We start from the raw sequence: 72,089 nt of genomic DNA on the forward strand, positions 1-72,089 counted from the left end.
AGTTTCAGAAATTACCTCATTTTCGTGTGCCATAAGGCACAGATTGGCTTGTTCGGTTGAGTTTTCCTCATCGGAGCTTGAGTCATCACTCGCACTCTAAGTGGCCATCATGGCCTTCTTCTTGTATTTCTTGGGACCTTTCTTCAATTGTGGGCATTCAGATTTGAAGTATCCCGGCTTCTTGCATTCGTAGCAGATAAGGGGTTGGTCCTTCTCTTTTTCTTTGCTCTGTTCCTCTTTTGTGAATGGCCTCTTCCTCATCCCCTGTTTCCTTTTTCTCAAAAATTTTTTGAATCTTCGGGTAATGAGTGCCATCTCTTCATCCTGTTCTTCATCCTCAGTGTCATCAGTTTCTTCATCTGGTGGAGCTGTGGATTTGAGGGCAATGGTTCTTTTCTTTTTGACTTCTTCCTCTTGATGTTGCTTCATGCTCAGCTCATGAGTCATCAATGATCCAAGAAGCTCTTCCAAGGGTAGAATGTTCAAGTCCTTAGCTTCTTGGATGACAGTCACTTTAGCTTCCCAAGTTCTTGGTAGGGACTTGAGAATCTTTCTTACAAGCTCACTGTTAGTATTGGACTTACCAAGACTCTTTAAACCATTAATGATATCAGTAAAGCGAGTAAACATTACAGTTATGGACTCATCATGCTCCATTTTAAACATTCATATTTATGCACAAGCATGTTGATTTTAGACTCCTTTACTTGATTGGTTCCCTCATGGGTTACTTCTAACCTATCCCATATTTCTTTAGCAGATGAGCAAGTAGAAATGCGATTAAATTCATTAGCATCAAGAGTACAATAAAGAACATTCATTGCTTTAGCATTTAATTGGGCCATCTTCTTATCAACCTCATCCCATTCTTTCTCGGGTTTGGTTGATTCCTCACCATCTATAATTTTAGTGGGTGTGTGAGGACCATTCACTATGATACTCCACATATCATAGTCGAGTGCTTGAATGAATATTTTCATCCGAGCTTTCCAATAGGTGTAATTAGACCCATTGAAAAGTGGAGGTCGGTTGGTGGATTGCCCCTCGGCTAGAGAAGTGCCGACATGGGTTGCCATAGATCTTTGGCTCTTTGATTGTTTAGATCAAAGAAGGGCTAGAGCATCGAGCTCTGATACCACTTGTTGTCCAGCTATGCAACCCAAGAGGGGGGGTGAATTGGGTTTCTAAAAATTTTAAGCTTAACTAATGACTTATGAGAAATGTTTGATAAAGCTAAATAGATAGAGTGAGTAGAATTAATTCAAGGCTAAAAGCAAGAGCAATAATGCAAGAAAATAATGGAGAGACAAAGAAGAGCAATTAGACACACACCAAACAAAAGGATTTATAGTGGTTCGGTGCCAACCTTGCACCTACATCCACTCCCCAAGCTCCTACTTGGAAATTCCAATCCACTAATCTTGTATTCAACCCGAATACAAACGTCGGAAACTCTGACTCTAGCTATCCCAAGCTAGTTCACTTATTTTTCGGGTACAAGCCAACCCTATACACTTCGATTTAAGGTTCGGATCAACCTTTCCTTATTTTGGAACCCTTCCAAAACAAAACCAAACACTCAAACTGAGTATAACAATTTATAGCACACTTAAGCACAAAGAAAAGCTCCTTTAATGAGCGAATATAACTTTAAATACACTTTACTTAAAAGAAGAAGCCTCTTTTTGAATTTCCTCAAGGTGGATGGAGACTTGATTGAGCGCTTGAGGAGTTGGTGAGCTTGGATTGAAGGCTTCTTGAAAGCTTTGAATGAGCTCTTGATTAGGGCTGAAAAGTTGGCTTGAGAAATCCTTTTTCAAATTCTTTTTTTTTTTTTTTTTGAATACTCTTCAATGCTCTCTTGAATGCTCTTTAAATCCCCTTTTTTTTTCTCTTTTTGTTCTCTCCTTTGTTTTTCACCTTTTTGTTCCTTTTATAGCTTTAAGAAATAGAGGGAAACATTCTAAGCTGAAAAAGAACCGTTAGATCGCATTAAATGAGCATTAAAAGCACTTAAAATGGGTTAAAAACTAGCCGTTGCGGAGAAATCCCATCACATGGGTCGACTCATGCCTGGGGGTCGACTCATGGGTCGACCTCTGTGGAAAAACGTCACAGAAGTGAACAGGATTCATTGTTCTGCAAAACTGGCAAAAAGACCCGTAGAGGTCGACTCATGAGTCGACTCATGCCTTGGGGGTCGACTCATGGGTCGACTCACAGGATTTGCCAAGTCTGTGCCAGCCAAGAAATTCAGCATGCCAGTCATCTCATGTGCCATGAGTCGACTCATGAGTCGACTCATGATTTTCAATCATGCATATCTTTCAACATACAAGTCTAAAATTAATAAAATTTTCATCATTGGATCACAAATCTTTTGTTCTATCTTTTGATATCATCAAATCAGGGTTTGGGTAAAATTACCATTTTGCCCTTGAGGAGCAAAAAAGGCTTTTTTCAAGTGAGAAATATCAGTACCCCTTTAACTGCTTTGTAATCATCAAAATCAATCTAGGAAACAACATTAGAGGTGATTTTAGAGGTGTTCTTCATCTGGAATGAAAGGCTGACGAAGAAGACAGCAATCAGGCTGATTTCGTCAAGGGCCTTAGATCTCGAGAAGTTGAGGATCCCAAGTGCTGAAAATTTTCAGCAAGATACCATCAAGGTATATTCTACACTTCTTAATTTTATATTGCTTGTTTGGCTTGGATCCAGTCATGGGCAGCAATATGAAGGTCGATTTCGAGAAGTTTGATGGCAAGAAAAATTTTTTTATGTGAAAAATCCAAGTGGAGGATCTTCTGGTGCAAGCAGATCTGGATCAGGCTTTGGATGAGAAGCCTGAGGGAATGACAGATAGACAGTGGGCATCGTTGGAGAAGAAAGCATGCTCGGTGATCAGAGGATGTTTGGCGGAGGGGGCATTGTATTCGGTGCTGGAAGAAAAGACCCCGAAGGGCCTTTGGTCGAAGTTGCACACCATGTATATGGGGAAGAATATGTGCAATAAGCTGATGTTGAAGAAGAGGTTGTACAGTCTTCGGATGCAAGAGGGATCTGATGTGATTGGCCACATTCAGAGGTTCGACCAGTTGTGCACGGAGTTGATGAATATCGGGGTGAAGCTGGATGAGGAGGACAAGTCCCTGTTGCTTTTGTGTTCGCTGCCAGGATCATATGACTCTTTGGTGACTACACTGCTCTACGGCAAAGAGAATCTGGAATATGAGGACATAGTCTCGGTGCTGAGGTCTAATGAGCAAAGGAAAAAGTTGACCAGAGATCAGGCTCCCCAGGAGGGTTTGGCAGTAGGGGAGAGGACAGGTAGAGGCAGAGGCAGAAGCAAGTCCAGGGGCGATCCAAGTCCAGGAAGGGAAAGAAAGAGGTGAAATACTTCAAGTGCAACGAGTTCGGGCACTTCAAGCGAGAATGTCCACTATGGAAGAGCAAGAAGGGAGAAAGAAGTGGCTCAGAATCAGTGAGTGCAGTTGGTGGGCAGCAGGTGGAGGATGATCTACTTGTGGTATCAGATGGTCACAGGCATTACACAGCGGAGTGGACACTAGACTCTGCGTGCTCACATCACTACACACCACACAGGTCTTGGTTTACGACATACACCAAGACAGATGAGGGATCAGTGACTCTAGGCGACAATCATCCTTGCAAGGTGGCTGGGATAGGGACAGTCAGGGTGAGGATGTTTGATTGGATTGTGAGGACAGTGATAAATGTAAAGCACATCCCGGAGCTGGAAAAGAATCTGATGTCACTAGGCTACTTGGAGCGCAGTGGATACAGCTTTAGCAGTAGGGCTAGAAGCAGAGTACTGAACATCTCCAATGGAGCTATGGTAGTGATGAGAGGCAGGAGGTTGGACAATAACCTCTATCGCATGGAGAAATCTGTGGTGACCGGAGAGTCTGATGAAGCAGCTGTAGCACAGGACCAGCAGGGGACTTACAGGATGTGGCACTACCACCTAGGCCACAGGGTGACAGGGGGCTGAGGGAGTTGAGCAGGAGAGGACTCATCTCTGATCTGGAGGATGGTGCTACAGGAGAGATCTGTGAGCCTTGCCAGATGGAAAAGTAGAGGAGAGTTCAGTTCAACATCAGTACAGCCCGCAGTGCAGCCCCTCTGGAATTAGTACACATGGATTTGTGGGGACCAACCCCAGTTTTAGCTAGGAATGGGGCCAGATACTTCATGACCCTGATTGATGATTTTTCAAGGAAACTCTAGATTTATTTCATGAGAGAGAAGTCAGAGGTCTTCACCAAGTTCAAGATCTGGAGAGCTGAGGTGGAGAAGGAGCAGGGGAGGAGCGTGAAGTGTCTGAGGTCAGACAATGACGGAGAGTACACCAGTAGAGAGTTTCAGGACTACTGTGAAGAGTGTGGGATCAGGAGACACTTCTCAGTTAAGGAGACTCCACAGCAGAATGGGATGGCCGAGAGGATGAACAGAATACTTCTGGAAAAGGCACGATGCATGAGGCTGCAGGCAGAGCTTTCAAAGGTGTTCTGGGTTGACACAGTTGACGCAGAGGGTTACTTGGTCAATCGGTCACCTCACACCAGGTTGGATGGCAGGCTTCCAGAGGAGGTGTGGTCTGGGAGGATAGTTGGGCTGGGCCATCTATGGGTATTTGGGTGCATGGCCTTTGTGCACATTGGAGCTGGTGAGCAGAGCAAGCTAGACGCCAGATCACGCAAGGCGATGTTTCTAGACTATCCGCGAGGAGTCAAGGGATACAGGCTGTGGGATTCCTTGGAAAAGAAGGTCATCATTAGTCGGGATGTGACTTTTGATGAGGAGTCAGTCCTACAGAGACGAGCAGGCGTGGAGGAGCAGCAGGAGCAGGAGGAGGTCCAGCAGGGCGCTGCTGGACAGCTTACCTCTTTGATTTTGCCTCTTGCAGGTACTACGGGAGGACATGACATTCAGGTGGAGAACCTACCTAAGGTGTCTCCACAGGTGGAGAGGACTCGGATGGATGATCGAGGCAGAGAGATCCAGCAGGAGCGAGCTGGATCGAGGATTGATATCGATGTTGCCCTACACAAGCCCAAGAGGACCATCAGGCAATCGGACCGATATAACTTTGAGGAGACGCTGTCATATGCCCTGATGACAGTGAATGGAGACCCATATACGTATCAGGAGGCTATTGAGAGCCAGGACAGAGAGCGGTGGGTCCAGGCGATGTCCGAGGAGATGTAGTCTCTCCACAAGAACCAGATGTGGCGATTGGTGTAATTGCCATAGGGGAAGAGGCCCATTGGCTGCAAATGGGTCTACAGTCGCAAGGAAGGGCCTTCAGAGCAGGGAGGTATCAGATTCAAGGCGAGGTTAGTGGCCAAGGGATACAACCAGAAGGAAGGCATCGACTTCAGTGAGGTCTTCTCTCCCGTCGTCAGACATACTTCCATCAGAGTGTTGCTGAGCATTGTAGCAGCTCAGAATTTAGAGCTGGAGCAGATGGATATCAAGACGGCATTCCTCCATGGGCATTTAGAGGAGAGGATTTACATGGAGCACCCACCCGATTTCAGGGATCCAGGATCAGAGGAAAAGGTTTGTTTGTTGCAAAAATCGCTGTACGGGCAGAAGCAATCATCGAGGCAATGGTACAAGCGGTTCGACTCCTATGTGCGCAGCATTGGACTTTCCAAGTACGTGTTTGATCCCTGTGTTTATGTTCAGTCTCTTGAGGATGGTTCTAGGGTGTTCCTACTCTTGTATGTGGATGACATGCTTATAGCATGCAAGAGTAGGAAGGTTGTGTAGGATCTAAAGGCATCCTTATCTCAAAAGTTTGAGATGAAGGATTTGGATCCTGCAAGGAAGATCCTAGGCATGGAGATTTTCAGAGACTGAGCCCAGAGGGTGTTGCATCTATCTCAGGGGGGCTACATACAGAAGGTCTTAGAGAGGTTCGGGATGAAGGGAGCAAAGCCGTTGGAGCTGCCACTTGCCGGTCACTTCAGACTCTCGAAGACCATGGCGCCACAAACTGAGGTGGAGGCTCAGGAGATGGAGAAGGTTCCTTATGCTTCAGGAGTTGGGAGCTTGATGTATGCGATGGTCTGTTGTAGGCCAGACATCGCTCATGCAGTAAGTCAGGTTAGCAGGTTCATGGCGCAGCCTGGCAGGGAGCACTAGAGAGCTCTGAAGTGCATATTCAGATACCTGACGGGTTCAGTTGGAGTTGGCATCTACTACGGACAGCGAAGAGGTGCAGTGGGATACTCTGACATGTCCAGGGAGGCTCAGGGGCTGATTGGCGGTTATGTAGATGCAGACTTTGGTGGAGATGTGGATACCCGGAGGTCTACGACAGGCTTCATCTTTAGCCTGTATGGAGGTCCTATTTCTTGGAGATCGAGTCTGTAGCCTATCACGGCCCTATCCACTACAGAGGCGGAGTATATTGGGCTAACAGAAGCAGCTAAGGAGGCAATTTGGCTGAAGGATTTATTGACGGAGATGGGCCTTACTCAGGAGGCCATTAGAGTGCACTGTGACAGTCAGAGTGCACTTCTACTAGCATAGAACTCAGTCTATCATGCAAGGACAAAGCACATCGACATTCGGTATCATCGGATCAGGGAGCTTGTGGAGGATGGTGAGGTGAAGCTGGTAAAGGTACACACCAAGGAGAACCCAGCTGATGCACTTACGAAGGTACTTCCACGGAACAGCTTTCAGAGATGTGTTGAGCTGATGCGGCTGATGGACAGAGTGGAGCTGGTTGAGGCCTTGGGACACCAAGGTGGAGATTGTTGTGATCCAGGTGGTGTGCCCAAGGCCCAAGGGACCAAGGCTAAGGCCAAGGTCCATTATTCATGAGGGCTTTATGGAGGCCCTAGGGCTAGTTAGGCCCTAGGTTGAAAGACTGTGGGCCTTTCGGGTTCTTGAGGTCTAGGTTATGTGGGCCTCAAGGGACCAACTCTTTATGGGTCAGGTCTGGGCCCAGGATAGGTGAGATTAGGTCGAGTCATGGGTGTACATGGGCTTGGGTTAACCTAATCTCCTATAGAGTTGGTCAAGGGAGTTTTGGGTTTGGGTCACTTGACCCTGTGTTTATATATACATGTACTGTATATAGGTTTGATTAAGCCAAAAAAATACAAGACTCTTTCTCCCAAGTCTCTCTCTCTCTCCTCCCTCTCTCTCCAGCCATTCTCCATGCCCCAGGAGCAACAAATCCTAGGGTTTCTTGCCGTCAGGTCCTAAAAAGGAAAGAAAAGCAAGGAGGCGCTAGCCCCTTCCCCCTTGCAGCCGCCAACCAGATTGCTCCCCTCCTCTCTTGCAGCCGCCCAAGCATCAGGTTCAGGATCTGAAATCCTTTGAGAAGAGGTTGATACAAGTTTCTCTCAGATCTGGAGTTGATCTGAGGTCGTTTGAGGTGCGGGTGAGATCTCCATCAACAGATCTACAAGAAAGGCTGCAGCAGGACATATCTGTAAGGTCTGTCTCCATCTACCTTCTTCCCTATCTAGAATGCCCCGATTCGAGATCTACGAATTGGAAGACCTCGGTCCAGGCTGATCTAGTTGGGTACCAGATCTTGAATTTTTTAGAGGTGATTTCAGAGGCATTCTTCATCTGGAACGAAGGGCTGACGAAGAAGATAGCAACCAGGCTGATTTCATCAAGGGCCTTCAATCAAGTCCAGAAGTCTCCAGATTTGTTCGTTGCTAGTTCCACTGCACCCAAGGTCCGTGGGAGGAGCCAGGATCATACTCCAACACTAGGGATCATGGCAACTATTGCATACTCATAAAAAAAAAATTTCACAAGCATGCAAAACATCTCATTATGCTATCATACAGCAACAATGAATATAATTAATTCAATAGGTTAAGTTTAAATTTAGTCATTTAAATTTCAACTTTAACATCTTAATAAATTTAATGATATTCGAAAGGTCTTACATCAAATTAAATCAATTTTTAATCCAAAATAAAATTATTGAGACTGTGCTTCTAATCACTCTCCCATACATATTTCCATATCATCGTAGTTCTCAAGATCTGTAAAAGCAGTAAAATAGGAGGTAATGAGCTAGACAGCCTAGTAAGCAATGAATATCTTTAACTAAGTAAATCATGCAATATTTTATATATGTCAATCAAAGTAACATCATAAGTAGGTCGATTCAAAATTCATATCTTAATGTAAAATAGTATCAAGTATTCATACATAGGATTTCAATTCATATACCTTAAGTTCATAAATCACAATTACATCAAATTCTTAGGTTCTTCTTGTCAACCTTAAGCTATGACCACATTTTTTATGGTGACAAGGTCATAATATTGCATATCTTCTTACGGTGGGCCATGTATCATCTTATGGCAGACTACATGTCAACTTACGATCGACTATATGTCATCTTGTAGCCTACTGCATATCATCTTGTGGCGTGCTGCATATCATTTTGCAGCATGCTATATATCATCTTACAGCATAATTTATAGGAACTGTGAATCTACTAGTGGTTTTTTACAGATGTGCTAGCAACATGTCACATATTTGCTTTGCGACATAGTTCTTTACAAAGCTAGGTGGATAATTCATATCATCATCTAATTCCATATTTTATTCGGTATTCATATCATCATCTAGTTTTATATCTTATTTGACAATAATATAGATAAATAATAAAATATCAATCAAATCAGATGATTCATCTTGATCACGTGTCATCATAATCATTTAGAAAGTAAAAGAATTTTTCAATATTCTTATATCTTGCATCACATTCACATCATAAAATAATACAATTCAAAAACTTATCAATTTATTAATTTATAATTTATCAGATAAATTTAGTAAAGGTGAAATATTGCTTACCTTATATGTATTCCAATAAACCCACATAATTCTAAAAATATTCTTTTCAAAATTTTCAATTCATAGATCATATCGCAGTATCCCATTGTCAGACATCCACAATCCTATATAGAATCAAGTCTAATAATTAGAAAGAATACGAATAATTAAAAAAGATAGAATGATGGTAGTCACATCCAATGGTCTCAGTTAGTCTCATTATTCAATTTCATCCGATCAAAATTCAATTAGAACATAGGTGGTTTAACATATGTCAAGGATGATCAAATTAGTATTGTCTAACAAGAGTCAAAATGAAGATTGGTATATCGTCCCATAATTAGAGTTCGATCAAATATTTTTATTCAATCAAGATCATCAAAGATACAAAGATTCAACAGAGATCAATAAAGATCGAATCTTATACATCTCAATAAAAACTCAGATGGTATGGATATGCTACTTGACGAATAAGGTGGTTCAAAGTTTAGCATCTAGATTAAATCAAATTCGAAGTGATAGGGCCAAAAATCCTTCATTGAGTTCATAAATCAAGTGGAGAGCAAAAATTAGAGGAGAGAGAAATAATCGAGAGAGAAAAAATCATAAAGAGAGAAACTAAAGAAAGAAAAATTAGAGAGCGAAAGTTTTTGTTCCTTTCTTTCTTTTTCTTTTTTTCTTTCTTTTTCTTTCTTCTTCGTTGGTGGAACAGGGGACATACTTCCCCGACCTTTCACCGGAATCAATGGCTCAAAGCCATGACAGCCATTGCCAAGGTTGCAAATCATGACAATGCAATCAAGCATCCCTCGCTCAACGACCGACGACAGCTATCATCATCGAAAAATCCCAAAAACCAATATTAAAATAGTGAAAATAGAGATTCCTAAATCTGCTTCTTTCCCAAACTAAAAGGGATTCCTAAATCTGCTTCTTTCCCGAGCTAAAAAGATTTAGCTTTATCAGAAGATGATGGCCGAGAATGCAGCCCATGATGGTGCAACCCACGATCCCTGGTCCGATGATCAATGGCTTTGAATGACACCATAAATCAAGACAACATAGACGGCAAAGACAAGGCATATTAAGATCCAATTTTTTTCATAAATTTTTTAGCTATAACCGTTTGAAATCATAGCCAAGGCATACTAAGATCCAATTTTTTTCATAAATTTTTCATAAAAGGGATTGGGAGAAAAGCGATTTGAAAGATCTTACCTTGTTTCTGACAGACCCCTCTTGTCTCTCACTCATGCACCCTCTCCAAGGACTTGATGATGATTTTTCAATGAACAGACCCACTCACAAATAAAAGGCACAATAGGGGGAGAATGATGGCGAGAGATGGAGGGATATCACCGATGGGTGTTCAAAGAAGAGGGACACCTCCCCGCATAATAGAGCTTAGAGTTTCTTTGGTTCCACCCCGATTCCCATCGGAGAAGAAGACTTCTGATGAAATCTTCTTCCTCCCTTTTTTTTTTTTTTTTTAAATACTTTAAAATCCATACAGACTTTATTTGGCTACTATTTGAAATGAGCTGGGTCAAATTGAATTGAGGTATCACATTGGAACTGTGGTTTTACCGTGTCCCAGTCCCCCATTCTCTTCATTGATGCTGGCTGCCATTTGGTCTACCACACACATCATAAAGCGTCCAAGTTTCTTTATTCCACATGATGGTACTGGTGAAAGAAAGAAGGCACAAACATATTTCTAAAATAATTCACAAATATGCTTGTCATGTTGCTGCATATAATAACCAACATGATACATAAGGCAACCTATTCTCATGAATTTGACCTTCCGCCGGCATCCCTCCCGTTCGATACCAAAGGTTTTTGAGACTCCGGCAGGTGATCCACATACAAGGCATGTATCATTTCGACGTAATGATTGATCTTTTCTGCTTCCCAATCATCAGTTTTTATGGGTGGGAGGTATTTCACTGTGAGAGGTGCTGGTCTGACTCGCAAACTGTTTTTTCTCCAAGCTAGATGGGTACCCCTCAGCACCATTGGAACTATCGGCAACCGTGTCTGAAGTGCTATGTGAATAAAACCCTGCAACAGAAAATGAAGAGATGAGAAGCACATGCAGAAAAATAAAATGGATAAACACACAAATATACAAGCATGTTATGATAGTTGCCTTCTTAAATGGAAGCAGCCTTCCTGTTTTCGATCGAGTACCCTCTGGAAAAATGATCAGCGATAAGTTTTTCTTGACAATTGCTTGTGATGTCTGAGCTCAAGAATGAAAATTCAATAAGAATCATATAAAAAGACATGGTGAAAAAGATATGGCTGTTAGACGCAAAGATAACCTCTTTAATTGACTCAATGGCGGCAGATGGGTTGGACCGGTCTATTCGCAGATGGTTTGCCAATACATAAATCTGCCCAAAGAGTGGGTACCAAATGATCTGCACAATTAAAACATGCAGTTGTTCACAATATTCAGATTGAAACTCATGGTGCTTGGAGTTCTTTTTTTTCATGTTTCCTTCAAAAATTACTAACAGATTTGAGGATATCCTGACACATGAGATCATACTGAAATTAAAAGCAAATGGATTTAGGAAATTATAGGAGTTGAATGAGTATATATCACTAACCTCCTTTTTAGCTATGCCTACGGTACCCTTTGGAATCAACCACATGATGAGGAAAATGTCTACAGGCGATGCATGATTACAGATGTAGATAGCCCTTGTGTTAGAGAATTCAGAACCTTCTATTGTTATTGGGTTCCCTAAGATCCACATCTGTAGACATGAGATGAATCAAAATCATAAGAGACAGTGCATGGCAATTATTAGCAAATTAAACAAGCAGCACCACAACCATAACCATAAACAATACCATCTAGCCTTTCCCTAATAATGAAAATAGATGCAGCAGGTAGACACAATCATGCTCTCACACAGTGAGAAGACACCAACTAAAGACTATATACCTCCATAATGTGGAAATCTGACTTAAAACAAGGTTTGTAATCATAAGAGATGATGCACAATAACCATAAATGTCAATCAAGGTTTGTGATCTCAAAATGCACCTGTTGGCATATCTATATGCATGCATGCTTGCATCTATATATGCATGCATGTAGGTATGCATGCAAAGTCCTCTGTGTATACTTACATATTGGGGTAGCCATTTAACAGTGCTTTTGCTTTACCATGCCTCTCTATATACTTAAATATTGTTGCAACCATTTCATTATGCTTTTGCTCAAAAATCAGTTCATTATGCTGACAATCCGACTCCAGCAAACTTTAATACTGATTAGCTTAAGTTGACTCACAAACGTGGCTTTCAGCAGTCTTAGAAGCATTGAGACTTTCTTGAGGCCTCTAGCACATCTTATCTCAAATAGCATTAGATGGTGAATGGTTGATGAAACTGAACCAAAATAACTTCGGATGGTTATGGAATTGAGTTACAACAGGACATCTATTTATGGAGACTGAAGCTACAGCCCTTCCTACTTCACAAACATTTCATCATCTCCTGCTTCACAAGCATTTCATCATCCATCTATTGGGCTAGATATTAGTCCTTTTTTGTTCTTTAGACTTCAAGAACAGAGGGAAATCATTTTCCAGACTTTTCTGTCAAGTGGCCAGGGGGTATCAATTAATTTTGGATTATTTTATTTTAAACTGTAACCAGACCACGGTCAATGTTTATTGCACTTTTTGCCTTTCTCTGGTCTGCAATTCATCGACATCAACTTCTTGGACAACATTTTAAACACATGATTTTTGGTAACTTGTTTCCAAGAAGCATCAGAGGTTGATCTTGCCTACCAACTTCTGGTTCAGATATTGGATACTCAAGCCATTTCCTCAATTGATTGCAAGACTCATAATCAGGGTTTTCCATACCGGCCCGAACCGACTGGTACGGAGCGTACTGAACTGAACCGAGGGGAAACCGATGCGGTTCACCCTCTATTTTTGGTAAATGAACCAAACCGCACCGAACCGAGCCAGTTCGGTGCGGTTCGCTGTCGAACCGCTCGAAACCGAGCGATTCCACTTGGTTCAGGTTGATACAGCTTGGAATCGAGCCATACTAACAACATCATGTGGAGGGGAGGGTTGGGGGTGGGGGGGGAGGAGTAGGGGGTGGGGGGCCCCGGGGGGGGGTGGCTTTGTCTCCCTTCAGCCTGAGACCCTTAGAAACCCGAGAGCAGACTCTTAGGTTCTCAAAGTTCAATGACGGGTGCGACGGGCTCCAAAAAAAAAAAACATAAGGAAAAATTCAGAAAAAATTTCACAACTCTTTCGATAAAGTGACAAATTTTGATCGAAAGTAAGGTAATCCTTCCTTCTGCCTCTAAATATTTTATTTTTTCATTTTTTTTTGGCCAATAACTGCTAAAAAGTAAAAAAATAAAAAAAATCATGCCAAAATTTATGATTTTGATATGATTTCATTATATGTTGTAGATCATTAGATGATCTACATGATGACACTAAAATTATTAATTTTTATTAATTATTTTTTAATATATATATATTAAAAAATTTATTAAAAAATTAAATTCAAAAAATATAATATCAAAAAATTATTAAACTGTCGTATTTTATTAAACTTGCAGAAATAAATAAGAAGAAGGATTCATAGCGTGAATAGAGATGCAAATGGTGTGACAGTTCAAAGGAGGGATGACTAGGTTGAAGTAGCATTTGGCTAATGGTTATCGAAATGTGGCTGTCGAAAATATCCACAGGAGGTCCGACAGCTTGTGAAGAAATATTTCGTTGATCAGAAAGCAACGAAGAAGAGGACAAAGGAGAAGAGGACAGAGATTGACCGTCGAGCTGGAAAACCACCTTCTTATCATTTCAGAAAGTCAGAGGCCTCTACTCCATATGACAAGGAGGCAAAGATTGAAGCTGCCATTCAAGCAAGTCTGGATGATCAGTATAGACTGGAGGAGATGGCTAGATATAAAGAGCGATTTGGACTATCATTCTATGAATCGGCTCCATATGAGTTTAGGAGGACCACCTCTGTCAGGGAGCCAATCAATAAAGGGACGAGGGATATTTCATTGATGCTAGGGGCTTTTGATAGTAGAAGGAGATCCGACATAGATATTTCAGTTGGGGCCACCATTCATAATGTAGATCCACATGCTTTTCCTAGTAAGCATTCAAAACAGCAAAGGATTGATACTATGCTGAAAAAGATAAGAAGAAGGATATGTGACGAGCTATTAGATCATGATTTCATTTTAGCCACATTCCAGCAAATGCAGTAGGCAATCTTACTATCAGTCTGCCATTTCAGCAATACAGACTGTCGATCTTGATGTAGATTCTCCAGCATCCTGAGATATCCATGGTCAGCTTCTTGACAGCAATAAAGAAGAGTTGGAGAGATGGATCTCTTCTTACAAGAGTAAATAGCCCATATACGGATTGACGGTGATGTGTCATCGGTTGGACCGATCATACTAGATGAAGTATCATAAATTTTTTAATATATTATGATAAAATATTTTTTCATAAATTAATTGATGTTTCAAATAAGATGCACGACACCGCATACATCCTTAGACTGATGGAGGTGATTGATTCAATTGGAGAGCAAAATATCGTGCAGATCGTCATAGATAATGGGCTGCAATATAAAGCCGCTAGCGAGTTGCTGATGGAGCAGCGATCGCATATTTACTAGACACCATGTACTGCACATTGCATTGACCTCATGTTAGTGGATATTGAAAAGCTTCGTAGAGTACAGTAGATAGTGGATACAGCCCAGTTTATTACTAAATTTATCTATAATCATACATGGGTACTGTAGGAAAAGGTGCAGGATTTCATGCATGAATTTCAAAATATTTTTGAAATATAACGCAACAGAACATGTAAATTAAACAATTTAATCTACAAATGCATGTAATCAAATTACTAAATCCTACAATTAGGATCTATAACATGTCATATTGCATTTATAAATCAGAAAATAAAAGCTTTGGTATTGATCAAATCAATACCCTAGATCTAAAACAGTTTTAGATCTAAAACCTAGATCACATCTAGATAAGAAAAGAGATCAGATCTCTTACCTTCATGCGGGTCGAGAACTCCGTAGTTAATTTTCTTTGTTGCCTTTGGAGCCGCACACGCGTCCGGCCTCTACAGGAGATCCATACTAGGCTGCAATAAAATCGGAGGTTCGTCGAACGAAGATCCACTCGAAGTGCTAGCTTCTTGCAGATCCCTCCGGATGGTTAATCTAAAAAATATTCTTCAGATCTCTTGGACATTCTAAGAGATGAAGAATATGAGGAATAAGGGAGAAGTCAAACTCTTTGACCTCCCTAAAATCAGAAATAATCTGTAAAAGAAAAAAGATCCTAAGAGAAGACAGTTCTTCTCTTTCAGTACATCAACGATTGATGTCCCGAGAACATCTCTATGCTAGGATATGAGAAGACCTCTAGATATTTCCCAATTTTTCAGATCTTATGATATCTGATTTTTCTCATAGAAAAATCTCATGATTTATGGAGAAGAAAGGTTCTAAAAGAAATCTTAAGAGAAGACCTTCTTTTCTTCTTCTCTCATCAGAACATGATCAGATCATGTCCAAAATTAGATCACCATGCTCCAACTAATTAGAGCATAAATTCACCATGCCTTCCCTCTCTCTTTCAGATTTTTATCATATAAAAACATAAAATAAAGAGAATAATCTGAAAAGAAAATAATAAGAGAAAACAATCTTCTCTTGCCTTTTCTTTTTACAAGACATCAACTTTTGATCTCTTGATAGAAGACTCTTCTCCAAGAAATTTGATGCCTCAAACCACCCATTCCATCCTCTCTCTCTCAGATTTTATCACATAAAAAACACAAAAAACAAAAAGAGAATAATATGAAAGAAAAACAATGAGAGAAAACAGTCTTTCCTCTTATCTTTTTTCTCTACAAGACATCAACTTTTGATCTCTTGATTGAAGACTCTCCTCCAAAGATTTTGGCGCCACAAACCACTCATGCCATCCTCTTTCTCCTCTGGTTTTTTTATCTATTTTTCACCAATTTTTGACTACCTATTTCATCTCATATGAGGCGGCAACTTTATATACGACAGATTAGGTCAAAAGACCTAATCGACAAGGAGTCCATGGGGCGTCCAACTCTTGGACGCCCCTTGCCTTATCTATTTCGTGGAGAGCATGAAAATAACCTCAAAAGGGGCGACAAAAAGAAGGGATAAGGATGGAGGAAGTTGGCGCATGAGAAGAGGGAAGAGTCCTTGTGAAGAGGGACTCTTTCAAACAAAGGAGATAAACCTAAAACACTTTCCATAATTAGCCAAATCTCTTTCCATATTGAATCAAATCAAATCTGATTCAAATCTCTAGAATAAGTAGTGTGAGATAACATTCCTTGGACGTGGATATCATAGAAAAATATCTAAAAATTAATTAGTGGGAGTGGGCTTGAAGTTTCTTAGGTGGCGCAAGAGAAGAGATGGAGTCCTAGTCTAACTAGGATTCTTATGTAGATTAGATCAAACACTCTGAACCCAATCAACCTAATTAATGGTAATCCTAGTCCAACTAGGAGTTCATTTAAATCAGATTAAACCATATTTAATTCTGATTTAAATCCTAACTTAATTAGGAATTAGGTGTACACAACTGCTAGCAACGAACAAATCTGGAGACTTCTGGGCTCGATCAAAAATCCTTGATGAAATCAGCCTAGTTGCTGTCTTCTTCGTCAGCCTTTCGTTCCAGATGAAGAACGCCTCTAAGATCACCTCTAAAAAATTCAAGATCTGATACCCAACCAGATCAGACCTGGACTGAGGTCTTCCAATTCGTAAATCTCGAATCGGGACGTTCTAGATAGGGAAGAAGGTAGATAGAACCAGACCTTACAGATCTGTCCTGTTGCAGCCTTTCCTGTAGATCTGTTGATGGAGATCTCATCCGCGCCTCAAACGACCTCAGATCAACTCCAGATCTGAGAGAAACTTGTACCAACCTCTTCTCAAGAGATTCCAGGTACTGGACCTAATGTTTGGGCGGCTGCAAGAGAGGGGGAGACAAAGTGTTGGCGGCACAAAGGGGGAGGGGCTAGTGCATCCCTTGCTTTTCTTTCCTTCTATGGACCTGACGGCAAGAAACCCTAGGATTTCTTGCTCCTGGGGCGTGGAGAATAGCTGGAGAGAGAGGGAGAAGAGAGAGAGAGACTTGGGAGAAAGAGTTTCGTATTCCTCGGCTTAATCAAACCTATACAGTGCATGTATATATAAACACAGGGTCAAGTGACCCAAACCCAAAACTCCCTTGACCAACTTTATGGGAGATTAGGTTAACCCAAGCCCATGTACACCCATGATTCGACCTAATCTCACCTATCCTGAGCCCAGACCTGGCCCATAAAGAGTTGGTCCCTTGAAGCCCACATAACCTAGACCTCAAGAATCCGAAAGGCCCACAGCCTTTCAACCTAGGGCCCAACTAGCCCTAGAGCCTCCATGAAGCCCTCATGAATGATGGACCTTGGCCTTAGCCTTGGTCCCCTGGGCCTTGGGCACACCATCTGGATCACAACAATCTCCACCTTGGTGTCCCAAGGCCTCAACCAGCTCCACTCTGTCCATCAGCCGAATCAGCTCAACACATCTCTGAAAGCTGTCCCGTGGAAGTACCTTCGTAAGTGCATCAGCTGGGTTCTCCTTGGTGTGTACCTTTACCAGCTCCACCTTGCCATCCTCCACAAGTTCCCTAATCCGATGATACCGAATGTTGATGTGCTTTGTCCTTGCATGATTGTTGCCCAGCTATGCAACCCAAGAGGGGGGGGTGAATTGGGTTTCTAAAAATTTTAAGCCCAACAGATTACTTATGAAGATCAAAACAAAGACTTTAATTCAATATTAATTACCTAAAGCAGGAATGCAAGAATATAATAAAGAAATAAAGTGAAGCGATAAAGCACACCACAAACACAAGGATTTATAGTGGTTCGGTGCTAACCTTGCACCTACATCCACTCCCCAAGATCCTACTTGGGAATTTCAATCCACTATCCTTTGTATTCAACCCGAATACAAAACGTCGGAAACTCCGACACTAGCTATCCCAAGCTAGATCACTTGTTTCCCGGGTACAAGTAAACCCAAAACACTCCGATTTCAGATTCGGATCAACCTTTCCTTGTTTTGGAAATCCTCCAAAAACAAGAACAAAAACTCACAAAGAGTTAGAAAATTTAGAGCACAGATTAATACAATAACAGCTCCTTAAATGAGCGAATATAACAATAAAAGTTTTACTCAAATGAAGAACCCCTTTTTCGGATTTTCTCAAAGTGGATGAACGCTTGAATGCTTGAGAAGAGGTTGATTGTTGATTGAAGATCTCTTGAAAGCTTTGAAACGATCTCTAGATCAAGGTTGAAACAATAGGCGTGAAGAATTCTCTCCTTGAAAGATCTTGCTTTTCTCTTTCACAATCTCTCTGGTATATTGTGGATCCTCTCTCTTTTTTTTTTTGGATTTTTCGTTGATCTCAGACTTTTTCTTGCAAATTTCGGATCCTTTCTTCTGTTCTTCTCGTTTTTTGATTTCACGTTTGATCCGCTATTTAATCTGCAATTTCTTTCATCATTTTAAGCATTTTGTAGCATTAGAAGCAAGAGAAAACAATTTAGGTAGATAAAGAGCCGTTAGAGGATTTTTAGGAAGCATAAATGGCAATTAAAACGGGCAAAAAAATAGCCGTTGCTGACATTTCCCGTCGCAGGGGTCGACTCATGAGTCGACTCATGCTTCAGGGGTCGACTCATGAGTCGACCTCTGTTGCAAAAATCAGAGAATGTGTTTTTGGAAATTCTTGGCTCAAATTAGCAGGGGTCGACTCATGCCTTGTGGGTCGACTCATAGGTCGACTCACAGGTCGTGCCAAGCCAGAAAACTAGCGTGCCAAGGAGAATTTTTGCATGCCAATCAGCTCACAGTGCCATGAGTTGACTCATGAGTCGACTCATGTACTTCAAACCTTCATAACTTCAAAAATATAAGTCCAAACACAATGAAATTTTCACCAATAGATTTCAAATCATTTGTTCTACCAAATGGTACTATCAAATCAGGATTTTAGTAAAATTACGATTTTGCCCTTGAAGAGCATAAGGACTTTTTCATTTTAAAATTATTTGTATCCCTTCAATCTGCTTTGTAATCATCAAAATCAATCTAGGAGCAACAATCTCCCCCTTTTTGATGATGACAAAATATTTGAACAAAAATATTTATGTTAATGCATTAATTTCAAAAGAATCCATTATAGGTGTATATGCTTGAAAAGAGTATGATTCTTTTGGCATGTAATATAAATGCAAAAATAGTTTGTCCATTTTCTTAAAGATTTGAAAAGGGTATTAGATCATTTTGAGTTTAAGATATATCAGAGCAAGAGAAGAGAAATAAATTTTGCAATGTATCAGAGCAAGAAAAATAATTTTTACAATGATATTAGAAAAGATTTTATAATGTATCAGAGCAAGAAAATTTTATAATATATCAGAGAAAATTTCACACTGTATTAGAGCAAATGTCATAATTTATCAGAGAAACTTTCACACTGTATCGGATTAAATTTTATCATGTATCAGAGCAAGTTAAAAGAAATTGTAGGGTGTATCAGAGTAAAACAAATTTCTTAAGATGTATCAAGGTGAATAAAATTTCAAAAGATGTATCAGAGCAAGTTTGAATTTTGAAATATATCAGAGCATATAAAAAAATTACTTATTTGCATTGTACTTATGATTTTGCTTTTGATGGATGGCTTTTTGTTTAAGTTCTGTCTGATACCAAATTTCGATACCAAATTTCTCAAAGTTTTGTTTAATCTTTCAATCCTTGTTTTTGTTTAATTTCTCCAATATTTATTTAATTTCTCCAATATTTGTTTTAATCTTCCAATCTTTGTTTTTGTTTAATTTCTCCAATATTTATTTAATTTCTCCAATATTTGTTTTAATCTTCCAATCTTTGTTTTTGTTTAATTTCTCCAATATTTATTTAATTTCTCCAATATTTGTTTTAATCTTCCATTCTTTGTTTTTGTTTAATTTCTCCAATATTTATTTAATTTCTTCAATATTTATTTTAATCTTCCAATCTTTGTTTTTGTTTAATTTCTCCCCCTTTTTCTCATAATTTAGGGTTTTGTTTTTTGTCTAATTTTAATTTTTGTTTTTGTTTAATTTCTCCCCCTTTTTGACATCATCAAACATAGTTAACTCTTCCTTTTCTTTTTCTGAAATATTCTTTATTTTCTTCCTCTTTAGAGTTTTTCACAGATGTTTGCTCCCCCTTAATATAGCAATTATCAACAGCAAACAACAACAAGGAGAAGACAATATTTCAACAAGAAGAAAATATATAACCAAAATATGATCATTACAAAGAGGTAGAAATATAGGTAAAAAATGATTCCATTAATATCATAATTGTTTCAATACATAGTTCTTAAAAATAAAATTCAACCAGCTAATTGTCAATACATGGCCTCGAGGTATAGATCCTAGAACAAAATACTAACACCTAGGATCTAGTAATGATCAAGATAGGTCAATGATCGGAGTCATCAGATATAGGGTGAGGAGATGATGGATCAGAAGTGCATCCTCTACCCCGTCTGCCTCTGGCACGAGCAGGAGAACGAGATGAACTGGGTGGCTGAGAACGCTGAGATGCTAGGGCTGATACCATGAGTCTGATAGAATCAAGTACGTTCAGTGCTCTGGAAACAGATTGAAGTAGAGCAGTGAACTGGGTGGTAGCATGCTCACTCGATCCTCGGATCTCTTTCCTCAGTAATTCATATCCACCTTCTAGTGCTCCTCTGAGCCTGCCAGCCTCTGCAGTGAGGTCTGTGACCTCAATAGTAGACTCCTGTGGCTGGGGATGGGCCAATGCAAGGACTTGCCCCTGCAAGTCAAGAACTCTGCCAGTCAGTCTCCAGACTGTGTCCTCAAGCTGCTGTATCCTGACGGACTGATCTGAAATCATCTGAAACACAGTGGAGATGTGGGGAGTAATGGTCTGATCAGAAGAGGTAGCTCCAGGTGCAAAAGAAGTACTACTCCACTGGCTAGACAGCAAAGAAGCCACACGCTGTGAAATATGCTCGATCTGATCGTCAGCCAGTCTGAACTCTGAATGAGGTGCTCTGCTCTCTGGCTGATACACTGGTGTGGGCATCCTAGTAAACTCAGAAGGGCCAGCCTCAGTATCAGGAATGAACTGGGAATCTGGTGAAGCTGCCCTGAAGTCATGTACAGGAGAAGATGGACCTTCTTCTTCTACTCTGCCTTCAGTTCTGTCTTCAGCTCTTTCCTCAACTCTCTCCTCAGCTCTTTCTTCAGAGCCCTTGATCCAACCACCAACAGTCTTTGTAATTCCCATTCGGTGCAGGCTGTGTTGGTTGAAGGTGTCCACATGTGAGAGTTTGGTAGGTGCCTCCCCCTCACAGCTAACTCCAAACCTCCTGAATACTCTGGTAAGGGCCATACCATAAGGCAAGTGTGCCTTGGATCTGTTCAAAGTTTCTCTCATGGCCTCTATCATAAGTGCAGGGAGGTTTAGGGGGGTCTGAGTGATGACATGAAACATGACACATACATCTCTGCCAGACAGTAAGTCATGTCTACCACTCCTAGGAAAGAAGAGTTTTGTTACAATCTGATGCAGGACCCTCATCTCAATGGACAATAGCTTTGCTTCCAATTTGTTTAAATTTCCTGAAAAAGTTTCTCCTAAGATAATTCTGATCCCTTCTTCTTTAATTGGGAGTTCCATATATGAGTATCCTTCACTAGGCAACTGAAGTATTTCTCCCAATATCCTAGAATCCAAGCATATGTCAATCCCCTTGACTGTTGAAGTCACTGACCCATTTCCATAATTTAGGTTCTGGTAGAACTCTCTAACAAGATCAACATAGGTGACTTCCTTAAGGGAGCAGTAGAGTTCCCATCCTTGATTTTTGATCTTGGTAGCAAAAGTAAAGCCTTCTTTCTCAAAGAACCGAAAATCTATATTTTTTCTGATTTCTACTTTTCTATCAGAAAGAGGATTTACACTGGGGCTTATGGAGGATTGAGAGAGACCTTGAGCAGGTACTGAAACTGGATCGGGAACACTGGAAGACTGAGCATGCCTTTTCTTTCGGACAAATTCCTCAGGCTCACGGATTGATTTCCTTCTTTGGGGAAGTTTCATCTTTGGAGCCATATCCAATAAAGTAGCAGACAAGAAGACTTGAATTGAGTGGAGGAGAGATCACAAGAGAGTAAAGAAGGATTTTGGTGGAGAAAAGAAGTGGATTTAGGAAGTTCGGTAAAGTGCTAGGGCACGTTTCAACCGCGCTAAGCAATGTGAGAAAGCACGAGAAATCTCTTTTCCAAGGAGGCGATTTTTGGTGGAGAGGAGGGAGAATTGCCTCAAGATAAATCCTTGGATTTGGAGCAAGAAAGAGTTGGAAAGACGGCTTTTGGAAGAAGAACGATGGGAAGATGAGTCGTCTCACAAACAGTAACCCTTATAAAAACAATGAACCCGTTGACAGTTTGTGGGATTTACAAGTTTGCCATTGAGTCGACTCATGGGGGTCGACTCATGAAGTTCAGAAATTCAGGAAAAATGTGAATAAATTCCAGAAAAATTTGAAATTTTGAGTGAAGGAATTTTGCTCAATGATAAGTTTTTAGAATGATAAACCTGAGCTTTTGGGACCAGGATAGATGTTGAAAATTGAGCTCTAATCAATTCTTTGGAAATTGAGAAATTTTAGGCAAATGGATCTAGAATTCCTAGATTTCTCCTAATTTCACAGAATCTATCCTCACTAAGGGCCTTTGTAAAGATATCGGCTAATTGATTTTCAGTGCAATCATATTCAAGAATTACATTTTTGTTTTGAACATGTTCTCTTATAAAATGATGTCTTATTTCAATATGTTTAGATCTTGAGTGTTGAATTGGATTTTTAGATAGATTTATGGCACTTGTATTATCACATTTTATTGGTGTTTCATTAAGTTTGATTCCAAAATCTTCGAGTTGTTGCTTAATCCACAAGATTTGAGCACAACAACTTCCGGCTGCAATGTATTCGGCCTCAACCGTAAACAGTGCCACCGAATTTTGTTTCTTGCTAAACCATGAGATTAGGTTTACTCCAAGAAATTGACAAGTTCCACTTGTGCTTTTTCTATCTAATTTACATCCAGCAAAATCAGTATCAGAATATCCTAACAAATTAATTTGTGAGTCCTTAGAGTACCATAACCCTATAGTTTGTGTACCATTTAAGTATCTAAGGATTCTTTTAACAGCATTCAAATGAGATTCCTTAGGATTAGATTGATATCTTGCACATAAGCAAACACTAAACATGATATCGGCCTACTTGCAGTTAAATATAATAATGAGCCAATCATACCTCTATAGTATTTTAAGTCTACGCTTTTACCTTCATCATCCTTGTCAAGCTTACATGAGGGACTCATTGGTGTGCCAATTGGTTTGCAGTTCTCCATTCCAAATCTTTTGAGTAGTTCCTTGGTGTACTTGCTTTGGGTGATGGAGATTCCCTCTTTTGATTGTTTGATTTGGAGTCCGAGGAAGAAAGTGAGTTCTCCCATCATGCTCATCTCGAACTCTCCCTGCATAAGCTTAGCAAAGTCTTGACAAAGGGATTCATTAGTAGACCCAAAAATTATGTCATCAACATAAATTTGTATAATTAGCATATCATTTTGGTTTCTTTTAATAAATAGAGTTGTATCTACATTGCCTCTTGAGAAACCATTATTTAGTAGAAATTTGCTTAGCCTTTCATACCATGCTCTAGGTGCTTGTTTTAATCCATATAAAGCTTTATTTAATCTAAAGACATGATTGGGAAAAGCATGATTTTCAAATCCAGGAGGTTGTTCTACATATACTTCTTCAGAAATATATCCATTTAAAAATGCACTTTTAACATCCATTTAAAAAAACTTGAAATTCATAAAGCAAGCATATGCAAGTAGAAGTCTAATAGCTTCTAATCTAGCAACAGGTGCAAAGGTTTCATCAAAATCAATTCCTTCTTCTTGATTATATCCCTTAGCAACCAGTCTTGCTTTATTTCTAATTACATTTCCATGCTCATCTAATTTGTTTCTAAAGACCCATTTTGTTCCAATTATTGAGTAATCTTTAGGTCTTGATACTAAGGTCCAAACATTATTTCTTTCAAATTGATTAAGTTCCTCTTGCATAGCATTAATCCAGTTATGATCATTTTCAGCCTCTTCAAAAGTTTTAGGTTCAAGTTGAGATACAAAAGCACAATGATTAAGTACATCTCTAAGTGAAGAACGTGTTTTTACCCCATGCATAGGATTACCGATAATTAACTCCTTAGGGTGGTTGTGAACATACCTCCATTCCTTGGGTAGGTCATTTGTACCTTGAGGTTGTTCTTGAATTTCTTCACCTCTTTCATTTTGTTCGTCTTCTTGATCCTTGTCTTTTGGAGTTGCTGAGTCTTTCAGAGTGATCTCCTTCATACTTTCTATTAGTGGCTCTGCATCATCAACACCCTCATTCTTCCTTGAAGGAAGATCGTTAGATTCATCAAAAATAACATGTATGGACTCCTCAACTACTAAAGTTCTTTTGTTGAAAACTCTAAATGCTTTACTAGTGGAGTAACCTAGAAAGATTGCTTCATCTGATTTTGCATCAAATTTACCAAGTTTTTCTTTGTCATTATTTAATACAAAACATCGGCAACCAAAAACATGAAAATATGCAATATTTGGTTTTCTTTCTTTCCAAAGTTCATAGGGGGTTTTCTTTAAAAATTGTCTAATTAAAGCACGATTTAAAATGTAACATGCTGTGTTAATTGCTTCCGCCCAAAAATATTTTGGAAGGTTGCTTTCACAAAGCATGGTACGGGCCATTTCTTCTAAGGTTCTGTTTTTCCTTTCAACTACCCCATTCTGTTGGGGTATCCTTGGAGCAGAGAAGTTATGGCCAATTCCATTTTCATCACAAAAATTTTCAAAATCTTGATTTTCAAATTCAGTTCCATGATCACTTCTAATATTTTGAATTGAAAAACCTTTTTCATTAGAGACTTTTCGATGAAATTTAGTGAAAATATGAAAAGTTTCATTTTTGTGAGCCAAAAAGAAAACCCAAGTAAAACGAGAGTAATCATCTATTATTACAAATCCATATCGTTTTCCTCCTAAACTAGTGGTTCTAGTTGGTCCAAACAAATCCATATGTAAGAGCTCTAAAGGTCTAGAAGTTGAAACAGTATTTTTGGATTTAAATGATACTCTAGTTTGTTTACCTAATTGGCATGCATCACAAATTCTATCCTTTTCAAAATTCAGTTTTGGCAAACCGAGAACTAAATCCTTTTTAATTAATTTTGAGGGAGAATGCATGCTAATGTGTGCAAGTCTACGATGCCACAGCCAACTAGTCTCATTTATTTTAGCATTTAAAGAAACTAGGCATTGCATGTCTAATTTTGTTAAATCATTCAAGTCTACCATATAAACATTGCCATGCCTATGTCCTATAAATTTAATGCCATCGTTAATAGGACTCGTCACAATGCAAACAGATGATTCAAAACTTACTTTATACCCTTTATCACAGAATTGACTAATGCTAAGTAAGTTATGCTTTAAACCTTTAACTAATAAAACATTCTCAATGTATTTGGAGGGAGTGATACCAATGTTACCTATCCCGATGATCTTTCCTTTGCCATTATCTCCAAAGGTGACCATCCCTCCATCCTTAGCATCAAGCGTGATGAATTGTGATTCATCACCAGTCATGTGTCTCGAGCATCCGCTGTCAAGATACCATTTCCTGTTTCCTTCTTGGGATGCTAGACACACCTGCAAGCAAAGGTCACGTTTCTGTCTTAGGTACCCAAGCTTTCTTGGGTCCTTTCAGGTTAGTCAGAATGGTTCCTTTTGGAACCCATATTTTCTTTGTGTTTGCATATTTGTTAATAAGACATGTGTATGATTTATGTCCTATTCTTCCACATTTAAAACAAATAATATTTGTAGACTTGTTACTTGAATAATTTACATAAATATCCTTCAGAAATTTTTGTTTCTTCAGGGGTTTATAACCAAGTCCAGCCTTATCATATATAGCTTTCTGATTTTCAAGGATCATATTTAGTTTGTTTGAACTTAAGATGAACTTATCTACTATAGATTTTAGTTTGTTCATTTCATCCTTTAAGTTTTGATTTTCTTGAATCAAGGTGAATTTTTCAATTGAAAGATTTTCAGCTTGTTTCACTAAGGACTGATTTTCCAATTTCAGCTCTTTGTTTTTCTTCCCTAGTTTCTTTAATTCATCAATTGAATCATAGAATGCTTCATGCAATTCTTCAAAAGTAAATTCACTAGTGGATTCAGAAGTTACCTCATTTTCGTGTGCCATCAGGCACAGGTTGGCTTGTTCTGTTGAGGTTTCCTCGTCGGAGCTTGAGTCATCACTCGCACTCCAGGTCGCCATCATTGCCTTCTTTTTGAACTTCTTTGGACCTTTCTTCAATTGTGGACATTCGGATCTGAAATGTCCTGGCTTCTTGCACTCGTAGCATATAGGGGGTTGATCTTTCTCCTTTTCTTTGCTTTGATCTCCTTTTGTGAATTTCTTTCTCATCCCCTGTTTCCTTTTTCTTAGAAACTTCTTAAATTTCCGGGTGATGAGAGCCATCTCTTCATCCTGTTCTTCATCTTCAGATTCATCTGTTTCATAATCAGGCGAAGTTGTGGATTTGAGGGCAATGGTTCTTTTCTTTTTGACTTCATCCTCTTGATGTTGCTTCATGCTAAGTTCATGAGTCATCAAGGATCCAAGAAGCTCTTCTAGAGGTAGAGTGTTCAAGTCCTTTGCTTCTTGGATGGCAGTCACCTTGGCTTCCCAAGTTCTTGACAGTGACCTGAGAATCTTCCTTACAAGTTCACTGTTAGTATAAGATTTGCCAAGACTCTTTAAACCATTGATTATATCAGTAAAACGAGTAAACATAGCAGTTATGGACTCATCATGCTCTATTTTGAACAATTCATATTTATGTACAAGCATGTTTATTTTAGACTCTTTTACTTGATTTGTTCCCTCATGGGTGACTTCTAACCTATCCCATATTTCTTTAGCAGATGCACAAGTAGAAATGCGATTGAATTCACTAGCATCTAGTGCACAATAAAGAACATTCATGGCTTTGGCATTTAATTGTACCAATTTCTTGTCAACCTCATCCCATTCTTTCTCGGATTTGGTTGATTCCTCACCATCTATAATCTTGGTGGGTGTGTGAGGACCATTCACTATGATACTCCACATATCATAGTCGAGTGCTTGTATGAAAATCTTCATCCGAGCTTTCCAATAGGTGTAATTAGACCCATTGAAAAGTGGAGGTCGGTTTGTTGATTGCCCCTCGGCTAGAGAAGTACCAACATGGGTTGCCATAGATCTTTGGCTCTTTGATTATTAGATCAAAGAAGGACTAGAGCACCGGCTCTGATACCACTTGTTGCCCAGCTATGCAACCCAAGAGGGGGGGTGAATTGGGTTTCTAAAAATTTTAAGCCCAACAGATTACTTATGAAGATTAAAACAAAGACTTTAATTCAATATTAATTATCTAAAGCAGGAATGCAAGAATATAATAAAGAAATAAAGTGAAGCGATAAAGCACACCACAAACACAAGGATTTATAGTGGTTCGGTGCTAACCTTGCACCTACATCCACTCCCCAAGATCCTACTTGGGAATTTCAATCCACTATCCTTTGTATTCAACCCGAATACAAAACGTCGGAAACTCCGACACTAGCTATCCCAAGCTAGATCACTTGTTTCCCGGGTACAAGTAAACCCAAAACACTCCGATTTCAGGTTCGGATCAACCTTTCCTTGTTTTGAAAATCCTCCAAAAACAAGAACAAAAGCTCACAAAGAGTTAGAAAATTTAGAGCACAGATTAATACAATAACAGCTCCTTAAATGAGCGAATATAACAATAAAAGTTTTACTCAAATGAAGAACCCCTTTTTCGGATTTTCTCAAAGTGGATGAACGCTTGAATGCTTGAGAAGAGGTTGATTGTTGATTGAAGATCTCTTGAAAGCTTTGAAACGATCTCTAGATCAAGATTGAAACAATAGGCGTGAAGAATTCTCTCCTTGAAAGATCTTGCTTTTCTCTTTCACAATCTCTCTGGTATATTGTGGATCCTCTCTCTTTTTCTTTTTGGATTTTTCGTTGATCTCAGACTTTTTCTTGCAAATTTCGGATCCTTTCTTCTGTTCTTCTCGTTTTTTGATTTCACGTTTGATCCGCTATTTAATCTGCAATTTCTTTCATCATTTTAAGCATTTTGTAGCATTAGAAGCAAGAGAAAACAATTTAGGTAGATAAAGAGCCGTTAGAGGATTTTTAGGAAGCATAAATGGCAATTAAAACGGGCAAAAAAATAGCCGTTGCTGACATTTCCCGTCGCAGGGGTCGACTCATGAGTCGACTCATGCTTCAGGGGTCGACTCATGAGTCGACCTCTGTTGCAAAAACCAGAGAATGCGTTTCTGAAAATTCTTGGCTCAAATTAGCAGGGGTCGACTCATGAGTCGACTCATGCCTTGTGGGTCGACTCATGGGTCGACTCACAGGTCGTGCCAAGCCAGAAAACTAGCGTGCCAAGGAGAATTTTTGCGTGCCAATCAGCTCACAGTGCCATGAGTCGACTCATGAGTCGACTCATGTACTTCAAACCTTCATAACTTCAAAAATATAAGTCCAAACACAATGAAATTTTCACCAATAGATTTCAAATCATTTGTTCTACCAAATGATACTATCAAATCAGAATTTTAGTGAAATTACGATTTTGCCCTTGAAGAGCATAAGGACTTTTTCATTTTAAAATTATTTGTATCCCTTCAATCTGCTTTGTAATCATCAAAATCAATCTAGGAGCAACAATGATAGACTGAGTTCTATGCTAATAGAAGTGCACTCTGGCTGTCACAGTGCACTCTAATGGCCTCCTGAGTAAGGCCCATCTCCGTCAACAAATCCTTCAGCCAAATTGCCTCCTTAGCTGCTTCTGTCAGCCCGATGTACTTCGCCTCTGTAGTGGATAGGGCCGTGATAGGCTACAGACTCGATCTTTAAGAAATAGGACTTCCATACAGGCTAAAGATGAAGCCTGTCGTAAACCTCCGGGTATCCACATCTCCACCGAAGTCTGCATCTACATAACCGCCAACCAGCCCTTGAGCCTCCCTGGACATGTCAGAGTATCCCACTGCACCTCGCTGTCCGTAGTAGATGCCAACTCCAACTGAATCCGCCAGGTATCTGAATATCCACTTCAGAGCTCTCCAGTGCTCCCTACCAGGCTGCGCCATGAACCTGCTAACCTGACTCACTGCATGAGCGATGTCTGGCCTACAACAGACCATCGCATACATCAAGCTCCCAACTCCTGAAGCATAAGGAACCGTCTCCATCTCCTGAGCCTCCACCTCAGTCTGTGGCGCTATGGTCTTCGAGAGTCTGAAGTGACCGACAAGTGACAGCTCCACCGGCTTTGCTCCCTTCATCCCGAACCTCTCTAAGACCTTCTGTATGTAGCCCCCCTGAGATAGATGCAGCATCCTCCGAGCTCGGTCTCTGAAAATCTCCATGTCTAGGATCTTCCTTGCAGGATCCAAATCCTTCATCTCAAACTTCCGAGATAAGGATGCCTTCAGATCCTGCACAACCTTCCTACTCTTGCATGCTATAAGCACGTCATCCACATACAAGAGTAGGAACACCCTAGAACCATCCTCAAGAGACTGAACATAAACATAGTGGTCAAACTCGCACCTGGAAAGTCCAATGCTACGCACATAGGAGTCGAACCGCTTGTACCATTGCCTCGGCGACTGCTTCAGCCTGTACAGCGACTTCTGCAACAGACAAACCTTTCCCTCTGATCCTGGATCCCTGAAACCGGATGGCTGCTCCATGTAAATTCTCTCCTCCAAATGCCCATAGAGGAACGCCGTCTTGACATCCATCTGCTCCAGCTCTAAATCCTGAGCTGCTACAATACTCAGCAACACTCTGATGGAAGTATGTCTGACGACGGGAGAGAAGACTTCGCTGAAGTCGATGCCTTCCTTCTGGGAGTATCCCTTGGCCACTAACCTCACCTTGAATCTGATACCTCCCTGCTCTGAAGGCCCTTCCTTGCGACTATAGACCTATTTGCAGCCAATGGGCCTCTTCCCCTGTGGCAACTGCACCAATCGCCACGTCTGGTTCTGGTGGAGAGACTGCATCTCCTCGGACATCGCCTGGACCCACCGCTTTGTCCTGGCTCTCAATAGCCTCCTGATACGTATATGGATCTCCATTCGCTGTCATCAGGGCATATGACAGCGTCTCCTCGAAGCCATATCGGTCCGGTTGCCTGATGGTCTTCTTGGGCTTGTGTAGGGCAACACCGATATCAGTCCTCGATCCAACTCACTCCTGCTGGACCTCTTCGCCTCGATCATCTGTTCGAGTCCTCTCCACCTGTGGAGACACCTTAGGTAGGTTCTCCACCTGAATGTCATGTCCTCCCGTAGTACCTGCAAGAGGCAAAATCAAAGGGATAAGCTGTCCAGCAGCGCCCTGCTGGACCTCCTCCTGCTCCTGCTGCTCCTCCATGCCTGCTCGCCTCCATAGGACTGACTCCTCATCAAAAATCACATCCCGACTAATGATGACCTTCTTTTCCAAGGAATCCCACAGCTTGTATCCCTTAACTCCTCGCGGATAGCCTAGAAACACCGTCTTGCATGATCTGGCGTCTAGCTTGCTCCGCTCACCAGCTCCAATATGCACATAGGCCGTGCACCCAAATACCCATAGATGGTCCAGCCCAACTGTCCTCCCAGACCACACCTCTGGAAGCCTGCCATCCAACCTGGTGTGAGGTGATCGATTGACCAAGTAACCCGCTGCGTCAATTGTGTCAACCCAGAACGTCTTTGAAAGCCCTGCCTGCAGTCTCATGCATCGTGCCTTTTTCAGAAGTATTCTGTTCATCCTCTCGGCCACCCCATTCTGCTGTGGAGTCCCCTTAACTGAGAAGTGTCTCCTGATCCAACACTCCTCACAGTAGTCCTGAAACTCTCTGTTGGTGTACTCCCCGCCATTGTCTGACCTTAGACACTTCACACTCCTCTCCTGCTCCTCCACCTCAGCTCTCCAGATCTTGAACTTGGTGAAGACCTCTGACTTCTCTCTCATGAAGTAAATCCAAAATTTTCTTGAAAATCATCAATCAGGATCATGAAGTATCTGACCCCATTCCTAGCTAAAACTGGGGCTGGTCCCCACACATCTGTGTACTAACTCCAGAGGGGCTGCACTGCGGGCTGTACTGATATTGAACTGAACTCTCCTCTGCTTTCCCATCTGGCAAGGCTCACAGATCTCCCCTATAGCACCATCCTCCAGATCAGAGATAAATCCTCTCCTGCTCAACTCCCTCAGCCCCTTGTCACCCATGTGGTCTAAGCGATAGTGCCACATCCTGTAAGCCCCCTACTGGTCCTGTACTGCAGCTGCTGCATCAGACTCTCCGGTCACCACAGATTCCTCCATGCGATAGAGGTTATTGTCCAATCTCCTGCCTCTCATCACTACCATAGCTCCATTGAAGATGTTCAGTACTCCACTTCTAGCCCTATTGCTGAAGCTGTATCCACTGCGCTCCAAGTAACCTAATGACACCAGATTCTTTTCCAGCTCCGGGACGTGCTTTACATTTGTCAATGTCCTCACAATCCCATCAAACATCCTCACCCTGACTGTCCTTATCCCAGCCACCTTGCAAGGATGATTGTCGCCTAGAGTCACTGATCCCTTATCTGTCTTGGTGCATGTCGCAAACCAAGACCTGTGTGGTGTGTAGTGATGTGAGCACGCAGAGTCTAGTGTCCACTCCTCTGTGTAATGCCTGTGACCATCTGATACCACAAGTAGATCATCCTCCACCTGCTGCCTAGCAACTGCACTCACTGATTCGAGCCATTTCTTTCTCCCTTCTTGCTCTTTCATAGTGGACATTCTCGCTTGAAGTGCCCGAACTCGTTGCACTTGAAGCATTTCATCTCTTTCTTTCCCTTCCTGGACTTGGACCGCCCCCTGGACTTGCTTCTACCTCTGCCTCTACCTGTCTTCTCCCCTACTGCCAAACCCTCCTAGGGAGCCCGATCTCTGGTTAACTTTTCCCTTTGCTCATTAGACCTCAGCACCGAGACCATGTCCTCATATTCCAGAGTCTCCTTGCCATAGAGCAGTGTAGTCACCAAAGAGTCATATGATCCTGGCAGCGAATACAAAAGCAACAGGGACTTGTCCTCCTCATCCAGCTTCACCCCGATATTCATCAACTTCGTGCACAACGGATCGAACCTCTGAATGTGGCCAATCACATCAGATCCCTCCTGCATCCGAAAACTGTACAACCTCTTCTTCAGTATTAGCTTGTTGCACATATTCTTTCCCATATACATGGCGTGCAACTTCGACCAAAGGCCCTTCGGGGTCTTTTCTTCCAGCACCGAATACAACGCCGCATCCGCCAAACATCCTCTGATCACCGAGCATGCTTTCTTCTCCAACGATGCCCATTGCTATCTGTCATTCCCTCAGGCTTCTCATCCAAAGCCTGATCCAGATCTGCTTGCACCAGAAGATCCTCCATCCGGATTTTCCACATGAAAAAATTTTCCTTGCCATCAAACTTCTCAAAATCGACCTTCATATTGCTGCCCATGACTGGATCCAAGCCAAACAAGCAATATAAAATCAAGAAGTATAGAATATACCTTGATGGTACCTTGCTGAAAATTTTCAGCACTTGGAATCTTCAACTTCTCGTGCTTGGAACCGCTTCCTCACCACCGTGGCTCTGATACCAACTGTTGGAGCACGATCCCGGCTCCTCCCACGGACCTTGGGTGCAGCGGAACCAGCAACGAACAAATCTGGAGACTTCTGGACTCGATCAAAGACCCTTGACGAAATCAGCCTGGTTGCTGTCTTCTTCGTCAGCCTTTCGTTCCAGATGAAGAACGCCTCTAAGATCACCTCTAAAAAATTCAAGATCTGGTACCCAACCAGATCAGGCCTGGACCGAGGTCTTCCAATTCGTAGATCTCGAATCAGGACGTTCTAGATAGGGAAGAAGGTAGATAGAACCAGACCTTGCAGATTTGTCCTGCTGCAGCCTTTCCTGTAGATCTGTTGATGGAGATCTCACCCATGCCTCAAACGACCTCAGATCAACTCCAGATCTGAGAGGAACTTGTACCAACCTCTTCTCAAGAGATTCCAGATCCTGGACCTGATGTTTGGGCGGCTGCAAGAGAGGGGGAGACAAAGTGTTGGCGGCACCAAGGGGGAGGGGCTAGCGCCTCCCTTGCTTTTCTTTCCTTCTATGGACCTGACGGCAAGAAACCCTAGGGTTTCTTGCTCCTGGGGCGTGGAGAATAGCTGGAGAGAGAGGGAGAAGAGACAGAGAGATTTGGGAGAAAGAGTTTCGTATTCCTTGACTTAATCAAACCTATACAGTGCATGTATATATAAACACAGGGTCAAGTGATCCAAACCCAAAACTCCCTTGACCAACTCTATGGGAGATTAGGTTAACCCAAGCCCATGTACACCCATGACTCAACCTAATCTCACCTATCCTGGGCCCAGACCTGGCCCATAAAGAGTTGGTCCCTTGAGGCCCACATAACCTAGACCTCAAGAACCCGAAAGGCCTACAGCCTTTCAACGTAGGGCCCAACTAGCCCTAGAGCCTCCATGAAGCCCTCATGAATGATGGATCTTGGCCTTAGCCTTGGTCCCCTGGGCCTTGGGCACACCATCTGGATCACAACAAAAACAATCTTCTCTTGCCTTTTGTTTCTACAAGACATCAACTTTTGATCTCTTGATAGAAGACTCTTCTCCAAGGAATTTGATGCCTCAAACCACCCATTCCATCCTCTCTCTCTCAGATTTTATCACATAAAAAACACAAAAAACAAAAAGCGAATAATATGAAAGAAAAACAATGAGAGAAAACAGTCATTTCTCTTACATTTTTTCTCTACAAGACATCAACTTTTGATCTCTTGATTGAAGACTCTCCTCCAAGGATTTTGGCGCCACAAACCACCCATGCCATCCTCTTTCTCCTCTGGTTTTTCTATCTATTTTTCACCAATTTTTGACTACCTATTTCATCTCATATGAGGCGGCAACTTTATATACGACAGATTAGGTCAAAAGACCTAATCGACAAGGAGTCTATGGGGTGTCCAACTCTTGGATGCCCCTTGCCTTATCTATTTCGTGGAGAGCATGAAAATAACCTCAAAAGGGGCGACAAAAAGAAGGGATAAGGATGAAGGAAGTTGGCGCATGAGAGGAGGGAAGAGTCCTTGTGAAGAGGGACTCTTTCAAACAAAGGAGATAAACCTAAAACACTTTCCATAATTAGCCAAACCTCTTTCCATATTGAATCAAATCAAATCTGATTCAAATCTCTAGAATAAGTAGTGTGAGATAATATTCCTTGGACGTGGATATCATAGAAAAATATCTGAAAATTAATTAGTGGACGTGGGCTTGAAGTTTCTTAGGTGGCGCAAGAGAAGAGATGGAGTCCTAGTCTAACTAGGATTCTTATGTAGATTAGATCAAACACTTTGAACCCAATCCAAATTAATTGCAACCTAATTAATGGTAATCCTAGTCCAACTAGGAGTTCATTTAAATCAGATTAAACCATATTTAATTCTGATTTAAATCCTAACTTAATTAAGAATTAGGTGTACACAAGTGCTAGTCGAACAGAGACTTGTTCTCCCTTGCAATTGGCTTATCCAATAAACCAATTAGACTTAACCCAATTAAATCCAAACTAATTCTAATTGAATCAAATTCAATTAGACTTGATCTCAACCCAATTGCTCCATTAGATTGAGCCAATTAGCAATCCAACTACTAATCGATCCTCCTGCAACACTTGCATTAGGTTAAACATCAATCACATTGATCATTTAACTTAAGAACGATTCTCAATCATCGATTAACCATCTGATTAGGTTACAACCTCTTATGTGTGTGACCCTATAGGTTCAAACCTAAGCCGATAGCATAGGAACCAATTCCTATATCAGTCGAAGTAACCATCTAGCAATGGTTCCTGACGTCCAGATAGGTCGAATGTCTGCAAAGCAACATTCTAAGAACCCTGACCCATGGTTACCATATAATTCATCCTTTTGATCAATAATGCTCAAGACGACTTTGAATATGCTGTCAATCACTCATACAAGCCATCTCTATTGTGTCTCAAAATTTTGCAAATCTTGTGACTCCTCACGAGGATTATCCAGGCCTAGATTTTGCTAAATTAAAACACAACGAGATATTCTCTTCCTAAAGTTAATCAGGAGTGGTCAATCCCATCTTGACTAACACACCGACTTCACAAGTACTTGACTGTACCCAAAAATCTTTTGAACCTATTTAAAAATACAGGCAGTCCGACACCAAAGCACAGTGAGTTGCTTGCAAGTCACCGTGGTGATCTCAGATCGGAGGGACACTTATACCCATTGGCCTTAGCTAACTACTCTTGACAGTAAAGTGTTACATTGGTCACGTTCAATGCAGATGTACTCCTACATCTCACCTGGATGCCATACCAGTGTCTCCACACTACTTAATTACGAGGATAACCAATGCATATGGCATATAGCGACCTACACTTGATAAGTTATCGTCCTTGTTAATAACTTATCATTTGATCGTAAATAATTTAAGAACCATCCGATAAATCCTCCTTTATCGATTGATTGTGGTTCTAAGGACTTCATCATAATTTAAAAGTTTATTTAAGAAAGATAGAACTTTTATGATGAACCTGCCAAATAACTATTATTATTAAATAATTTATATAGTAATTCCAATCATCTACCACTTAGATGATTGGCTTTAGGACACATTTCCCAACAGGTACTGTCATTGATGCGAAAATATACTGAAGGAAAGATCTTAAGATCGGATGTCACATGGTTTGCTACAAACTATATAGCACTTGATAGCCTTCTACAGAAGAAAGCAATCTTATGTCAGATGTTTGTCAGTGTCAAGTAACAGAAAATCAGATATACGAGGGCCAGCATTGAGAAAAGTTATGTGGAGAACTTGATGACCAGTTAATCATTCTGACAACGGATTGATAAAATAGTAAAGGTTATCGAGCCATTATATAAGATGCTTCGCATCGTGGATTGCGAGAGATTCCCCAAATGAGCTTCTTATATCACATGATGGAGAGGATAAAGCAACAGATCAATGAGATAGATCCCAACCATGCTCAAAAATACATCAACATCATTAAGCATTGTTGGGATTATCAAATAGGTAGTGATTTGCATCTAACCGGTAAGCATGAATTCAAGAATCTGAAAATTTTTTTTTCTTGCACTAATATAAGTTTACTTAATCATTTGTAAAATTTTTTTTCAGCTTACTATTTGAATCCGAAGTTCCAATACAGTATACCTAGGATAGATATGAATAATGAGCTCCTCCCTGCTCTCCGTAATGTTATATATAAGATGGTATCCGATCCCGAAATCGCATCTATGTGCAAGAGGTACGTTAGGTCAATTAAGATACGATCATTTAATTTAATAATATATTTGTTACTAAAATAAATATATTTTTTACAGACGAAATAGTTTAGAGAGGGGACATAGCTTTGGAGTCTCATCAACTGTTGTAAGCAAAAAAAGATGAATCCAGATAAATTACATATCAACAGTGAAAACTTTATTGAAATTATATGACTACTAATATCATCAAATCTGATATATAATTTTATCTAATTTTATGACAGTTGAATGATGGATCCATTTTGGACAGTCCGCACCAAATTTGAAATATGTGGCCATCCACATTCTTTCCTAGACGGTCTCTTTTAATGGGTGTGTAATTAATCGACTTTCACTCTTATCCACAGTAAACAGAGAAACCATCTGACACAAAAGTGACTCAATAATCTTGTTTGTGTACTATAATTTGAGATTGAGACTAAAATGTGTCAAAAATGAAGTACAACTGATGTATATGAATCCAACGATAGATGATTATGCCATTGATGATGAGGATCCGATGATTGGATGGCTTGCAGACCAGCAGTAGGAGCTGAAACTTGATGAGTCTGGATCCCCTCCACAATCAACCAGTGTGGTAGCTAAAAAGATCAGAATGGATCTAAGACAGTGAACAGAGAAATATTCTACATAGAGTTTCAGCTGATCAGCCACAGCCTAAGGGATCACAGGAGAGTCATTCCTCATGTGACTCCATGTTCGAGTCGTTCGACCAGATGTTTGAGTGAGAAATACTGGGACGAGATCGGTCATAGTGGGGCACAGAGGGAGCTCGAAAAGAAAAAAAACGACAGTTGTAGCACCCTCGAAGTACAAGAGTCAGTTGACTCCGATTCAAAGACCAACGACAGTGAAAGTGATGGTAGCAGTCATGAATCTGATGATCAGAAAGAGACTAGAGAATACAAGACCACTACTCATGAAATACAGTCATAGGATAGTATTCGATTCATCGGTGAGTCCTAGTTTACACATACCACACAAGATAAGGACCACAGTGGATGACCTGATAGACCTCTTATGAGAAGATAATCTCATATAGATGACCTCCTAGAGGTCATCCAGCACATGATACAGCTACAGATCTTGCATGTGGAGTAGGATCCATAGATGTATCTGGATCATCCTCGTATTATAGATCCAATCACCCGCAGGCAGCTTATGATCCATATGGATATGGTGTATCCGAGATATCGGCCTCCAGTGGCTACTATCCTATACAGTCCAAAGCATCTTATAGATCAAATTTTTCTACTGATATATTTGGATGGACCCCTCCACAGCCATACCATCATCCCGAGGATACCTCTCAGAGTCGAAGTTTGAGCGAGAGATTTGATATCTTACAGTCCAGAGAGGATACCTTATAAGATGAATATTCAAGATTACAGTGCTACTTGGTTAGAGGGATGGATAGATGTTCCTCCGAAGTATGCAGATGATCCGAATATCTACAAGCGATACAAATACTCGATAAAATATTAGATCAGTAGAGATCTTGAGGTTAGCATATTATTTTTTATAATTTGTACTTTAGATATATTTAATGCATTGTTTTAGTTTTTTAGACTTTTTTTTTTAATGGTACAATTGTTATATGACATAAATAAATATTAATTTAGATATAAAGTAATTTAAAAAGTAAAATAAAAAAATTTGAAATCAAATTCAACTAAAAAAATCAAAAAAAAAATTAGTGGCATATCGACATTGAACCGGTATGCCACCATATGCCGACACACGGTACAGTATAGTATGCAGTATCATACTATACTGCACAGAACCAGTACAGGGCTGGTACCGATTCCGAAATCCTTGCTCATAATGATTACGTTTGATATTACAATTGTTATCTTAACTTCTCCAGAGATGCTGACAAGCTTCAACTATTGTTGGCATTTAGGTACTTCATTGCACTCATTTATCATATTGAAAGTGATTGAAGTTGATCTTCTAGCAGACTACTAAATTATTCAGAACTTTTTTCATATTTAAATTTTCTCCTGTATCAAATAGAGCATTACTTACTTAACCTCATGGTGTGACAGATTATATTGAATTTTCCAATAGATTCACTTTCATGACTTTTTATCTTCCAGTTAACCATGAATTCCTGAAAATTTTTCCTGCCACTTTCAATTGCGATCATTCTCAAAACATCCTGATTCACATCATCGGAACATCTTGTCACACTTCCCACACATTCCTAAATGAATAATGGCAAATATCTTTTCACAGCCCATTCATCTCTAAATGGTTAATCCCAATTACCACATTGTACTTCCCATTCATTTCCACATGAATGATGGGAATGATCTTGCTACACTTCTAAATCATTTTTGAATTGGTAATAAGAAATATCTTATTGCACTTCCCATTCACTTCCAAATGGATAAGTTATGCTTCCCACTTGTTTTAAAAGGGATAATTGTCACTGTGAATTATATTTTGTATCACCTATTTGGTCCCATATGAAGTTTGAAATATTTTCAATTGCTTAGAGACCTAAAGGGTTTGTCAGAATGATATTTAACCAAAAATGAGATAATCGAGCGTGCCCTGATTATGCCAGTGACTGGTGAATAATTGTCTAGTCCACAGTGATTAGGTAAACAGTCACATTTGGCTGACTTTTATTGATTGTCTTGGTGAAGGGGACTTTTCAAAGTGATTGAAGATGTAGAGTTCTCAAGATAATGTAATCATGATAACAATAATGACCAATTATAGAACAAAAATAATAAACCTTCATTAGATGAAACAATTGGTACACTGAACTAAAACAACTCCAACAGGACTGACAGAAACCTCAGGATCACAAGGGAAAATAACAATCAACCTTATCTAGTGTTGAAGGACATGGATGCCATTGAACAAACAATGTGACAAAGAAATGGATAGAGACAGGAAAGCTAAATTAAAAGAAAATAAATGCACAAGATGAAAGAGATTAATCTCAAGTCCGGTAAAGTAGTTATTGAAATGCCTGTGAAGTGGGTGAATGACCTGTTCTTGTAACCTCAATTTCCTTAAGTAGATGTCCATTGATAACCAGTTCTAGTTGCTCAAATTTATGGTTCAAATTTTTCAACATCAATTATGTACATTGTTACACTCCCCATCCGAAATCGTAAATCTAGGGTTATGACAACCACCGCATACTCATAGAGAACTCTTCCTACAAGCATGCAAGATATCTCGTCATGCTATCATAAAACAACAGTGGAATAATTAGTAAATAAATTAAGTCCAAATTTAATAATCTAAATTCCAACTTTAATATCCTAATAAATTCAACTATTCCAAAGATCTTACACCAAACTCAATAAGATTTCAAATCTAAAATAAAAATATCAAGGTTCTGTTCTAATCACTCTCCTGTATATATTTCCATATCATTTTAGTTCTCAAGATCTATAAAAATAATAAAATAGAAGGTAATAAGCTAAACAGCTCAATAAGCAATAATCACTTCAGCTAAATTAAATCAGACAATAAAGTAAATAATTATTTATAAAAAATATATATAATTCATCAGTTCGAAATCAATTTCTATTATGCAACATTATCAAAATATAGTTCATATCACATTCAATTCTTTTCAAAATTCAAATCTTTCATGAATCCAATTTCTTTCAAATTACCAAATTATTATCGACCATAAACTATGACCATATTATCCCTGTGACAGAGTCATAATGCCACATTGAAGGAAACTTGATATCGCTCCAATACCAGCTGTGGACCGATGTCTTGCATGGAACATGGGGATAATCCAGCAAACTAGAAGAATAGACAAGAAGAACATGGAAGCCTGATTGGATCACGGATGGAAACATGAGAGAGAGAGGCGGCTAGGATTTCAGAAGAAAAAGCTCTGTTTCATTCCATTTCTTGGTATTATAATGACCTGTATATATACCAATTATAATGGGTTAAACAATCCAAGCCCAAAAAACTCCCTAAACTAACCCATAAATAGAAGCACTCACCCAAGTCCAAGTCTTGCATGCACTCATCCCTTGGATCTAATCCCAGTCCAAACTCTTGGTTAGCCCCCTTAAGATCTCTCAAATCAGGCCTTAAGATCCCAAGGATCAAACCCGATCCTAGACCCAAAAAGAAAACCCGCACAGTTCTATCCGTGAAACTGAGCTGACTTAATTTCAAACTGAATCGACTCAGTTATTGTGATTGAGTCGACTCACCTGCATGCCAGCCACAGGTTTCTGAAATCTTTCTGTTTGGTCACTTTTCTTTAGACTTAGTCGACCCAATCTCAATCTGAGTCGATTAAGACCCAAAAACTACTTCCCTGCAGTCTTCATCCTTGACTCTGGTTCTTTGCTCCACCTTGTATTTCCAAATCTCCGAAGCATCAACCAAGCCCCTCAAGGTCCTCAATACCTGGACCTCAAGTCCGTAGAGAGCTATACACTGTCTCTACTCTAGGACCACTCCTGTCCTAGCCCTAGAACCACAACTGTTCTAATCTCCCAGAGCCAACACCCTTACTCCTCCCATGGCCTCCCAAGGTTTGGGAGCACCACACCAACTCCTACAATCTCCACCTTGATGCCCCTAAGCCTTGGCACACTTGACAATGTCCTCTTGCACGATCTCGCTATCGCTGCATATCCTAACAGTCCCTTGTGCAAACATCCTTGCCACCGCCAACTTTCTTCAGCTTCTGAGCTCCCTTGGAGACCTTTGAGATGATCGCCTCCATCGCTGAAGACCTTTGCTCGCTCTTCGACATCATCTTGAAATTTATTGTAGGCATCCTTCTGCTTGACAGCTGCATCAATTGTTGCCCTAGACTTTCTTGGAGAAACTGCAGTATTTTTATGCCAGCACTCACTACACCTGATGGTCCACCTGACATGATCTCTATAGAGCCACGCCTCTCCATCTGCACACTCCGCTCCACCTGGCTCTGCACAGCCCTGATGCTAGTACTAGGATATTGCTCCTCTTGCACCCCTCCGCTCTGAACTCATGCCAAAACCTTCTCCACCTATGAAGTCACTTCTGTCCGGTGCTTCACCTGAATCTGAAGTCGCTCTGATGCCATAGAAGACAATCCTGTACCTGAGGCTAACCATCTAATGCTGTCCTGCTGCACTTGTCGCTGCACCTCAATCCCAAACTGACCAGTTAGGAGCATACCGAACTATACCGGTTGGGAACTGAGATGGTTCCGGCATGGAAAACAACACATGCCGATGCCGAAAAAGAAAAGAGAGAGGAAGAAAAAAGGGAGGGGGGTCCACCGAAGAAGCCGTCGGAGGGCCTCCGACGGGCCATCGGACGGTGTAAATGCCTCCCGCGGCTCTGCGACGTGAAACAGGGACGATCCGCCCCGATTTTCCATATTTTTTTAAAAAAATCTTTTTTTAAATGAAGCCGGCATAAGGTTTGCCGGCTTCACTTAAGTGATGCCAGCAAATCCAGTGCCGACTTCATTTAAAAAAAAATTAAAAAAATACAGAAAACAAGGGCGGATCCCCCCTGTTTCACATCGTGGAGCTGCAGGGGGTGTAAATGCCGCCTGCGGGCCACGACGGCCCGTCGGAGACCCTCCGACAGCCCCTCTAGTGGACCCCCTCCCTCTTTTTCTTTCTTCCTCCCTCTCTCTATTTCTCTCTTTTTCTTCTCCGATTCGACTCCATTTTTCTTCATCGATTTGCCTCGATTCAGAACGAAACAGGAATGTGCCGAACCGTATCGCCGATCGACCAATACGGCCACCGATATCGATTCCGCAAACCTTGTCTGGGCTCTTCGGGGCTTCACTAATCGACCATTGGACAATATTTGGATCCTTCGGGGCTTCATCGATCAGACGATCGGACAATATCTAGACCCTTCGAGGCTTCACTAATTTGACGATCGAACAATATCTAGACCTTCAAGGCTTCACCGATATGACGATGCTGCCATCAGATATAAATGCATCGTATCTTGATAATATCAAAATTAATTATTTGGTTGAAAATGAAGAGATTTGACCTTTCAAAAAATGATTCGCCAGATCTTCCTGCCATCATTATCTGAAAAGATGGTTTTTGAAAACATCAGATAAGTGTGTGCCATTTGTCAGCATCTGATTGGCCAATCAACATAGTCACAGAACAATCTGGTGTAGCTGAATCTGGTGAAGACGTACCAAACCGCCATTTGACAAGGCAGCTGGATTGGTGCCAACTGCCACAAATCAGTGATAAAGTCAGTGGATCCGAACCGTTGATTCTCATATAAGGGGTTTTGGCCCCCAACGACTATTCATCTCTGCCATTTTTCTTACAAAGGTGCTGTCGAATTTTTCCTAGAAGCCTTCTCGTGTTCAACAGTCATCAAAGAGAGCTCGCAGAGCCGAATAACCCCCTCCTGTTCTTTGCAGTTTTCTTCTTCAATCCCCCTTCTAAGGAAGACATGTTTGCTAGAGGTAGAGAGGGGAAGAAAATTGTAGACGACCCACATATTAGGTCAACCCAGCCCTTATTAACCTTTGAGATAAAAAATCCTCCTCGGGAGAACCTGGATGTCGATCTTGTGGATGAAGGGAGCTCAACCCTGGTGCAGAATCTCCTACACGTGGTCTTACGGATTATCTTAGACTAGAAACCGAGGTATCCATCTTGACCGAGAAGAATTTGGTGACCCTTAGGAAAAAATATGACATACCTGATGAATATAAAATGCTGGTGCTGGGTCTTGAAGGTCGGGTTTCTGAACCTCCTGAGGGCTGCATAGCCTTCTATGATGAAGCCTTCCGATCTGAGCTTCAATTTTCATTGCACCCTTTTTTCTCCAATGTATTTGACTTTTATATGCTTCACCCTACCCAAATAACTCCAAATGCCATTAAGCTGATAATAGTGCACATAATCATGTGTCACCTTCACATAAAGCTCAGAATCTCCCTGTCTACGTCTTTAGTTATGTTGAAAAGACATCCGAGTGAGAGGGGTTAATGGTACTTCTCATCTCAGAAAAACTATAAATCCGGACCTAACCTTCTTCCATCCATAGCTAGAAAGGCTGCTTTTTCTTTGTCCGAGCCCCAATATCATGGGGTTTTAGGGCTTCTTGGGGCGCCCAGACACGAGGCATAACTCTAAGATTGAAATCTTCTCCGAGAATAAGTTGGCTCATTCAGCCCTGATAACCACCAAAGTGCCCAAGCTTTCCAGTCTTATTGATGATCGGACATTGTATGAGACAGATATCAGCTTATACTCTCCTCGGGATAAGACCGATATTTTTTTTTTGCATCCCTATATCATTTATAAGTACAATTTTTCAATGCAAAAATGAGGTTCAATTCGAATAGATTGGAGGATCAGAAGAGCAAGGGCTGAAGCCATCTGTTACTGCGCCTGCCCCAAAGAAGGCTAGAGGGGTGGATCCTCTTGCTCAGACACCATCTCGATCTTCCTCAGCCACCCCTTCTCCCGCCACTTCAGGGAGCAGTGATGCCTCTCGAGGAATATCAATCGAGCCTCGACCTTGTCAACTGACCGAGGTAAAAAGAAAAAATGATTCTTCTGCTGTTCCGCATCACCTCCCAAGGAGCCTGACCGTAAGCCGACCTCGACCACCGTAGTCCAGTCAACTTCAATTGAGGGGGACACAGTGACCTGAATGTCCCTTCTAGAACAACCTCGGCTATGTAGCGATCTCCTCGAATCAGTTCTGTCGAGAGTCGACATGGAGGGACGCTGGAAAAATAAGCCTGAGGAGGTTGCAAAATTTCGGCTTCGAGCATCTCATGCACGTGAGTCTCTTCTCCCCACTTTTCTCTCTTCTTCTTTTTTTTTCTTTGCATCAGTGTATGACTGATCTAAATCTTTGTCCCACAGGCTGCCGTTGACTTCAAAGTCATCTATGAGAACATGGCTTATCTGCTACAAAACAAAAAGGTCATGGAGGCCAATTTACTGATACTTCAAGAGGAGGAGTCCGAACGAGCTGAGAGCCACAAGAGTCAACTTGAAGAGAAGTTGACCTCACTGAAGGAGAAGAATCAAAATCTCCTGGACCTCCAGCGAAAGATAAATGAAGAATGCATTTCTTTATTGTGCTAAGCTTTATGAGGTTTGCATGTTTGTGCATGCATGATGAACTGTTCTCCCTATTGATGGCATGATTTTACAGATGACAACCAGACCAGCACGCAGTCTTGTCCAGAAGCATTCTTATTTCTTTTGTTTCTTGCAAGAAAAGATTATGCTTCCTCCAACATTGTCTGGGTCTTGAGGTAACTTGAACACCTCATAGTCACTGATATCTAGAAGTAAGTATGCCATATATACACTTCTAGTTTGCTCCTTAATCATTGAGTTTAATACCAAACTCTGCCTAAATGTTAGCGATGTGCTAAGTGGTGTTGCATCCTACCATTAACTAGGCGGTCAGTCTATCCTTCAGTCTCATGGCACTATGCAACACAAAAAGCTAATCATTTTGTTGTTGCGCTATAGTTTATCCATCATGCTAGTTAGTACAGCTAAAAGGCTATTGCTATTAAAATGAAATTAAAGATGAAAAATGGACAAATAATTCATAATAAGACCTCTAGCAGAGGACCTAATGTATCCCCAAGAGACCTTCAAATGCCTAATGCTGAGGGGAAAAAAAAAAAGAATGCCAGTCCTGGAAAGATGTGAAAATGATTTTTATAACAAAGTGTCGGGACCAAGTGAATGAAGAGAAATTATGTGGCAATGATGATCAAAAGTTAAGTGACAAGAGAAATTATGTGGCAACAATGATCCAAAGTTAAGTGACAATCCTGGCCCATGAGAGGCAAATGGATAAACTAACTAAAGACAGAAACATGATGGATCATAACCAAAGTTATTAGCATAACTAAGCAAAACATGTTATTTCTTCGTAAACCTCTTCAGAACAAAACTTAAGAAAGAAATTTAATTACAAATTTGCTGTCTGCTGACTGAAGATTAATAAAAGATTCAGAAAGTGAGGCTAACAGAACAATGGCTAGCTTATACACGAACAAGATGTCTAACCTATTGTTGGTGACAGAGGATGTAGTTGGTGACATTCATGAGTCACTAAGTCATTGAGCTGGGCACCCATGCATAGCCATCTTGTGACCCTCGCACCATCAAATTATTGGATATCGACATCATATAGCGACAGGTATGTACGTAGAAATTTCAAAAATTTTAAATATAAACAGAGTACACAGTGGAAATAAAAATTTTTATATTACTTCAACATCGTTCTAGGACAACCGTTCAACATAACTGTCACACCTCCGATCTGAGATTGTGAACCAAAGGTCATGGCAACCGCCGCATACTTATGAAGAAAGTTTTGCATAAGTATGCGGCGGTTGCCATGACCTTTGGTTCACAATCCCAGATCAGGGGCATGACAATTATTATAGTATCAGAGCATAAGTGGATGAATTATGACACATAGATCAGACATAAGTGTATGTGGATAGACACTAGGAACAGTGGAACGATAACTGATATTGATTGTAACAACCTAGAAACCCCAGATTAATACAAATACGTTGATAGATCTGAATCAGAGTGCACAGCGGAAGCATAATGATCTAGATTATCTGGATTATCTTGACATGGTCAACAATATTGAATCTTTGAGTTAAAAATTTATGAGGAAAGACATGATTTGATATTCTTTAATAGAAAAAAAATCATTTATATAAAAAAGATAATATTTTTTATTCGGGACTATTTTGGATGTCGATATGTGATTTTCATAAGTAGATCTTTTATTGACCATACAAAAAAAAATTTTGAGAACGAAATTTCTTTTTAGAGGGGGAGAATGTAACACCCTACCCCAAATCTCAAAGCAACAAAAAAAAAAAATGAAATTGGGCCAGCACGTGTAATGCACAAACTGGAATTAGCGTGGAGAAGGGAAATACACGAACTCCCGAAAGAGTTCTTCTCCGATTCAAAGTCCTAAAACCCTTAGGATTAGAGGATAATTCCAACCCTAATTTCTTCTTATTTGAGGCCTATTTAAAGGCCTCAATCTCATTGGTTTTTCCTCACAAAAATCACTGGTTAATCGCTGATTTTCTTCCCTCCTTTCATCCTATTTGTCGACAGATTAATCTTCTTTTGGCCATCGGAAATCGTGTCAAACCCCATCCAAATTAGGTAAAATCCCTTCCATCTCATTCCGTCAATTTTTTAGGGGTTTTTATTTTGGATTGTACTGAGTTTTTTGCTGAAAATTCCTTCAAAAATCATTGTTTTTCAAGTTTCCTATATTTCTATTTTGTTTCATTTTTTTTCCTACCGCCACTTATCACCACCGGTCACCGAATCTAGCCAGTTGGTATCGTCTAGGACTGCCCCTCCGACCTTGAGGGTCGCCGGTGGGGGTGGTTGCTGTCCTGGCTCGGGAACAAGGGGAGAAGAGCTCCCCTGTTCCGTGAAAGAAAAAAAAGGAAAAGAAGAGGACCACGCGGGTCCTCTACTTCCATGAAGAAGAAAAAAAAGAAAGAAAGAAAAAGGAAAAAAAATTGAGAGAGAGTTTCTCTCTCTTCTCTCTCTCCCTTCAGTCTAAACCCTTGCTTTCTTTCTAAAATATTGGACTTTCTCTCCCTACTTTTTCTTTCTAAAATTTTCTCTCTAGACTGTTTTTTTTTCTTGATAGATTTTTCTCTCAAAATTATCTTTCTAAGATTACCCTAATGAAAGACTTGTTTTTGATGATTTTGATCGAGCTTAGTAAAGGATCCGATCCGAAGCGGGATTTTGATTTGGGATTTGTTTAGATCTAGTTCTAAATTAAAATTAATGCAAGAATATAATTTTGAATAATAGGCACTGAAGAATCTCCTAAAGGTTAATCGATTTGTTCGCTCAATGGTCTATAAAAGATAAGTAATGAATCTTCTCGAGATATTTCATATTTATTTTGAAAGTAAATAATTATTCTTTAAAATTATGTATGATTTATAAAATTACATTGGAATAAAAAGTGATTCTAAAATACTATAGTTTATTGATTATACATATGTTCAGTGAAAATTATGATATGTTACAATACAAAAGTATTTTGATACATATGAGATTTATGCTCTCAACCTATGTTTCAGTGGGCCCCACCAATGAAAATTATACGTTGGTACTCAATGGACTCTATCAGTAGGGGTTGTACGCTGGTATTTAGTGGATCCTGCCAGTTGAGATTGTGCGCTGGTATTCAGTGGACCCTGCCAATGGAGGTTGTGCACTGGTATTCAGTAGACCCCGCCAATGGGTATTAAACATTGATCATCGTCGTGGTTGTTGAGTTGTGAGTGTTTTGATTCGAATCGAATTTATGATTATATTATATATAAATATTTGAAAAAATTGAATCTACTTTGAATTAACATGAAATATATTTTTACGTTTATTCATACTATTATTCTTGTAAATTATATAATTATTTGAAATATCTAGTTGAGATATTTGTTACTTACTGGGCTATCTAGCTCATTACCTTTCTTTTTATTTTTTTGCAGATTCAGATAATTAATTGCGAGCGTGGGTAATAATGTTGGGACAGAGCTTTTAGAGGCGAGATTTAGCATTGTCAACTTCATTGAACTTAGATTTATTATTTTATTTTTAGTGAAACTTTATTGGATGTAAGACATTGATTTAGTTATGCGAATTAAAGTTAAACAATAATTATTTAAATTTTATTCCACTGTGATGTATTGATATCGTGATGAAATATCTTGCATGCTTATGGAAAGAGTTTTTCATAAGTATGTGGCAGTTGCTATGACCTTCAGTTTACAATCTCGGATCGAGGACGTGACAATAATGTTCTACCGTTATGTCAGAGCAACCTTATGTCAGAACAATGTTAAAATAATTTTTCAATTACATCTAATCTAATCTAGCATGCATAGAGATCAAATCTCATAACTTAAGCATCATCATATATGCGAGATAAAATCTAAGAAGAAGATCTGAATTTTGCCTTTGCGTAGGTAGATCTTCACTGTGATCCGATGATCCAATGATCTGAAGATGTCTTCGAGGTTTCGTTGTAGCCGCACAAATGTCTGACCTCTACAAATATCCACCAAGGCTGATCTGATCAGGAGATCTTGATCTCATCGAGGTGCTAGCTCTCTTGCAAAGATCGCTCCCTAAATTATCAAATCGGTTTGATCTTTTGATTCTCTTCTCAAGAAAATCAAATAAATCTATAGGAGAAATTCGAAATCAGATCAAATCTGATTTTTTTCTCCACTTTTCTCTTTTCAAAAAAAAAATCAAGATCTACAAAAAAAGGCAAGAGATCAGATCTCTTATTCTACCTTCTTGTCCAACCTGTGGACTAGATCTGAGGAGAGAAAAAGGAGAACCGTCCATCTCATGGATCAAGAAAAATAAATCAGATCAAATCTAATTTTATGTCCAAACTTTGGACATCTATGAAGGAGAGAGAGAAGGGGACATGTCCAACTCTTGGACATAAGAAAGAGATAGAGAGTTACCTTACAACAACCAACTTTTGATTGTAAGAATTAAAGGATAGGAGAAGGGGGCGTCAACCACCTTGAAGATTCCTTGAACAACCTTGGGCGTTACTTTATTTTTCTCCATGCCTATCTCCTTCTTTCTCTCACATTGGGCGTCCAAACTCTTAACCTTATATTTAAGGGAGGCGTCCCATCTTATCCCTATTTAAATCCCAAGATAGTTAGGGTTTAGGGATAAAGATAAAGTTGGATTTGGATAAGAACTCCCTTTGAATTGTCGCCCCAACCAACCCTTGTGCGCCCACCTATTTTTCCTCCACGCCAAAGCTTCTTTTCTATGTGAAAATATATGGTGTGGAACCACCATAGGGCATGTGGACTTGTGTTCACAATCTCCTTGTTTGATTTGGTCAAGGTCTAGACCAAATCCAAATGGAAGTTGGAGTCCATTTTAGATTAGGTTTCAACATAAATTAAGTTCAATCCCATTAGACTAATAAAACTTAATCCAAGTCAAATTAAAATCTTATCTAATTATATTAAATCTGATTTAATTTGACTAGGATCCTATCCCAATTAAACATTACTAAAGATTAGGTCAAACCTAATCTAGATAAGTTTGGATCTAGTATCCAATAAATCTAATCCCATTAGATTAATGAAATCTAGTTTGAGTCAAACTCAAAACATATCTAATCAAATCAAATCTGATTCAATTTGATTAGGATCCAATCCTAATATTTGATTAAATCAAATAATATGCAACAATTATAATTTAATCCTCCTATAACTTATTAACTCTTAGTAAGTCCTCAATATAACTTACATTTAAGTTCAATCATCAATCAAATTGATAATTAAGATCACTTACAATTTATGATTTCAAATCATGATTCAACGATTTGATTAGCCAAGACCTTTTTTATGTGTGACCCCATAAATTCTATTATGTCTGGTAGTGAGAAATATTTTAATCTCCATCAAAATATCATTGAAACTTCTTTCAATGGATTGAAATAATTTCAACTCACCAATCGAGAATTATTGACCATCAAAATAATTCTCGTTGGTCCCACAATCCACCAATGATGCCTAGCAGCAGTAGTGGCAACCCAACAGAACAGAAAGACGAACATGTAGGTGTAGTTACCGTGTGATTCAGTTCTTCTATCGTGAGTTCCGACAAGATGGAGGTTATTGAAAATTCGCCAAACTCCAACGTCTATCATATGTAAGATTTAATTAGCTCAAATTTAAATCGTGAAATCTCATGAAAACCCTTTTCCATAATTTACTATGCCATGGCCACAGTCTTATGAACTTGATTTCATAAATTATATAGGACTACTCCTTAACTACTAAAATCAATAGATCCCTTCTAAGTGTGCATCCTACTTCTACAGCGAATCTACTGTAGCCAATATACACAGCGAGGACCCAAATGACTAGAAGATCAAGTTTATGTGCAATCAAATTACAGCAACCTCACTGTGAATAGTCGAGGCACTGCAGGTGTAAGAACCACTCATACAACTACAGCATAGAGAATGTCACTGACAAATGAGTAGATATCCAAATGACTTCTCATATTGGTCACGCTCAGTACAGTTGTTCTCTAACAACCATCTGCACTCTTGCTCCAGTATCTCCATACTGTAGACTCGAGACTCATCTATCTTAAGAAAAATGATCCATACACCGATCAGATCAATCACCGTCTCTGTGATGATCCATCGATCGGAAGCAATTTAGAAATTAACCATCAATGACACATGTCTCAAATTCTCAATTCTTGAGAATATGTATCATCATCTTGTTAATTTTCTGGATGATTAATGGACACATACACTACATGAATGGAATTTACTGTATTAATTAATTAGGTTGAGTATAAAATTATATTCTAGAAAGAATTAATGGATCGGCCTGATTGGCTTTTAGCGCATACAACTAACACAAATGACATGCAACCTAGAATCAGGGAAAGAGTTGATAACTGAGGGGGCAACAACTTAGTATTGCCCCCGGTCATCCTCTCACATGCTGTCCATCTCTTCATTTAAGATCAGCTTTCTCTATGTTCTACAGCAGAGTTGAAGGTATAACAAGAAGTTCCCGACTAGGCATTGCACCTTCACAAGGAAAGAATCAAATACAAGAGGAAGAAGAAAAAAGAATATAGACTAGATGAGGCTTGATGATATTTTAGGCTAAATTTAGTAGAATAAGTTGATCATACGAGAGATTTTCCTTTATAGAGGTCATTTTCTCTTATAGAGCTTATTTTCTTGCTTGCTACATGTAAGGCAGCTTCCAGTTTTGACAGAAAAAGAACTCCTTTTAGGTTACAAAGCATTTAGATTTAACTTGCTTACTTCTGATTCTGTAGAGAACTTATATTTAAAGACATACTTGGACACTATGATGTTTGGAGATGGGTTTAAGGACAGGATGCTCTTGGGATCATCTAAGTAAGATCGTCATTTAGGAAGCAGGGATTGGACTTACTCCTGTGCAGAATCGTTCTGTAATCTTCTGCCTGGTAGTTTTGGAGTGAGCAAATTAGGTCCATATCACAGGTAAGAAGTTGAACAGAAATTCCATTCAAAGAATCACTGCAGATGTTCCAATCAGTTGCACATCTATAAATTCAGAACATAGAGTTCAGCTGAATTGCACAGGAAGTTAGAATTGTTCTATTAACCAGCTCCTTATCCCTATTCATGGTTGGATTGAATTAAAGAGTGATGGATCTAACAGCCTCGACCAATCTAGCCAAAGAGGACTTCCAGGAGGAACGTCAATTCTTTTTTTATTCTATTCAACTAATGGTTCAATGAAGCAGAATCTGGCTTGAACTGAACTTCGAAACAAAGTTGGGTGGCTAGATTTTAGTTTTAAATCTTCATGAAAGTTGAAACATCTTCTAATGAAAGTTCAGAGCACAGCTTTTTTGGATGATTCTAGAGAGTCACATATTTGGATATGAGGAAATCAAGCTGCTGATCTTCTTCCCAGGACACACCCTATCATATACAGATGATGATAAGTTTCTTTTCTTCCCTGCTTTATCTTCCATGTACTCTTGAAGATAAAAAACTGTGCAAGTGTACATTAGGTAATAAGGCATGTAATCCTGCATAAAAGCAACTACAAATTTAATTTAGCTTTCAGATAAAGAGTAATGTGGTACTCAATTTACACTATTCTTAGTCACATATGCAAAAATTCATTCCTATACAATAACTGGCCAACTAGATCCACCAATATTGAACAACTTATGCTTGAAACAGCAAGCTAATCTAAAAACTCACATTTAGAGCCAAAAAACAACAAATAATGCTTGGGTGAGATTGTTGTAAATAGTGTGCCCATGTATTGATTATGAAACAAACTTTGTTTTATGAAGTGCAAATCAACATTTTGTCATTATTTTTATCTTCTGCCCCATAATCCCGTGCATCACTGGCTACTAGTACAGAAAAAAAGAAAACCATCCAAAAGCAATATAATGTATCTTCTTTGTAGTCACAAATCCTGATTAAAATAAAAAAAAAAAAATCTAAACCCTATTAAGGCCAGTAGCATCTCTAGGAAAAACACATTTGCGGGGAATTCCAGCAGACCAGGGCCTTGAACAAGTGGATGACATCAAGCTTCTGCTAATATTCATTTCCCAACTGATTTGAAAAGAAATTTACACTACACTCCACTTTGCTACATATAATTGTTGCAGCTGGCAAAAGGCATGTAATTTCATTTACGTATCATGTAGCAAGAGATCACATGGCATGATGTGAAAATTGGTGTCAGCAATGACCATGAACTTGATCAGCAAGCACTGTCACATCTATATGCATCACTTTATGATCCATGCAATAATTCATCAAAATTTGAGAAAGTTTGATGGCCAGCCCTCAGCTGGATACCAACCCCCTAAACTAGAACAAAGTTTCAAGCTAACAACAACTCTAGGTAAAAGTATGGCTAAGATGAAACATAAAAGGTTAGCAGGACAAAAGGACAGAATTTAAGCTTTTCAGGAAAAGAAGCAATCCTCTAAGGTTCTCGTATACTTGGAAAGAGCCTATGCAAAAAGAAGATAAGGCAAGCTTCAATAGAGGAAATCAAATTCATCACCGAGGCACAAAGTATATACTGAAGTGCCAAATTGCAGCATAATCATGTCGATATTATGCAGAACCAAATTCTATAAATCCAAGACTGCAAAATGCCAGGCAATATATTGGACCAGTTAGTGCAGGCACAATATGCAGAACAGAGGTGAAGTTCTTTACAAGAATACCTTAATCTTTAATAGTTTAAAATAACAACGAAAATAACTTTCAGGAACTTTACGGTTACTTATCTGCATCAAAAGGATGCCAAATAACATTAAAATGATTGGTAAATCTTCTGTTGTTTTCATTAATAAATGCAACAGAAATTAAGTAGAGCAGGAAAAGCCCGCAAGCAAATCAGTTAAATAAGACAAGACTCCATAGTTAATTCAACTCCAAGAAAATCAACCAGACGATACACAACAACAACAATTACATAGAAGAAATGGCCTATTAGGAAAAGTTCAGAATCTTTAAGAAGCAGAGCTTTGCCATCCGATATGTGTTTACAAAGAAGAGCCAAACAGCATAGCCACACAGAATAATACTATCTATCTCATGCAAACTATGGATATGATAAGACTAGGGTCTCTTTAGCATATGCTTCCACAGGAAGTAAGAAAAACAACTAAGGATGACGGCATAATGTTTACCGAATATCCGACAATGAACAGAGCAATACAACCCATCACAAGGAAAATGCGATTACCAACCAATTGACAATGGGAAGAAGAAACATAAAAGTTTATTCTCAAAATCAAGTAGGTAAACAGCAACAATTATGCAGTTTGGAGGGAAGATGTTCACAGAACAGTAACCAAACAACAAAACAACATCGAAACGAGATGAATTATACCCACAAGCACGCATTCCAATCAATCTTTATCTCCTTACACCGAAATATAGATCAAACCAACAAAATCTATCTATGAACTGATCAGACAATAAAGCAACAAATATATATATATATATATATATAAAGAAGATTGGAAATCTGCAGTTACAAAATTCTTTACCAGCATCCGCCCGGTTACATGGCCATACAAGTTTCCCTGCTTGATCCGAGCATATGGCCAAGGGAGCAACACCATCATGATCACGCCCCAGACGATGGTGGTAACCATCAACGACAGAAAGCAAGCAACAATCCTAACGACCGACAGGACGACAGTAATCCATCTATCATCATCCACAAAGTCAGCCGTGTCGGCCAGCCGGCGACTCGGTTGCCCGGCCGCATCTTTCGGTGGGGGAATCGGTGGCCCCATCGATCCGAAGCTCGCTTTGAAGCAGCTCTCCAGCCGCCGACCCAGCAAGAACGAACTTGCCCCAGAAGCACCCATAGCACTATCCCCCACTTCCCACCTCTAATACCACTAGCAAGAAAAGCAAACGAGGACTAAGATATACTGGATATACTGAGATTAGAAATATATATAGATTATTGAAAGGCTGGTGAAGAGTGCAGAATTTGAAAAAGTTTTAACTCAATATATTGTGATGGTACCATGAAAGAGGTTTGAAGGTTCCGAGTAGGGAACTTGCGAATAGGTCGGAATCGGAATCCAGCAAAGAATAAATTCTGTGGGTTCTTCGTGGAGAGAGAAGAAAGAGAAGATTCTGGAGTGCAGAGCAAATAGAGAAGAAGAGTAAAGAATAGTGATGGGTGGTTTCTAAGGAGAGAGGGTCTGCCGCCGTGGTTGTCTTCGCTAGGAAGGCATGGTTTTCAAGGGAATAGTCTTAAGATCTGAAAAATTTTAGATGCATGCATCCTAGAAACAACTAAACCTATATATAGAGCCTCCAGCTGGCGCATAGGGACCACATAGACATGGGCCAGAGATTTGAATGTCACAAGAATTGCTCTTGAGATGGAGAAATTATTGTCTGGATCACGCCCAGATAGACCAGGCAAATCCCACGGTGCATAACACGCCACATTATCCTTATTTTTTACACGGATCTCCGATTGTACGTTATTCATTGTTTATGTGCTTCGAGATTTGTGCTAGTCTACGGGGTTCAGGCTATAAGTGCTCGTTGAGATGGGAGTTTCAAGGACACCGAGACCCACGAAAGAGGAGAGGGTCCGAGATTTATGACGGGCCCTCGTGGCAGGCAGTGATTGACTGGCTGCGTGGCGAGCGATTGACACCATATAGATGAGTGGTATAATGGACTTAAAATCCGTGGGACCAACTTATTGGACCGCTGAAGTGGCACACATTTTTGAGCTTGGTTTTGACCTACAAGCCAAACGGAAAGTAGGCGCGGAAAGGGACAGCAATCTTATTACCCAGGGAAAGATGGCGGTCTCTTTGAAACACGTGGATCGCCTCGTTCGTTCGCACAAACGAACCACTGTTGCGTCTGATGCATGGGTTGTTGATAAACTTTGGGCTGCTGGTAAGAAAACTGTTACGATCTGATGCATGGGTGGTTGGAAACTTGGGACTTCGGCTGATGGGAATTGCGGCTGTGTGCCTGCGGGTCGGGGGTGAATGTGCAGATAGACGAATGGCGTTCAGAGATTTAGGCGGTGGGTAATCCCACGGTGATTCGTACGAAGGAAGATGATTCATACGAAGACACAACCCCAACCCATGCGCCTACTAGCGTCCGGCCTATGCATCGGACGTGCTTACAAAAAAAAAATGTACCAGGTGGATGGCTACGATGCCATCGTGTATCATCCACATGATTTGATCTAATTTTTTTAACCATAAATCTTATTTATATAATAATAAAAAAAAATAATCGAATATTAAGATAATATTTTCTATTAATATATTAGATTATTGGATAATCTCCAACGTACCACGTGCTCCTGCCAAACTAACGTAAGAGTAACCTAATTCGCTCTTCCCCACGATCGCCTTCCTTCCCACCTTCAGAGAAAAAAAAGGAAAAAAAATCTCTTCTCTGCGATCTCTCTCTCTCCGGAGGAGGAGGAGGAGGAGAGACGTCGCTGACATTCGTCGTATCTGTGACCCTTGAAGAGCTCGAGAGCGAGAAAGAGAGAGAGCGAGGGAGAGAGGGACCATGCGCTCTTTGGGGTCTCGCCTTGACGTCCATAGCGGCAGCAAGGCCAACGCCATCGCTGGCTTCTTCTCCACGTCCACCATCGTCGAGGCTGCCATCGTCGTGCTTCTCTTGAAAAGCTTCTCGCGGGACAAGCGGCCGTCGAAGGTGAAGAAGATCTGGAGGATGTCATCGGCCGTACTCTCCATCCGGCCCAGCATCTTGGCGATGTGGCGGACGGCGGCAAGCAACGTGGCTTAAGGGAGAGGGGAAAAAGGCGCTCCGACGAGCAGCACTCGGGACAGTGCTTCCCCTAGCTGAACTACGTCCGCTCACCCGAGCAGCGCTCTGCCAACAGCGGAAGGAGCTTTCGCCCGAAGAGCGCTCTGCCGACGCGACGGTGCGGGAGCTGCTGGAGGCCAGGGCGGATGCAGTGGCGGTGGACGGGCGGGGGAGAACGGTGCTGGAGTTGGCGAGGGAGGTGCTGGCGGTGACGCCGATGGTGGCGCTGGGGAGGCGGGCGGGGGTGGCGACGGCGGCTGAGCTGGAGGGGGCGGTATACGAGTGGGCAGACGTGGAAAGGGTGGTGGAGGAGAGGGGGAAGGGGAAGAGGAGGGAGTACTTGCTGGAGTGTAAGGATGGAAGGAGGGAGTGGGTGAGGAAGGAGTGGGTCGTGGGATTGGGGAGATCCTGGAGATGGAGGCTTCTGCGTATTTTGGGAAGGAAGGGGAACGGCGTTGGGCTGGGGAGAGAGAGGAGGTTAAGGGGAAGAAGGACTAGTGGATGGCGCGGGAGTTGTCGATGCTGGCACAGAGCAGGGGAGAATAAGAGGATATGAGGCGGCGGATGTGGACGTCGTCAAAGCCATGGATTCACTGTGGATCTGAGGGCGGTAAGGTGTTTGGAGGCTCTGATGGCATTGTCTTTGGGGAAGCCGTAAGAGGTGATGAGGTACTCCACTATGAAATTGGGCTTGGGAGGTCGGTCCTCCCCCAAGGAGGAGGTGGCGGCGGCGGCGGAGATGGAAGGAGGGGAGGAGGGACGCTGAAGGAGTGATCTTAGGGAAAGGGAGGGGGTAAAAGAGGAGGGAGGACTTGAACGCCAACATGCTTGAAGAGTTGGAGAGGGAGAGGGAGAGCTCTCGTGAGGCCTTGGCGGGGCTTTGGAGGACGTCTCTGGTCGGACTTGCTTCAAAAATCATTACATAGAAATGTTCATTTGCCCATCTGCCGCTTAAGGAAAAATAGAATCTATAACAGAGAAAAAAAAACTCTCCCATGCCAGCGTTGTGGACAAGCTGATTCTTTTTAGATGGAATCAGGTTTGTAATTTACATCTATGATGACTTCAAACCACCGATCTAACCTAAATTGATAGGGGGAAAGTAGAAATTCAAACTCAAGCACATGATGCAATTTATGAACCATACGAAGAAATGATCGTATATCCGATCAATCAGATCAGGATGCAGCAAAATTTTAAAAATTTTTGATTCGATGTGCGATCCGATTGAAATCCGATTTCGATCGTGACCAGATCGATCATACATCTAGATTAAGAGAAAAATAAAGATTTAAACAATTTAAATCAGAATATAAGATGATCACATCATCTTGTGTGAATAGATAAACATCACAGTCCAATGATCGTGGAGTTTTGAGGTTCGCTGTTGAGCCGCGCATGTGTCCGGCCTCTATAGGTATTCATTCGGGCTTGGACTAGGATGTTCTCTCCATCTTCGATCCGTCTACTCCTAGATGGATCTGCAAGCTCCTGGATCAGCTTCAAATCTGATCTTTGATAGGATTCCGATCAGTATTTGATCGCAGTTTTTTTATTCCTTCATGTAGTTTGGATGGAATTCAACACCTTGAGATCACCAGATGGCCGTCCAATACCTTTGGACATGGGAGAGGATGTGAGATCAGAGAGAAGAAGGGAGATGGCATGGAGAAGAGCAGAGGAGACGTAGAGATTTTTTTATGATCAGCACTAGTATCAAACGATTTAACAGGATACCTTTTTATAGACATTTGATCGGATCAAATGTCTTAAAGTAGGACTCTGTTTGATACCGCACATCCTGATTTTTCCCTTATTTTGTCACACAAAACCATCGAGGAATTCAGATGGGGTGAGTGCCATGGATAAGGTTGTTGTCATCCAAATCAATCCTCCCACATTTCAAATTCAAATACTTCAAATTTGAATCTCAATTCAAATCTAAATTTAAATTCAGATATAACCATATCATTCTTATCCTCATCAGCAAGAGGATGGGGTTTATCCTCTTCTCTCCCCCTCCCTTATCTCCAAGTGGTGCATGCCCCTTGATCTTATCCATATGGGGCGTCCCACCCTTTCTGCGAAGAAAAGTCACGATGAAAAATGTGGGGCGCCAACTATTGGCACCTCTCCCATCTTTTAATTATTACATAGAAGACTTGCTTTAGGGAATCTAACTCTTATTATCCAAAATAAGCTTGCTTAGTTTTGGTCAAGCCCTATCTAATAAGAAACCCAAATCAAATAGGAGAGAATGAATTTAACCATATGCTAGCATAGTTTTCTTAAATTCAAAATTAAGATTTAATTAATCCTAATCCAATCAGATTATACTTAACCCAATTGTACAATCTTAGATCAAAATATTTATTTTGATGACCCCATAGGTTCGATTCTGTCTGATAATGAGATATGTTATGATCTCTATCAGTAAAATTATCGAAATTCTTTTTGATAGATCGAAACTCTTTTCAATTCAATCAATTAGAATTATTGATCATCGACATAATTCTAATTGGTCCCACAATCCATCAGTGACATCTAGTAGTATATTGTGGCAATCTAGCAGAACTGAATGATGAATCTCTAAGTACAGTTACCGTATAATTCGATTTCTCTATCATGAGTTTCAACAAGATATAGGTTAAAGATAACTCGTCAAATCTGATTCTTGTCATATATTAGAATCAATTGACTCAATTTTAATGTGAAACCTAATAGAAACACCTTTCTATTTTTTCACATTGCCATGGTCATGGACTTTAGGACTCAATCTTATGATCTACATAGAATTATTTCTCATCTATCGAGATCGATAGATCATATCTTAATGTATATTCTATTCCTACAGTGAGTCTATTGCAGTCAATTACACCTCAGATTTCATGTGACTAAAAAATCGAGCTATGGTATAGTCAAACTACAGCAACCTTATTGTAAACAGTCGAGATACCGCAAGTCAAAGAACTAGTCACACTATTGCAATATCGAATTAGTCACGGATGAGTACGTAGACATTCTAGTGGCTATTCGTGTTTGGTTATGCTTAGTACCATTATTTCCTAACAAACACTTGCACTCTCACTCTGGTATCTCTACACTGTAGATTTAAGACTCATCTATCCTGAGGAAGCGATTGTGTACCAATCTCTTTAGATCAAATACTATCTCCATAATGATCTTATGATCGAAAGCAATTTATAAATTAATTATAATGACCTATGTCTCAAATTTTCAACCCTTGAGAATATGTATTATTATTTTCATTAACTCAAAGGACGATTCATAGCACTTAAAGCACAAATATGAATAGAAATAAACCCAACTTTATTAATTTATAAGTCAATATTATAAAATATGTCCTAAGAAAATTTTATAAGTGTTGGTCAATCTGACTTTTAGGACATACATCTAACAATCTCTCACTTGATCTAAAGCCAATTGACTACAAATCTAAGTTCCATCTTCTCAAGGTAGGCTTCAATCTTTTGTTGGCTTAATTGCTTCATCAGTGGATCAACTACATTATTTGCAGTATCGATTCTCTTCACCTCGACGTATCCCTTCTCGAGATAATCGTAGATAAGATGGAATCATCACTCGATGTACTTGGATTTTTGATGAGACCTCGACTCCTTAGTGAGAGCTATGGCTGTCAGATATATATTCTAGAAGCTAATTATTGACTGACACATTATTCATTCTATAATACAAATTTATACTTAAACTATTGATTTAATTAATGAAGGATAAGTTTTCTTTTTCCATTCAAGTATTATGTGTCCTTGGATCATCCTTGGAATTAATGTTATAATACATATTCTCAAGTATTGAAAATTAAGATCATGTATGATCGATTTCTAAATTACTTCTGATCATAGGATAGTCATTGGGACGGTGATCGATCTAGATAGATCAGGACATGGTTCACTTTCTTTGGGGTAGATGAGTTTCTAGTTTACGGTGTAGAGACACTAAACGACAAGTACAGATAGTTGTTAGAGAATAACTAATACTGAGCGTGACCATATAAAAGATCACATGAATTTCTATTCAATCGTCAGTGATCATCTCGATGCAGTAGTTGTGTGACTAGTCCTTTAATCTGTGATGTCACAGGTTCTCATAGTAAGATTGCTATAGTTTGACTACATATAAATATTGACTCAATTATGAATTTTTATAGTGGATGTTGGCTTCAATTAATTGAGATGTGGAAGTAACGTGTGCATCTAGATGAGATCTATCAACTTTGATAGAGAGGAGTATGTTAGGTGAGTGTCCTAGAAGCCAATTATTGATTGACATATTTTATAATTTCAGAGCTTAACTTTGTACTTGTAATATTTTTACCATTAATAAAAGGATATTTTTATTTCTAATCATGTTTATATGTCCATGATTTATCCTAAAAATTAATAAAGATGATTTTTATATATTCTCAAGATGTTGAGAATTTGAGACGTACATTATTAGTGGTTAGTTTCTAAATATTCTCGATTAAAGGATCGTCATGGAGGATAGTGACAATCCATTTAAGATCAATGCACGGATCACCTTTCTTCTGGATAGATGAGTCTCGGATCTGCAGTATAGAGATACTGAGATGAGAGTATAGATGGTTGTTAGAGAACAACTTACACTGAGCGTGACCAACACGAAAAATCACTTGGATGACTACTCACTCATCAATGGTTGTCTCGATGCTGCAGTGGTGTTAGTGGTCCTTTGACCTGAGGTGTCATCGGCTATTTGCAACAAGATTATTGAGTTTGACTACACATTCTTTTGGTTCCTGACCATTCGGATCCTTATTGTGTATGTTGGTTTTATTAAATTCAGGTTCGTTGTTAGGAGTAGCATGCACGTAGATAGAATCTATTGATCTTGATAAAAAAGAAAAAGTCTTATGTAACTTGCGAGATTGAGTTCAGAAAATTTTTGGCCAAAACAAGAGTGAATACTAAAAAAGAGTTTTCAAAAAATTCACAAGTAAACTCGAGTCGAGACATTCTTGTATATGACTAATGATAAGATTTGATGAGTTCTCCATGATCTCCGTCAAGTCAGAACTCACGATAGAAAGACTGAATCATACGATAACTGTACCTAGGAGTTCATTATTTTATTTACTAGATTATCACTATATATTGTTAAGTATCACTAGTAGATTGTGGGACTCATTGGACGTCATCTTGATGATCGATGACCCTCGGAGGGTAGAGTTGGAATTGTTCCAACCCATTAAAAGGAGTTTCGATGATATTATGATGGAGATCACAATATATCTCACTACTAAATAAAATGAAATATATGAGATCACACACAAAAGAGGTTCTTGTCTGATCAGATGTTAATTAATGATTATAAATCATTAAAGGATATAATTATTAATATGATTGATGATTAATCTCATACAAATATTGTAATTATATAATTCACTAAGTGTTAGTGAATTATAGAAAGATTAATTAGCAACTGAATTACTAATTGACTCAATTTGATTGAGCAATGAGGTTCGGATTAAGTCTAATTGAATTGGATTCATTTTGACTTAGATTGGATTTGATTGGATCAAGCCTAATTGCGAGAAAAATTAATTTTTGATTTGATCAAGATTTGGATTTAGTTAATTCCTAATTAGATTAGAATTTGATTAAGTGGATTGGGTTTCTAATTTGATTAGATTTCATTATCTATTTGGATCAAACTAAATCTAATTTGGTTTAAACCAAAATAGGAAACCCTAGAGTCCCATCTCCCTAAGACTCTTTCTCCCCTTGCATGTCCTAGGTTTCATGCCAAGAAACCTCATGCAAAAAAGATTTTTGCATTGAGGTATTTGCATGAAAGAGAGGATGGCACAAGAAGGGGGGACGGCACATGGTTATGACTCATCATCCTTATCCATTCCATATTTGAATTTGATTCAAATCTTGTGATAAGGATTAGATGGAAAGAGATCAAGGGATAATGAAAAACTTTTGTGGCGCCACCCTATCTTTTTTCATATTGAGAAAGAGTTGTGAGTGAGAAGAAATCAGATCTGATTTCTTCTCATGCCATTCCCATCTTTGGTGCATAAAGGTGGATGCCCTCCTTTCCTGGCATGTGGAAAAGGTGGCACCTCCTTCTAGCCCTAATATCCCTTGTTCCTTATAAAAAGGTTCCAATACTTGGAGGCCTATAGTATGAGAAATAGAAAAAAATTTAAGAGAAAAGTTTTGCTCAAAATCTGAGCCACTGATTTTGATGACATGTATAATCTAATTTTTGGTTTAGATCTGAAAGTTTGAATATTTTAAAATTGATCTTATGCTGGTATTAGGTTGTCCTGATATAGAGTTAACCCTTTATATTAAAAAGATTATCCTAGCATAAGATTGATTAATTTTAAAAATTATTTTTAAAATATTTAAATCAATCTTTTAGATCTAAAAATAGATGTATGTGATATGTGCTTTTCATGTTAAATCTAAAATTAGAATGATTAAAAATTTACATCAGATTGATATAAGGTTGTCCAGATATAGGATTTACCCCCATATTGAAAAAATTATCCTAGTTTGATGCGAATCGATTTTTGAAAATTATTTTTAGAATATTTTAATCATTATTTTAGATCTAGTAGTACATCTATTTGGTATATATATATATATATATATATATATATATATTTTTTAATTTTAGATTTGAAATTTAATATATATATGATATATGTTTGTAGTTTAGATTTAAAACTTCATATATATGATATATAACATTAGATTTAGATCTGATGCTGTTTTAAAATCATAAGCCACTAATGTGTGTAATGAAATATAATCTATTTTTTTTTTAAATTTAAAAATTATGTTATTACATATGGATATGGATTGAATAAATTAGGTCTAGTGATCAAACTATAATTAGGATTAATTGATTAGATCAGGCTAGAACCTATTATCGATTTTGAGTAGTTGATTGAATCTAATCAATTATTGGTTAGAGTTAGGTCAAAGAGGCTCAAAGTCGAGTTTAATTATAGTTGGTCATATCGATTCACATTTTGATATGAATTGATTGACTCAAGATCAAATTTGGCTCAATAGTTCGGGTCCGAATCAATAGGTTAACCTGATTGATTCTAATCGATCAATTTAGTGTCTAAGGTAAGTATCTAGATGGTGGTTATTTAATTAGTTTTGTTGTTTGATCTGACCAAATTGTTGGTGTCTAAGAAAAGCAGTGGAGATACCCCTACTCATCTTAACTTACCTAGCTATTTTAGAAGATTAAGTTTTAAATTAGGTTACTTGTTGATTTGAGTTCACCTATGCCGACTAGGTAGGTCAGATATATGAATGTGCTGACCTAAACTTGATCAGTCAGATATTAAATCTGATGATTTAGAAGAGATCTAAATCTAAATCTCCTCATTAAATATTAAGTCTAGCAGTCTTCTACCATTGTAGAGATGCGGGTGCCTTCCTGACGTTGATCATTCTCAACTGATTACAGTAGTTCAGTTGCATCGAAAAGGTATAACTACTCTATTGACATTAGATGCCCCAGAGTAGAGATGGGGTTGGGCCTAATAAATATTAGGTGATGGTCCCAATGACAGTTTTGCATCTGTTGGTGAATGGTGGGTCTGACTTAATTAAGAAATATATCAATAACTGTTAGGTGAGTTCATAGGACTTAGAGATCGAGCCTGCTGCATCTTACTTAGTGAAGCAATGGATAAGGTGTTATCCACTCATTAATCTGTGCTCACCAATAACTATTAGGTGAGGTGTATATGGCTCAGTGAGATCACAGTATCCATTAAAAATCGATCATGAATAGATTTTTATTTCTCCATCCGAAGAATGTGAAAAATTTAAGAAAATAGTGAGAGCCTTATTTATTTTTAAAGTTCATAAAATAAATATTTAATAAGTATAAATATCTAACTAGAAACTCTCTCTGCAGATAACCATGTTAAGTGCCAACCCTTTAGCTCGTATCTTTGATAGTAATAGGTTCACCGGGACAAACTACAAAAACTGACTCAAGAACTTGAGAATTGTTCTCAGTTTTAAAAAACTAACTCATGTCCTAGACCAGGATGTGCCTGTGTTACCAGCTCATCCATCTCCTGATCAATAAGTCGCACTTGAAAAGCGGATGGATGAGGACAATAAGGCGAAGTGCTATATTTTAGCATCCATGTCTAATGATCTTCAGTGATAGCATGAAAACATGATGATTGCCAATGAGATGCTGACTCACCTGCAAGAGTTATATGATGAGCAGAGTCGGACAGCTCATTTTGAAGTCTTTCGAATACTATTCAGAGTGAAAATACGTAATGGACAGTCTGTCAATAATCATTATTTGATAATGATCTAGGACATCGAAGAGCTTTAGAAGCTCAGGATGAATATGGATAAGGAATTACAGATGGATTTGATCCTCCAGTCTCTTTTTGATACATATAAATAATTTATTATGCACTACCATATAAATAAAATTGATAGCATTTTGCCTAAATTACTGAACATATTGGTAACAGTTGAAGGCACCTTGAAAGTTTCAAGGGATATGGTTCTGACTGTTAAGCGGGCTTATTTTAAGAGAAAGTCTTCTTTTAAGAAAAAGAAGAAGCTTGCAAAGAAGCAAAAGAGCAAGAACAAGGCCAAGCTTAAGAAGCAAGTTCCAAAGAAGGTCGATGACAAAGAAAAATATTTTCATTGCAATATCGAAGGTCATTGAAGAAGGAACTGTCTGGCCTACCTAGCAATTGTGAAGAATAGGAAGAATGATGGACCTTCTGAAGATATATCTGACTTGCTCGTAATTGAAACTAATCTAACGATTTTTTCTTCTTCTAGTTGGATTCTAGATTTTGGTTCAAGTGTTCACTTGTGCACTTCTATGCAGGATCTAGAAGAAGTTAGAGGGCTGAGGGCAAGCGAGATCACTCTCTGAGTCGGCAATGGAGTAAGAGTTACTGCTGTAGCCGTTAGGACCAGAATAACTACCATTATGAATTAATTTAATTTTGAAAGACTGCTATTTTGTACCTATAGCTAATAGAAATCTGATTTCTATATTTGTGCTAGCACAGGATAGCTATAATTTCTATTTCAATAAAGATATGTGTGTAATTTATTTTGAAAATAAATTTATTGCATGCGCATTCTTAATCGATGGTCTTTATCATTTGCATATGGATGTGACTGTTAATATTAACGAGTAAACTATGAATGTCGAAGGGTCTAAAAGACATAAAAATAAGATTAGCTAAAAATATCTGTAGCACCTTAGGCTAGGCCATATAGGAGAGAATAGACTCAACAAATTGGAGAAAGATAGCCTTTTTGGACCATTGACTTTCGAGTCTTATCCGGTTTGTGAGTCTTATCTTCAAGAAAAAATGGCTAAGCTGTCCTTTGTGGGATAAAAGGAAAGAGCCACTGAGATATTAGCCCTAGTACATACTGGCGTGCTAGAAAATCGGGTAGGCAGCATATGTAGATTTTAAAACTTTTGAAATACACAGTGAAAAATAAAATGGGTTACATCGTTTAACCTCACATGCAAGAGATCAAATCTAATCCTATATAAGCCCAGGAGAAAACACATATATACAATCTAGAATTTATATATAAATATGAGATCAGATCTCTTTACCTTAGCGTGGGTAAATGTTCACCGCTTCTGATGATCATGGATTCATAGATGCTTGAGCTGCACACTCATCCAGCCTCTATGAGTATCTATCAAGATCGATCTCAAATTGATTTCTCTTTGTAAAAGATTCTTCTTCTCAAGAAGAACCTTAGCCTTGAACATTTTGATCAACGCCTTAATATGAACTCTTTGATCAGCAGCCTTCTTCTCCTCGATCTTCAATTTCTAAGTCACCAAGCACTACCTCTTGGCGTGTGGGAGAGGGGACACCCAACTCTTGGGCATGGAAAGGAAGAGAAGGAGGAGAGGGGCCGTGGAGAAGGGAGAGAGAAATTTTGTTGATAAAAAATTCTATTCTTTAGAAACCATAGAGACCTCCATTTATATAGATACTACCCTGACACATATTAGGAACCTAATTATCTTAAAAAGATAGATCTTTATCTCATAAAAATCTTCTACCCTTTTAATCTGATTTATACTAATTAAAATCAGATATAAATGATATATAATCAGCTACTTTAAGTATATACAAGAGGTGTTATAGGAATACATGATAGATACAAAGAGATTTCTAGCCAAATAAGAGGGAGGCATGGCCCCACTCTCTCTCCTCCATGCCATGTCACATAAGAGGGGGCGGGCCCCTCTGCCATATTTTGAGATTTGGCACCCATTTCATGCCAAAAACAAAAGTAGGCACCACCCTTTTTTCCATTTATTCCACATGCATACTTAGAGATAATTAGGAGATAAAGAAGAGATAATATTAGGATAATTATGCCAACTAATTAATTTAATTAAATCTTTTTGGACTCATAATTAAGAGCCCAATTAAACCTAAATAGATTTAGATTAGGTCCAAGATTATGGACTTGATCAAATCAAAGTTTTGAGAAGAATTAGGTTTAACCGTGTGCTAGCATGGTTCTCATAAACCTAATAGGATTTCAATAAACCTTAACCCAATTAGAACTTTATAAGCCCAATTGACAAATTTGAGATTAAATCCTTTAATGTGTGACCCTATAGATTTCATTCATCTGGTAGTGAAATATATTATGATCTCTATCACAATATCATTGAAACTCTTTTTGATGGATTGGAATATTTTCAATTCTACACTTCGAGGGCTATCGATCATCAAGATGACATCCGATGAGTCTCACAATCCACCAATGACATCTAGCAGTATGTAGTGGCAATCCAGTAGAATGAAAGTATGAATTTCTAGGTGTAGCTATCATATGATTCAGTCCTTCTATCATGAGTTTTGATTTGATGGAGGTCATAGAGAACTCGTCAGACCCCATCTTCAGTCATTTGCAAGATTGGCTCGACTCGAGTTCATTTATAAATCTCGTGAAAACTCTTTTTCAGTATTCATACTTGCTTTGGCTAAAGACTTTCTGAACTTAGTCTCACAAATTGCATAGGACTTCTCCTTTTCTATCAAAGTCGATAGATTTCATCTAAGTACATCCTACTCCAAATAGCGAACCTGAACCTACTGAAGCCAACATACATAGCAAGGACCCATATGGCTAGGGACTAAGAGAACATGCAGTCAAACCCAATAGCCTCGCTGTGAATAGTTAATGACACCACAGGTCAAAGGATCACTCACACCACTACAGCATCGAGAAGACCACTGATGAGTGAGTAGACATTCACGTGATTCTCGTGTTGGTCACGCTCAATGTAATTTATTCTCTAACAATCACCTGTACCTTCACTTTAGTGTCTCTACACCATAAATCCGAGACTCATCTGCCTATAAGGAAGGTGAACCGTGCACCGATCTCAAATAGATTGATCACTATCCTCCATGATGATCCTTTGATCGGGAGTATTTAGAAATTAACCACTAATTAATGTATATCTCAAATTCTTAACTCTTTAAGAATATACAAAAATTATCTTTGTTAATTTTTAGGATAAATCATGGACACATAAATATGATTGGAAAGAAAAAGTTCTTTATGGATAATAAAAAGATTACAAGTACAAGTTTAGGCCCTAGAATTACATAATGTGTCAGCCAACAATTGGTTTCTTGGACACAAATCCAATAAACTCTTACTTGATCTAAAGTCAATTGGCCATATACCTAAGACCTATCTTCTCAAGATGAGCTTCGATCTGCTGCTGGCTGAGAAGCTTGATCAGCGGGTCCGCCACATTCAGCATAGAGTCGACTCTTTGCACCTTGATGAACTTTTTTTTGAGGTATTCGCGTATGATGTGAAACTGTCGCTCTATATGCTTGGACTTCTGATGAGACCTTGACTCCTTAGTGAGGACTATGATACTGTTGTTGTCGTAATGCAGTGCAATGGCATCTGATGGCATCACATCCAACTTTGCAATGAACTTCTTGAACTAAAAGGCTTCCTTAGCAGTTTCAGAGGTGGTGATGTACTCGGCTTCCATGGTTGAATTTGCAATGATCGACTGCTTGAAATTCTTCCAGCTAACCGTACCATCATTACACAAGAAGATACACCTCGAGTAGACTTTCTATCATTGACCCCAGCCATAAAGTCTGAATCAGTGTATCCCTCAACTTTTAGCTCCGATCCTTCACCAAAGATCAATATCAAATCCTTAGTTTTTCTCAAGTACTTAAAAATATTTTTAACAGCAATCCTGTATTCTTCATCTGGATTCATCTGATATCTACTCGTGATACTTACAGCAAGTGCTATATTAGGACATGTACATAACATGACATACATGAGGCTCTCTATTGCTGAAGCATAAAGGATCTTGCTTATGCACCAGATCTTCTCAGGTGTGTCAGGATACATCTTCTTAGAGAGCTGAATGCCATGTCTAAGGGGCAAAAGACCCCTCTTAGAGTTTTCCATGCTGAACCTCTTCAACACTTCCTCTATGTACATATGCTGTGAGAGTCCTATCATTCTCTTAGATTTATTTCTATAGATCTTTATACCAAGAATGTAGGAAGCTTAACTTAGATTTTTCATGGCGAACTCTTTCGACAACCATACTTTGACTGACATCAACATGAAAATATCATTCTCAATCAGGAGGATGTCATCCATATACAATACGAGGAATGTGACAATGCTCCCACTGATCTTTTTGTACATGCATGATTCCTTCTCATTTTTGATGAAATCAAATATTTTGATCACATCATTGAAGTGAGTGTTCCAACTCCGAGATATTTGCTTGAGTCCATATATAGACCTTTGCAGCTTGTAGACCTTGTGATCACTATTACTAGACGTGAAACCTAGAGACTGCTCCATATAGATATCTTTTTCAAGATATTCTTTTAGGAAGGCAGTTTTACATCCATCTGTCAAATTTTATAATCATGAAATGCTGCTATGGCAAGCAGAGTATGGATAGATTTCAGTATGGCGATGGACAAAAAGGTTTCACGATAGTCAATGCCTTCACATTGATGATAACTTTTTGTGACTAGCCTTGCCTTATAGGTCTGTACCTTATCATCAGACCCAATCTTTCTTTTATAAATCTATTTACACCCAATAGATACAATACCTTCAGGTGGATCTATTAAGGATCAAACCTAGTTGGAATGTATGGAGTCAATTTCTAACTTCATCACATCCATCCATTTCTCAGAGTCTATATCTAACATTACCTCATCGTAGGTTTTGAGATCATTTCTAATGTCCCTATCTTCCACAATGAACGCTTCCTCTAAATCCTCTATAAGAATACCTAAGTATCTTTCAGAAGGATAGGAGACCCTACTTGATCTACGAGGTGAAGGAGGAATCACATCTACTGGCTTATTACTGGGTTCAGGTTCTTGGACTCGATGCTCTTCAGAGATTTTCTCTTCGAGCTCAATCTTCCTACCACTGCCTCCATTTTAGATAAACTATTTTTCTAAGAATATGGCATGATGGCTCACAATCATATTGTGATCCTCAGGAAGATAGAAGTAGTATCCCATGATTTTTTTAGGATACCCTATAAAATGAGTTCTAAAGGACCTAGCCTCTAACTTGTCCGCTTGTTATCGTTTGACATGGGTCGGATATCTCTAAATCTTGAGATACCCAAGAATTGGCTTCTTACCATGTCATAACTCATATGGTGTGGTAGGAACGGATTTAGAAGGAACTCGATTCAAAAGATGAATTATAAAAAGCAATGCATATCTCCAAAGAAAGTCAGAAAGATCTGTGAAGCTCATCATGGATCGGACCATATCTAATAGGGTCTGATTCCTTTTTTCGGATACCCCATTGAGCTGAGGTGTCTCTGGAGGTGTCTACTATGAGACTATACTATTATCTTTGAGATAGGTTTGAAACTCTCCACTAAGGTATTCTCCTCCTCAATCTGATCAAAGAACCTTTATAGATTTTTTGATCTATTTTTCTACTTCATATCTGAACTCTATGAACTTTTCAAAAGCTTTAAACTTTCGGTGCATCAAATACACAAACCCATACCATGAAAAATTATCGATAAAGGTTATGAAGTAGATATAGCCACCCCTAGCTTATACATCGAATAGATCACACACATCAATGTATACCAAGGCTAATATCTCAGTAGCCCTTTCCTCTTATCCCACAAAGGGTAGCTTGACCATTTTTTCTTGAAGACATGATTCATAAACTGGATAAGACTCGAAAGTCATTGATCCAAGAAGACAATCTTTTTTCAGTTTGTTGAGTTTGTCTTCTCCAATATGACCTAGCCTAAAGTGCCACAGATATCTTTGACTAATCCTATCTATGGCATGCACTATTTACTCGTTAATGTTTACACTTGCATCAGTATGCAAATGGTAAAGACCGTCAATCAAGAAAGCACGTGCTACAAGTTTATTTCCAAAATAAATAGAACACATCTTTGTTGAAATAAAAATATAATTATCCTATGCTAGTACAGAGATAGAAATCAAATTTCTACTAGCTACAGGTACATAGTAACAGTCTTTCAAAAGTAAACTAAATCCTAACGGTAGTCACAGAGGATAGATTTCGACGGTCACAGCAGCAACCTTTGCTCCATTATCGATTCAGAGAGTGATCTCGCCTTCCCTTAGCCTCCTAACTTCTTCAAGATCCTGCATTGAAGTGCACAAATAAGTACTTGAGCCAGAATCAAGAACCCAACTAGAATAAGAGGGAACCATTAGATTTGTTTCAATAACGAGCATTTCAGATGTACCTTCAGAAGGCTCATTCTTCTTTCTGCTCTTGACAGTCGTCAAGTAGACTGGACAGTTTCTCCTCCAATGGCCTTCGACGTTGTAATGAAAATATTTTTTTTTATCATTGGCATTCTTATGAATCTTTTTCTTAGGTTTGGCTTTATTCTTCTACTTCTTTGTGAGCTTTTTCTTCTTCTTAAAAGAAGACTTTCTTTTGGAGGAAGACTACTCCATAGCTAGAACTGTGTCTCTTGAACTTTTCAAGGTGCCCTTTACAGTCACCAGTATATTCAATAACTCTGGCAAAGTAGTATCAATCTTATTCATATGGTAGTTCATAATGAATTGTCCATATGAATCAGAAAGAGACTGGAGGATCAGATCCACCTATAGTTCCTTGTCCATGTTCATTCTGAGCTTTTGAAGCTCCTCTATATCCTTGATCATTGTCAAACAATGATCATTAACAGACTGCCCATCATGCATCTTCGCTTTGAAAAGTTTTTGAAAGACCTTAAAGCGAGCTGTGCGACTATGTTCATCATACAACTCTTGCAGGTGAACCAGCATTTCTCTGACAGTCCTCATGTCTTCATGTTGTTGCTGAAGATCATTGGACATGGACACTAAGATGTAGCACT

General features: G+C 39.4%; 1 protein-coding gene across 3 annotated transcripts; it reads right to left on the minus strand.

Annotated features, from left to right (window-relative positions):
- Positions 1-10,497: 10,497 nt before the first annotated feature.
- Positions 10,498-55,081, minus strand: LOC105035151 (1-acyl-sn-glycerol-3-phosphate acyltransferase). Of its 3 annotated transcripts, none has more exons than XM_010910593.3 (6): positions 54,817-55,081; positions 54,326-54,676; positions 11,469-11,618; positions 11,178-11,276; positions 11,003-11,095; positions 10,498-10,914 (listed from the first exon to the last, which is right to left on the minus strand). In XM_010910593.3, exons 1-6 carry the CDS (start codon positions 54,817-54,819, stop codon positions 10,642-10,644), a joined length of 969 nt encoding a protein of 322 aa, XP_010908895.1. In that variant the 5' UTR covers positions 54,820-55,081; the 3' UTR covers positions 10,498-10,641. The 3 variants fall into 3 exon arrangements, with proteins under 3 accessions (XP_010908895.1, XP_010908896.1, XP_073114050.1); XM_010910594.3 differs by having other exon boundaries at positions 54,326-54,685; XM_073257949.1 differs by lacking the exons at positions 54,326-54,676; positions 54,817-55,081 and adding an exon at positions 23,381-23,524.
- Between the last annotated feature and the right edge of the window lie 17,008 nt (positions 55,082-72,089).

The sequence above is a fragment of the Elaeis guineensis genome, chromosome 5, assembly GCF_000442705.2.
Source record: "Elaeis guineensis isolate ETL-2024a chromosome 5, EG11, whole genome shotgun sequence".
Lineage (NCBI taxonomy): Eukaryota > Viridiplantae > Streptophyta > Magnoliopsida > Arecales > Arecaceae > Elaeis > Elaeis guineensis.

Bases quoted from the DNA above. Each gene is read 5' to 3' on its own strand.
- LOC105035151 (XM_010910593.3), bottom strand. The intron at 11,277-11,468 runs GTTAGTGATATA...TTAATTGTGCAG, and splicing joins TAGGCATAGCTAAAAAGGAG to ATCATTTGGTACCCACTCTT. The intron at 10,915-11,002 runs GCAACTATCATA...TTTCTGTTGCAG, and splicing joins GGCTGCTTCCATTTAAGAAG to GGTTTTATTCACATAGCACT.